The sequence below is a fragment of the Bemisia tabaci genome, chromosome 4 (assembly GCF_918797505.1).
Source record: "Bemisia tabaci chromosome 4, PGI_BMITA_v3".
NCBI lineage: Eukaryota > Metazoa > Arthropoda > Insecta > Hemiptera > Aleyrodidae > Bemisia > Bemisia tabaci.
Genome location: NC_092796.1, coordinates 36,387,511 through 36,459,599, shown reverse-complemented (window position 1 = coordinate 36,459,599; position 72,089 = coordinate 36,387,511). Strand labels below are relative to the sequence as shown.

Below are 72,089 nucleotides of genomic sequence, written 5' to 3'. Positions count from 1 at the left end.
TTCGAAGAAGGTGAAATGAGGGGCTTGGAGGACAAGGCGCATAAGTGCGGTTTTTGAAAAAATTGAGTTAATAATGATTTCAAGTAAATCTAGTCCTGATGCTCATTTTGTGAAAAATTAGCTCCCAAATTCCAATTTGTAAGCATCAAAAAGTCAGATCGAACTTGTTCTCCGCCATAAGGGTCCATGTAATTTCGAAACTTAAAACGCGTATTTCTCGAAATAGCAAAATCTGCACTTATGCGCCTTCTCCTCCAAGCCCCTTAAATATCATAGGGACCCTGCACTCATGTTTCTCTCTCAATATAAGGTAGCCCTCTCTCGAACTGTTTTCAATCAAAATTCAGCGTAAACAATCGACATGGGTAATCTCGAAGATAAGTGCGACGGGCGATGCTCTGTTGCGCACATTCGTTGCGTGACTTCTTGATCGCCGTAATGTCGGCTCCCGTTGAAGTAGGGTGATCCTTGTTGAGTATGGGTATCCCGTCCAAGTGGTCACGAGATTGAAAAGCTCATGCTAGGCGCGCCATCAGCCAATGGGATAAGGGGTAAGGAAATGCTGGGGGAAAAAGGAAGAGATGGAAAGGAGCAAGTTCGGTTTCGTTATCAACTTTCCGGTGATGAATACCTGGGGAGAATCTTCCCAAGAGGCTTTCTGAAAGAATTTTTTCCATGTGCACGTGTGTCAATCATTGAATTTTAAAACACCTGGATTTTCAGGGAATTTCGCGGGAGGTCGGGGAGATTTTTCATTTGAGGAGACCACACTAAGCGCGAGGCTCACCTTTACATAAATTGCCGAGGGATTTTCTTTTTCCTCCTCCTCCTCTTTCTCTTCCTCCTCCTCCTCTTTCTCTTCCTCCTCCTCTCTTCCTCCTCCCTCTCCCCCTCCTGCTCTCCCTCTTACTTTCTCTATTTCTTCTTCTGAGTTCAGGAAAAATTACCAGGGTGTCAACAAGTCCGGAATTTCCGGAAATAGTACTGATTTTTTAAGGGCGGTCCGGAAGTATTGAAAAAGTGCGGAAATTCGGCAAGACGTCCGGAATTTTTTTCATTTTTTTTGGCATTTTTGTCGCAAATTGATAAAGAAATTCCAATTTTGGAAATTTTTGGAAATTCGTCAAATTAATGGAGGTACTGAAAAAGGACTGAATTTTTCTGTTGAGGAGGTACTGAATCTCTTGCGAATGTACTGAAAAAGTACTGTAAAAGTACTGATTTTTGGCCAGCATGTTTTAGTAGACACCCTGATACGGAATTCTGCGAAAATTAATTTTTTTTTTTTTTTTTTTTTTTTTTTTTTTTTTTAATCCTGTCATAAATATACACCCGTGATGTGAAGACCTGTCATAAAGATGAAATACTAAATTTGTGACGTCTCTTAGGAAAATACACTCATGCCGCGGTATGTGCGCGGACTACAAAAAGATTCATCTCCCTTACTCGCCGACAACCCCACAGAATTTGTTTTTTAATTTCAACTCTTCAACAGATCTATTTTAAGTGATGCACTCGTATTAATAATCCTCTGTTGAAGAGCATGGAAATCCTTCCTTGTGCGTACGTAATTTGTTTGTGTGTGACAGTGCTGTTGTGCTAAGGAAGAACGGCGTATGAACATTCGAGAGTTGTCAAATTTCCCAGGATGAAACATGAATTTTGGACAGAGTTTATGCATACTTTTCCTTAAAATTTTCAGATGTATTAGATTAATTAGCGAATAAAACTGTCTGAAAATTTTAAAAAAATATTCACCATTCACCCGGTAAATTTGACTTTTATCGAAGAAAATATGGCAACATTTAAAGGCTCAGGCGGTTTTTCCTCAGCACGGCAATATGAGTATGTTTGTTATTCTTATGCCCATCGTTCTTAACCAGAAACGAGGAAAGATATGGAAACTGTCGACCTCTCTAAGTACTGTAAATAAACGCTATTTTTTATAAATACATATTGTATTTACCGAAGATAATCCGTTACGGTTTAGCGATGCGAGGAAATGAAATTGTGTTAAAACCCAATATGTCCATTTTCTAATGAGCTCTGAGATACATAAAGATGTACGCGTATCAGAAAATGGGCATGTTACATTTTAATACCAAACGATGATTAAAAATAAAAGGCGCAAAAAATTATCAGGATCAAATGAGTGACCTTCGAATTACTGATCGACGATTAGTTTTTCAGCGTTGCTCTTTTGTATGGATTTTCATTTGTAAATCCTATCATCCAACGCATAATTTTTTATCTGAGACCAAATCGCTGAATAAGTAGAATCTCTTTTTTTTACCATCACGTTGATTAATTGTCAATTACTCAACAGCACTCATCAATAGAATATTGCTTGCGCAAATGTATCGCAGTGGCTTGAGTCATCTGTCGCATGTTTATGCTTACATGTGTAATTTTATTTGTCGTAGAATCAATTATTTTGTGAAGAAAATTCCTGTATGTATTTAGTCGGAAAATGTATATTTTAAACGTGAAAATAGTCGTTAAAATTTGTCCTTAAGATTGAATCTTAAAGAAAAATTAAACTTCAAACCTCTGCCTCGCCTGAAATCAATATTTTTAATGAATTTAAATGGAAGAAAAATAGTATTGCCAACTTGTACAATTGCCGCTGATGCGACTTGGTTTTTTCTGTTACCTTGTTTCGATAAAAAAAAAAAGAGCGTGTAAAACGCTTCTTGTGCAGAAGTAAAGATCCTAGAAATGCGGGCATCTCCGATTTCAAATAAAAAGAAAAAGAAAAAAAGGAAATGGATTGCAAGCAAAATTTGACGGGGAAAATGATTCCATCAGACTGGTCGGTCCAAAAACAGCATCCGATCTCACTCAAAGCTCTCAAAGTTTGAACTCTGATGATGGTAGTCAAGCAAAGAGAGGTTGACAATTTGCATCCCTAAAACGGCATTAATACGTTGCGACACTCGAATCTTCCATTCTGATTTGAGCGTATCGTAGCATGTAGCGATGCTGCTTGTCAACATGTAAATGTCATGCAGTTTCCGAGGAATTAATGTCAAGTTCAAGGATGTTTCAACGCCTGTCGAAGCTCAATTCGGTTGTTTCTGACGTTGCTAAGTTCATGCCGTCATTTTTTTTCTTCTTAATTTATTCCAATGTGCCCCTTGTAAACTTCAGCTAGAACAAAAAGAAGAGTTATTTATTACAGAATTTGGGTCAAAAATCACGATCAGCGCATCGGAAAAGCCTGAAATACGCTGCCGACTTTTTAATCCGCGTTATTAGAAATATGTGTTTTCTACAGCTTCCCGCTTTAAAAACGATACCACGGCACAGGTGACATCAGTGGCGTGGCGTGCTTTGCGATACATCGATTGTTATGCCATTTAAACCTATGGCAAAGAATAGATTATTAAGGTGTTCGCTGCGGACACCCTGTTTATCGATCCTTTTTCATGAGTTTAAATGGAACAACAATCGATATATCGCGAAGCACGCCACGCCACTGGTGAACATCTCGTAAGAAGAGTCGCTCCATCTAACCCTCGCGAACTGGGATACTACGCAATATTCAATAACATGGCGGACGCCAACCCGCCAAAACACACGCGACGAGACGGGATTTTATCAACCGGCGTGTTTATATTTACACTTTCCTTGCGTTGATAAAGACCATGGTGCTTCCTCACGATTTTCCATAGAGCACATAGAGTCGTAATGTAAATGGGAGAGCTGCCGCCGTATTCTGCTCGACGAGACCCGAGCCCGGTGTGCGCCGAGTTCGGGTCACTTTTTCGATACATTTTCGATCCAAAATGGCGGTATGGAATACGTGGTGATTCCTATCCTCTTTGTTTACATCGGATGGCCGGGTACCCGTGTATCGCAAACAATCGATTATGTATCGAAAAAGTGACCCGGCGTCACACAGGAGTCTCGGAATTCGGGACCTGGAAAATGCTTAAAAGTGGCGCCAGCTCACTCACTTACATTACGACTCTATGTACTCTATGCGATTTTCCGGCGGAAGCGTCAGCCATGTTGAATATTGTGTGGCATCCTAGTGCGGAAGGGTTGGATGGAACGACTCCTCCAAAACTGAAAAAAAACTCCGGCCTTGGAAGCCGTGCTTAAGGGCTATATAGACATACCATCCGCGTTCCGGGCTCAGAGAGCTAAAGTTCCGGGTGTAGCACCGGCGCAGTCGAAGCCACGGCTCCAGCCTACGGGAATTTTGGCCTCTGAGCCCAGAAAGGGCGTTACACTGAAGAAAAAAACTCCGACCGTGGAAGCTGTACTTACGGGCTATATAGACATACCATCCGCGTTCCGGGCTCTGAAGCCGAAAGTTCCGGGCGTAGCACCCGGAAAATTCGAAGCTACGGCTCCATCAACCGGAAGTTTAGGCCTCTAAGCCCGGGAGGCGGACGGTATGTCTATATAGCCCGTTACTTTTTTTCAGTGTATGTCTGTATAGCCCGTAACTTTTTTTTCAGCGATATAAATGTTCACCAGTGCCGTAGTATCGTTTTTAAAGCGAGAAGCTTTTAAAAAACGCGTATTTCTTACGCGAATTGTGAAGTTGGGAGTGTATTGAAGACTTTCTCAATGTGCTGATCGTGATTTTTGAGCTTTTTTTTTTTTTTAACCGAAATTACTCTTTTTGTTTGCTGTAGCTGAAGTTTGTAACAGGCCCATGGTTCGACACGCGGGCACAGCCGCCGACCGGACATTACTTCCCGGTCTTTATCCGGAGCCTACATATTATTTTATCTCCATGCCGCGCCACGTAGCCTCTCTACTCCAAGCTCGTTTACGTTGACTTGATAAGCTTACCGTTATGTCGCTTATCACTCGATAAAATTGTTGGATTGCATCTCATTGTGGCGCCTAGTTATGAATGAACGGGGTTAAACCAAATATAAAATTGTGACATGAGCCCTGTATTGCCTATTTTCCTGTAGGTCTTAGGGTCCATGTCAAAATGTAGATAGGTCCTTTTGATTTAATATCAACCGCTCATCGACGTGCAACGCTGCCAATTCTTGGAAAATTTTGTTCTTTCTTCTTAAACACTAGAAGAAAAAACCCATTGGATCTAGAGTCTATAGACTCTTGAAAACATTGACAAGAAAAAATACTCTTGATTCAATCAGATTTTTTCTTAAATCAAAAGGAAATCCGCTCAAATTAAGAGGCTTGGTTCTTGATTTAAGCTTAAATCTGATTGAATCGAGAGTATTGTTTCTTGTCGATGTTTTTAAGAGTCTGGACTCTAGATCCAATGCGATTTTTTTTTTTTTTTTTTTTTTCCAGTAAAACAGTAATGTGAACAAATGCGAACTGTCGGTCGCCCTGATCTCAACAACACCGGGCACAAAATTATGATTTCAATTTGGCCAAGAGAAGCGTTAACCGGGAAGGCAATAAGCGTCAGTCTTTATTAGCTTGCTTCAGAATCTCCTCAAAATCCCCCCCCCCCCCACCCTACGTGGGCTACATTTTGCAATAAAAAACTAATATTTCTGGCTCATTTTAAAAACAGGGTCACTATAGTTGCCTTATGCAAGTAGATGATTTTATGGATGAGGCAGAAATCGTAGTTCCTTATCGGAAAATAAAGTCCATTCATGTCCATTGGCGCAACGTGCTGCCAGCGCAATACGCGCATCGGCGCCTACAAACCTAAAGGGATACTTCACGCATTGCGCAATGCGTGAAGTATCCCTGTTAGGTTTGTAGGCGCCAGTGCGCGTTCCGCGCTGACGGCACGCCGCGCCGCCCCGCTCTGTGGTAGGCTCTTATATTTAAACTCAAGGAGTCACCGTTTTTCAACTCATGATTTTAAGGTGATCAGTGAAAATGGCCAGTCTAAAATGTCCAACCATAAGTCGTTGCTGACTGATTCTTTTTTTAAAAACGGTAAAAAAACGAGTCATTCCTTTGATTTTTCGTCACACTGGTAAAATGAAGCATACAACTATTTTAACTTCATGGATGTGCGTGAAGTATTCTAAGAATTGAAGGCGCTTCACGGCGCGCCGTGAAGCGCCGCGGCGTGGCGTTTGAGTGTGTGGCGCATTCGGTGTTGAGTGAATCCTCGGAGGGAGTGCACAATTGCGTAATAACACGAAACTGTATAGTACGAAGCTGACTCCTTAAACTTTTCGAAGGAATCCGCACGAACGTTCTCTTGTAAAACATGAAGTTGTTCAGTCAAATTGGGCAATAGCTGACGTGACTTGATTCCTTTCTGCCTAACCCGGTCCAATTAACTTTGGATAAGGCGGTAGATACGGGCCCAGCTCCATCAAATTCTGATGGGGTCAATTTTTTCTCACTTGGCACGGAATAATCCGCGTTATCTTTTCGTCGCTCGCCCCACCCCCTTTTCTGATTAGGGTGACCTTGAAAGCCGACGGAAAGTTGTGAGCGGTCGTCTACCGAAATGAAAGCTCGCCGGTTGATTCGGGAAAGTTGTGTTTCGATGAGTCAGCGTGGCACGTGCACCCAAATCGTCACTCTTCTGGCCAGTGGCGTGGCTTGCTTTGCGATTTATCGATTGATCTGTCATTTAAACCCATGGAAAAGAATTGATAAACAGGGTGTTCGCAACGAACGCCCTCATAATCGATTCTTTTCCGTAGCTTCAAATTAGGAAATATCGATAATCTACATTCACGCCACGCCACTGCTTCTGGCGTAAGGGCGTATGTTTTTTTTTCTACGTGACACCTCAAGTACATGAATAGCCGCATCCAGACCTCCTAACCATTGAAAAATTCGCAGCGCTTTAAATTTGTTGCGTTTGTGGTAACAAAATGTGTCACTCACCGTATTCGGACGGCTTCGTTGCGTGAAAAAAGAAAAGAATCGAGTGAATGTATCAGGTTTTATGACGCATCTGGAAAGTCGAAAAAAGTTTAGGATTTGAAGGGACCTGGAAGTATCAGGAAAATCTTAGGACATCGGGGCGGACTTAGAAAACTGAGCAAGAAAACTTTTATTCAATTGCTCGCGACCATTAAAATATGCGATGATTTTGATTTCATTCTGATAGTGTGATTTTGTTTTTAGGTGTTACAATATAGGCAGCTACGTCACAAATACATTTCGAGGGGGGGGGGGGGTAAGAAAATCCAAAATGTAGCGTCAGGTATGTATTTTATGAACAGCTTCGTTACAGGTCCAGCAGGAAGATCATGAGGGGAAACTTTGCTTCGAATGTCTCCTGCTCAGTAATTTTGTGGTACATATGACTTTTTCGTGACCTTTTTACTCCCACTCAGGGAAAAATCAGTGATTTTGAAATTTGGGAAAAAGTATAAACCCCGCCCACTCATATTACCGCTTTGCTCTTGTTTCAGTTAGCAAAATGCATTCGCTCAAGTCAGGACGCGGATCACATAGACAGTCCATCCGATGGCAAGTCATCAAAACCGACACCCCAAGAAGGTAAGAACCCCCCCCCCCCTAATTTCCTGACTTTTTACTCATTTGTCCTTTTTTCTGACAGACATAACTGTCGGCAACAAGCCGTTCCGAGAAACAAATGAAAAAGGAGGCAGACTCCATATCGAAATATCGCAGACTCCTTTATGCCCTACTCTTCCTTTTAATCGTACAGCATTAATAGGGCACAGTTGCGATTTTGTAAGTTTGCAGTACTGTTTCTTCTCCATTTAAATCCATTACAAATATCGATTTTAGGAGGGAAGCTGCCTCGCCAAGTATCGATTGTTTTATGTACATTCGAGTGAAGGAAAAACAGTTTTGCCAACGTCACGCCACTGCTAGAGCCCAAAAAATGCTTTTCTGGCTAGACATTGATTCTCAAGGAACCACTCATTTTAGATTTTTTGAACTCCTTCAGTGAGAAGAACGAAACGAACAAAAAAGGATGAATTATTTGACTCCATCGGTTTTTTTTTTTTTCGTTTTTTCATTTTTTACATATTTAATTAACCACCTATTAATTACGAATTACTGAAGTCACTGCAACTCCTTATTTTCGTTGCATATGCACTTCAATTTGCAGGAAGTTAAAATAGTTGCTCGTGCGGTTGAAGCATACTATGCCGGAGACTGCGTTGCTATGCGCTTTCAATGTATTAACAAGACTGCTGGGGGATTACGAATTAGCAGTCGAAGTTATTTTTTTTCATTCCTTTTAAGCCGTGAAGTCTCCAAAAAGTCAAAATAGTCGCTCAAGACAGAAGCTGACTCGCGCAACGTGGTGCTTTCAGCGCACCGCTAAGACGGGAATGGCCGGTTTTACAAAGTGCCTTCATTTCGACGGGTATGCAATTTGATTTCCTAGGAGTTAAAATAGTTGCTTGCGCGCCGCAAATTAGCTCACTCCATTCGTATTGTGCACCGCCAAAGAACAAATGACAGGTTTTACGAATATCCTTCATTTCGTTAGGTATTAATTCGATCTCCGGGAAGTTAAAATAGTTGCTTGAAGCGATCGCTAATTTTTGACGATGGCCGGCACGGCGCCCTTCTTGATGTACCGCCTAGGCAAGAATCGCCGGGATTTTAAAAAGTTCCTTCATTTTATCCGAAATACAATTGCATCTCAGGGAAGTTGAATGGGGGAAAAAAATTGGATCTAGAGTCCAGACTCTTAAAAACATCGACAAGAAAAAATACTCTTGATTCAATCAGATTTAAGCTTAAATCAAAAACCAAGCCTCTTAATTTGAGCGGGTTTCCTTTTGATTTAAGCTTAAATCTGATTGAATCAAGAGTCCTTTTTCATGTCAATATTTTCAAGAGTCTGGACTCTAGATCCAATGTGTTTTTTTTTTTCCAGTGATTGCTTGAGATCGGAGCAAACTCGACGATATGGACGATCTTTGAACTCCAAACCCTGAGAGATGCGTTTTTTATCCCAAACGGGCACCCTGGTAAAAATTGGCGATAGGAGCTGCGTTTCAAAATACCATAGGAGTTCTTATAGCCGACTGAAGAAGGCGATAGAAAATCATATAGCTGGCTGTAGAAAGTGGAGAAAATCATACGGCCAGGCTACACGAAGCGATAAAGAATTATACAGCCGGGCTATAGTCCCTATCGCCGGGCTTCATTTTCACTTTATCGCCTGGCCGTTGCTTTTTCGCCATCGACTATGAAAGGCTATGAAAAATTGTCTAGAAATTCGTGTGCTTTGTTAATCCTTAAGTTTGTTTGGGATCACCTTATTATTTACAAAACGCACATTATATTTTCCTTTACTACGTATTTTGTTTCATCAATTAAAATGAGAATAATCCTTACAGAGTGTGCAAACATTTTAAAGTCATGAGTTGAAAAACGCTGACTCCACGAGATTAAATATTAGAGCCTAACACAGAGCGGAGCGGCGGCGCACTGGCGCCTACTAACCTAACAGGGATACTTCACGCATTGCGCAATGCGTGAAGTATCCCTGTTAGGTTTGTAGGCGCCAATGCGCGTTTTGCGCTGGCTGCCCGCCGCGCCGCAGCGTACCACGGTGCTTGAAGCAACTGTTTCACACCAGAGGTATTGCACAGTATCATACGAAATTGAAGGCGCTCCAACATATGAGGAATGGCAGGCATCCTTCAAAAGTACGGAGTTTTCCTAGCAAAATAAATCAAGATAGCACGGCCAAAAAAGAGAGCGGTAGTCCAAAAACTCAAGTCCTGGCATCCGTAATTACTAACGTTTAGCATACACTTTATCGCCAGGCCGTTGCTTAGTCGCCATCGGCTATAAAAGGCCATAAGAAATTGTGTTGCCGGCTATAGAAGCTATTGGAAATCTTACAGCCGGCTGTAGATCTATGGTATTTTGGAACACAGATTCTACTGCCAATTTTTACCAGGGAATCTATAGAAAATATGAATCTAAGCACAACGATAAACGTTTTCTCTTCAAAAGTCTACAAGGAAAATGAATCACACCATGGGAAGTCTCAAAATCAACTCCTGAACAAAATATAAGTATTTTCAATTCAAATGGGTTTAATGGCAAAAATACCAATGACATCGTTTGTATACTCGAACTTCCATTTGATCTGTGTTTAAAAGACTTGTCAATCACTCGTTTAGGAGTTGAATTTAAAACTTCCCGTTGTGTGAAATGTGTTCTATGTAAGATTCTGAAGAGAAAACTTGTGATTTTCCTCTACTCCAGACCTGTCTAGTGGTCCATTGTTCGCTAAACAATGGTTCACTAGACAAGGTACGAATTTTAGCATTCCAATGTATGTCTCATGATCAGAATTTCACATAGACTACGATTCTTGCATCAAAAATTACTGGAATCAACTCCTAACTAAGATATTAACGTTTTTAATTTGTCTTTTTTATGTGTGTGGGTGTGTGTGTACATTGGGCACGGGAAATTTGAATTGCCCCGTTACAAAAAACACAATACTCCACGTGAGTCGAATTGCGCCTCTCAGCGGTGTGGCAAGCTTCTCAATCGATCTTTGTTCCTTTCCCTCCCTTTATTGTTCAAAGTGTGAACAATTTGCTACAGCTGAGCCAGATCGAGGTTGCCAGATTTTCATATCGCGGAGACTGTCATGGTAACGTTCAGTGCGCGATTTGCCTCTCGTGGACCATTGCGTTTTCAGAGCGGGAGGTTTGAATTCTCCCTTCATGAAAAATTAAGTATCTTTATTACGAGTCAATTCCAGCAACTTTCGTCGTAAGAATCGTGAATTTTGATTAAAGAAATGTATCAGAATGCTTTAATTCGTACCTTGTCTATGTCTAGTGGTCCATTCTCTGCAATCAATTTTGAGTTTTTATGGACTGAGATCTTCCTTCCCCTAAGCGGTCACATTCGGCTTGGGGTCTAGTGGATTTTCTGTGGGAATTACTGTATTTTCCTGATTTAACGATTGTAATTCGATGTGAATTGGTGTTGCAGTATGGGGATTTGGTCTTCTGTTCGTTTCGGCGATAAGTTTATGCTCTCTGCTGGGCGTGAGCGTGATGCCCCTCATGCAAAAATGGTACTACAAACAGCTCTTGACGTCGCTCATCGGGCTGGCTGTCGGCTCCCTCTCTTCGTCCTCTCTCTTTCACCTCGTTCCGCAGGTAAGTTCCCTCTCCCCCCCTCCCCCATTTAAATCATTGTAGGAGAATTCGTTCAAACAAGAGTCTACTAATTGTTGTGAGTACCAAGCACTGGACAGAAGTATTTTGAAGCTTTTTTGACAATGAGTCAGTTATGCGCTGCAGTATGCAGTTGTTGCACTGCAGTTATGCCTATGGAAGTAGATTGACAGCAAATCCATTGCCTCTTCAAATACACGTGATTTTGAACAATCTGAACGAGCGTATTGTCCAATTTTGGGGATGCGAGTACCCGATTTTATTCTAGATCACCCTACTTTACCCCAAAAAATGTTCTCTGGTGTCTCTTCAGATTATTATACCGAGAATATTACAAATTTTTTGATCTTACATGACAACAGCTTCGAGATGAATCTCTCTTATGTGTCAAAACCTAAGGCTCAATGATTATGTGGATTCTTTATAAGGAGGATATAGATATTCATAGCACTTTTTCAGAAGTGAAGAAGTACCTGGTTTCCATATGTAAACCAAAGGAGGGGTATCGGAAGGGGCCGTTTTGGGCCGACCCTGAATTTCCTCAACTCAACGGTTTGTTTTTTTTTTTGCTCATCGAAGATCTATGTTTTACGGAATGCATCATGATTTGGTCATTTTCGGTCTCTTTTCGGGTCTAATACTGATCTAAATATGGGTCTGAAGGCCGATCGTGCCGGAAAACTTGCACTTTTCGCCACGATCGGACCGGCCTTCAATCCATGTTTGGGCCAGTATTAGCCCCAAAACAAGATCGAAAATGACCACATCATGATAAATTCCGTAAAATATCGACTCTCCCTAAGCAAAAAATCGCGGAATTGAGGAAATTCAGCTGAGCTGGTCCAGAAAACGGCCGTTATAAGGGAATGCTTAGAATTGCTAGGAACGTGAAACATTTTTATGATTAGTTGATGACTTACCAATCATCACTGTGCTCCTTATACCTGTAACCATATCAGCAACTACCGTATGAGCGTTAATTTTTAACAAAACGCTCAGCAGATAGTTTCTAAGCCGGGCATTCACTGATCATACTTTATTTCTCTACAGGCTTTCAGTCTTGTTGACAGTGATTTCCATCACCAGTATTTACATATTTCTCTGTCAATTTGGATGGGAATCTGGGTTTTCTTCATGGTGGAGCGCTTACTGAAGATAATCAATGATGCTAAACAGGTATGTGCACGTATGTATCTAGAGAATGAGAAACGAAACATAGAACTCACCAGGAAAGGTCTTAATTAGATCATGTAAAAGTAGCCCCCTTCTGAAATTTTATATTTAGTGAGTCGATTTGAAACTCTTGTTGGTGAAAAATATACAATTTGTTGTAAAAGAATGTATAGATTGCCTTTTGCAAAAAGGAACCAAGTGCATTCCAATGTTGCTAGAATTGCAAAATTTACATTCTTGGTAATAGAATTACTAAAATCATGCAAAAATTAAATTTACAAAAGTAATTTTTGTCTTGAATTTATAGTGTATTGAGAGTAAAGATGAAACTTGTTTAGATGACCAGTTTATATTTGCATGGTAAAGAGTTGCACAATCTTGGCAACATTGGAGTGCTTTTGATTCCTATTTGCAAAATGCAATCCACATAATAATTAATAATAATTTATAATAATTATATTTTTTGCCCCTGTCACTTGTTTTTGGATACAAAATCAGGATCCCTGCTCTCACATTTATTCTAATTGTATCTTGCTGGGGTAGAGCAACTGCGCAAAAGTGGATCCTTTTCACTGTTTTTGGCATGTATGCGTAATTATCTCATTTATGAATCATTGACTCCCTTGGAACTGTTCAGTTCCTTAGACGGGACAGAGACGCAGCCGTAGGCACCATAATTTCTGAATTCACCGTTGATTTTAAAAGTTTACTGAACCGCAACTAAAAACACAAATAAGCCAAGTACGTGCAGTTACGGTGTCGGTGCCACAGCCAGGATGTGCTGTGTCGCCAATTGTTGGAGCATAGGTGACTCGCCTGGATGTGGCTTCCGCCATAATGCAGAAATTCCTCAGCAGGAAAATTTATTGTTTCCATAGGACACAAAAAGGAACATTTGAAATGTTAAAGGGTCCCTTGAACGTAAAATCAAATACATAAAATCTTCTTTAAAAAAATTTGCCCTGAAATTTCGTCAATTTGTAGTTTAAAGTTGGAATGAACATTCCTTTGGAAAGGCAATCTAGTTTCCCATATTATTTTGAATATTTTAGTGTATTTTAAATTTATATTTGTGTATTTTGAATATATTAGTGTATTATGACAATATTTATTCCTCAGAGATGCGAGAAGACAAGTTTGCATGATGGAGAAGTTCCTCTGCAAAACGTCAGTGCATTATCATCTCCAAATCAAAATGGAATCTACGATTGTCAGGAACAAGCAATCAAAGCTTCTTTCGGTCATCAAGAGGTAAGTAAGATTCAAGAAAAAAAAAGTTTCCCTCTTCAGGAATAGACTCAGAAAAATACCTCCTCTTATTTTAAGAATTGTTTTTCCTTAAGAATCGCCTATCGTGTAGGTGTAGGTCGCTTATCATCAGCAGTGGACCAGTAATAGAAATTTTTTATTTGTCGATGGCAAAAAACGAGACAAATGGAATGAAGTTATGTGTTGGGTCAGCATTGTCTGTTCTTGTCTTTGTGGTGCCTATGTTGGGTGGAATTGTCAAGAAGCTTGTCAACTTATGAAGTATCTTTAGGCTACTATTGATTTGATAAATTTCCGACAAAAGCACGACAAGAGGATAACTCATGAAGCTGACTAATCACTTAACTCCACTCCATCTTGCTTGTCCAGTTGACAGACGCAAAACTTTAATAGTCAGCCTACTGGTGAATTTTCCGAACAAACCTTTACTACGGACAAACCCTTTGTTTCATGCAAAAAAAATGTTCTCAGTAAAAACAGCGGATGTTACATTTTTTTCAAATCGCTGTCACTCCTTCAATTTTTCACTTACTTAAATCATAAGACACGTGTTTTTTACAGAAAGAGTTGCTCTTCATGAAAATCTTTACAAGAATCCTCTCAGCTCTATGGGCGGCAAAGTCCAAAGTTTCGAAAACTTCAAACGCGATTTTCTCACAATATGAAAACCCAACATCCGCTATTGTTACATATAAGTCCTCATGTATAAGTACCTTTTTCTCATAACTTTATTTTTTAAACTATGAAGTTCAAACAATATTGTCTGTGGTTTAGTTTTTGTTTTCTAATTTCTGAGAAACATTTCTCCATTGGTTCTAATATCTCCATTTAGAGCTTTTTTGAGCTCCCTCTCCCTCAAAACTGTTGCAAACAGTTTCAGTTCTATAAGTATTCTTATCATAATTTATTGATTTATTCAATAAAATTTCAGAGGCCAAAAGTCTGCAGTAGTTTCACGAACTTGGCAGGAGATATAAAAAAAATCGAACACGGACTCCAAAAAGGAGATAATGTGATAGCTACTGTTGCCTGGATGGTCATTTTTGGTGATGGACTGCACAATTTCATCGATGGGCTTTCTATTGGTACTGCTTTCAACCAAAGTATTTTAACTGGTATCTCCATCAGTTTAGCTGTTATGTGTGAGGAATTCCCTCACGAACTAGGTATGTATTAATGATAATTGCCTGTCGTTTGATCAACCATTTTTTCCTTCCACAAAGAACTTGATTGCCTAATACGTTTAAGCTGAGATGTCCAATGTATTTAGTTTGAAAGAAAGCCCTGATCAGTCATTTTGAAGTTTCTGCCTCCGTTCGTCTCTGAGGATTCAGTACTTATTTGGTTCTTATTGTTGCTAAAGTTTCTAAATCAAAAGATATGAACCTCATTAATAAACAGGCTTTTTTTGAAAACAATTTAGAACTTCCTTTCGGATATTTCCAAAATGGTAGCTTTGCATATTGGTGGCCAAGTGGTCTCACTTTTTGAATTAAATCTCCCCTTACTGAAGGAAAAATGAAATGTAATGATTTTTCTTTGCTTCAAAATAAATCTCTATGTAGAGTAATAATTATTTGAAGACATTAATTATTTCCCTCCTATTTCCTAATTATTTCCATTAACGGTCTCCTAATTTGCTGTATTTTTCTCCACCAGGTGATTTTGCTGTGCTTCTAAATGCGGGTATGACGATACGACAAGCTTTATTGTATAATTTTCTGTCTGCTTGCACATGTTATGTCGGTCTCATCATTGGAATAATAGTAGGAGATATTGAATGGAATATTTACATTTTCGGTTTTGCCGCTGGCATGTTCCTCTACATTGCTCTGGTTGATATGGTGAGTGAAACTTCATCTCAAAAGTAATTTCAACCAGTTGAACTGAGAGTAAACTTTCCTTCAGTTTTATTTACGTAGATGAATCTTTGCTTCAGGCCTTATCTAATCTAGAATTTTACTGTCGAAAAACTGTATCAAGGAAAATTTGATTTTCTGTCAATTTAGGAGGTTCTTCAGATGAAAACCTAAGGTTATTTTTGCTTTTACCAGGAAGTGTTCCTGACCATGCCAATATCCTGTCATAAGTAAAAATTCAGCCACTCTTCCTTCTATGAGTAAAATCGCTAGATTAGTAGAAAATTTTGAAGTCATCAAGCTACCTCAAACAGTGTAACACTGTCATAAAATTGCAGGTCTGTGCAATTTGACTTTTCCAAAAATGGTGTGGTTTGATCTTTTGGCTCAAAGCTACTTTAACTAGGCTGAACTAGTTTCATGCATTTTGCAAAATTTGAAGCTTTTTGCTTTAATGATGTACACTGTGTAACTAACTTGTGAGACTGATCTACCTACTTTTTATACCTGATTAATGATCTTTTGTTGTTCATTTTGCAGGTACCTGAAATGAATGAAGTTGTAGAGGAAGCCAGTAAAGAGAGTATCGGAGCTGCATTTCAAGCATTAGTCCTCCAAAACATTGGCATTTTCACCGGTGTCACTGCCTTATTTCTATTAGCTAAATATCCTGAATATTTCACGATTACGTGAATGTTCTCTCCTGTACATTTCACTGTGTGTACTTTTTGACTTACTTTAGGTACTAAATTATTTGTTTTTTTTGTCACTAATGATTAAATGCTGGGAGAAGCCATGAAACTTAGTGCAGCATGGTGCTCAGAGTGTGAATTGTGTACAGAATTTTCGCTAATATTTAATATTTTGTTATAACAGGGAAATATAAAAACCAGGGCTGTACGGATAGACCAAAATGCGATTTGATGAATATTTGTGTGGTTGAGAATTTGGATTTGTCAGTAACTTGCTTTGTAACAATCAGCTCAGATAAAACTGGAGACATTGTGCAATGTAATCTGAATTTTATTTTTATCATATTGGCATTCTACCCTGAAGATTCTTGTTGAAGCTTGTTTCAGCAGAAACTTACAGAATATTATTCGTATGTTTGGGTTTTGTCCCATGTAAAAATAGTTTGAATTTTCTGTGCAAATTTCCTTAAAATTTAGGTAAAAACAGTCGTGCAATATTTTGAAACAAAGCCAAAGATACAAATGGAAGTAGTGAAAATAGTGATGAAGAATGTTCAGGATAGCCATTTCCGTCAAAATGTGTTAAAAAATCAATATCTAAGATTTCAATGGTCTTACCAGCAGTACAGTCCATTGCAGCATATTAATTTAAATCGTTTATGGAATGGCAAGCCGCAAACCATTATAGCTTTAGTTTGGTGCGACATTTTTGGGCCGTTTATGTTCTGAAATGTTTGTGAAAAACATTTTTGAACAAAAAGTTTTGCGGTACAATAGCCTTTTTCACATCAACCAGTGGTCATTTTTATATTATTTGCATTATTTACAGGTGTTTGCACACTTTTAAATGATTATTTGTATCCCAAAAAAGGTACAAGCTTCCTCTGAAATATCTTTTCATTCTAAATTCACTATGCGTACAGCCCTTCTAAAACTGCATGGTTACCAGACATTCATCCGTAAGTTAACCTCATGTAGCAATATGTATTTTCTTCTTTAGCTAATCCATATCATTACTCTCATTGAACCTTTGGTAGCCAAGAAAAGATGGGCTCAACATGCATTGTGATTTAGAAGTCCTGCAACACCCCTGTAGGGGTTCTTTGTGGAGTTCTTCCCACCATAGGGTTCTTACCCCTTTTAATTTTTTGGGGGTCCCAAAATTTGTTTCCCTTAACGGAGGAGCACTCACAAAATTTCAAATCTCCACCTTAATTTGTTCAAAAGTTACAGGAGTGATGCCTGTTGCTAGTGGTCCAGGACTTTTGAATCACCCTGTATAAATAAAAAGGCATAATGATCTTTCTTAAATTTTAGACTGGCTGCTTTATCTCAAATTAAACATTTGACAAAATAAATATGCTGCACTAATTAACTGAAAATGCATGTGTTGATAAAGTGTGTTAGTAATTTTTTAATGAACTTTGAAAAAAAAGAAATAAAGAATGAATCAACATTAAATTTTACAAACTGAAGTCGAATTTCAAGGTCTGTTTTTTTAGAGTGGCAACTTTCATTGATATGTTTTTGCACTGTCGTCAATTCCTTGCGTTTCATCAAGTCCTGTTCCTTGTCAATTTTGCTAAAAGAACCTCTTAAAGTGTTTTCAAGCGTCCATTTTTCAGCTTTTTTGCTGCTTTTGTAATTCGCACGTCCAGCTCTAAGAGACTTACGGATTCCTACTCATTGATCAACTACATATCCTGATTCCTCCATTGGAATTTTAATTAGAAATTGAGTTAACGCAGAGCAGTTATGTTGAGGTACGAGAAAAATCTATCATTTTCCCAAAATGAGGTTACCCTAGCTGATTTTCTTGCCAGCTCGCCTCATGTTAGGTTTCACCGCATGAGTTTTATGATCGATTGAGCCCTCAGGTCAGAAACAAAGCGGACAACTGTTTGTTACTGAAGCTTATATTATTACTCCCTGGCTTCCTGCCCATAAGAGGCAAGGAAATATTTTTTGATCTGCCCATAACTTTATTCTAGAATCTAATTTGTCTCCTTTTTTCAAATTTTCAATGGCTATCCCTGCCCTAGTTGAAATGATCTTACAAAAATTTGGTAATGAACTCCCTTTGAAATTTTTTAAACAAAACCAATCAAAACCGTTGATTTTCATGTAAAAATTATGTTAAACTTATGAATACCATATAAGAACTTGACTCCAAAATTTTGTGAAGGTCAAAGGGTTTTTTGTATTGATATAATATGCAAAGTAATTGCAGAAAAAATGTAAAAATGCTGTAGAAGCTCGATGAAACAAATCAATAAAAACCTCATTAAAGTACGAGTTGATGGTTAAACTCACAAAATTCGTTATTTTAATCGCAACAGTTCAAAATTTCCAGGTATTCCTTATTTTTTAGTAGGGAAATAGAGAAATAATTTCTCAATAATATTTCTCAATATGAGGGTGAAATACTTAGGAAAAATCAGAGGAAATTTCAGTTGATTAGTTTTCCGTCTGACAAAATAAGGAAAGAAAAAGTAGAGATTTTAAAAAGAAATTTGAACCGTTACAATTGAGATAAGTGATTTTACAGCTGAACCCTCCCAGTGTATGTTTTGGCATACAAATTTAGGGGAAAAGTTTTCCATTTTATATATTCTAAGATTCCTTCTAGGATTCTTATATTTTTCGAATGTTACTATTTTAAACAAAATGTTTATTATTCCCTGCTACCAAGGTAGTTATTTGTGTGTAATATCCTAATTTCTTTGTTAATATTAGAGAACTATCAAATATGAACTCACTGTAAGCTCCGTGAACACCACTAGTTCGCCTCCATGTCTCTTTGCATAGTCGGGTCCCGCAAGTAACTATGCTTTCCAGTTTTAATTATGTTGCTTCCAGACTTTTGTTCCTATTTTTGTCACCAAAGAGAACAGCTCAGCAAAAAGAGGATAGAAACTCTAAATAAATTGTGCCAGTGACAACTTCCTCCCCTAGGAAAAAAGGATCATAATTGCAAAAAGTTAATAACATGTATTCCCAACCCTCCGTTTAAGCTGCAATACTCTGAAAGAACCAACCTCTTTTGAAAAAAAAAAAAAAAAAAAAAACTGTAATACGATTGATGGTCTCATAGAGATTTCTTAGTCCAATCAAAATACCCTTTTCAGAGGAAATCGCTTTGCCACTCGTTTCCTTTATTTTCTAAACGATATCTTCTCCAATTCGCTCTCTTATGCAGATAAGTACTTTTCCTAGTCTCTTCGAAAACTTGATCCTTTTTTGACGAATGCTGTTCATATATACCCTTTTAGACCAATTTTCGTAAGTTTTCCCAACAGTTTCTGTCTATGCAACCTTAAGACTAATTCCCAATAAACGTTTATCTATGACCAGTGAAACCAAAAAAGTATTCGGTTTAAACTAAGTAGCCGGTTGAAACTATTAAAAAATTGTAAAATGGCGGCTAAAAACATGATCAAGAATCTCCAAATAATGTAAACTCTTAATCATGATCCGAACACATGTTGTTTTGGCGTAACTTGGCAGTAATCCCAAAAATATTAATCGGTCCTCTTTCATTGCAAAGAGTTTTATGTGGCGACTGTATAAAGTTGTTTTATTCCTCATTTTTTTTCTGTGTAAATAGTAAGTTTCATTTTATTGATTTCTATGTTGTATCTACCTAGCCATTTTAGATAGCCATTTTTCAGTACCTGCGTGTTGTTGCACTCATTAGGCATGTACTTAGTTTTAATGTAGTTTGAAAAAAGTGCAATCTACAGATCAACCTACGTGATGTTTAAAATTTCTTTTTGTTTCTTGTCTCCGCACCATAGGGAACGATTTTTTATACTCTCTTTCATCTATTCCTATACTATCCACAAACCCGAACAATTAGAATTGTGTATCTTCAATTACTTTTTCAGTCTTGAACAGTCTTAGTGGCATTGGCTGTTGAGAAATAAATTAAAAAACTCTCGTGAATTTCACAGAGACTCACTTAAAAACACTTTTAAAATATCCATGTCAGGAAATCTTTTTCCCCCTTTTACGCAGAGATTGCACATTGCGCTTCGCATGTTTTTTTTACTATATTTTGGTGCATTCAACATAAAATTCTAGCTTTTGTTATTTATGTACTGAAGCACACACAAAAAAATTAAAACCGACCCGTTCCAAATCTTATAGCCCCAAAATATTGAAGCAATTATTTGATTAATCACATTATTACAAAATCTAAGATTTAAAAAGGTCGATCAATACAGTTTATACTGTTTTTTTTACATTTCATTTCTGTAGCTTGAGTTTTTTGAGAATGACCGACTCAACTGCCATTGCTACTAGGGATTTTACGTGTCCGTCAAATGGCTGCTAAAAGCTTTCTGAATTGAGAGAAATACTCTTTCTTTTCTTTTCAGTGTTGTATTTCTGTAAGTAGGCCATCCGCCTGAGTCCTTGTTGAATGTTGAGACTGTAATGCATTCATTCTGTACACTGTTGCCTGTTCTGTTTAAGGTTACCATAAATTAGTTCAGTTGATTTAATCTCAAGCGACTTGAGAAGTATTTGCTGATAGCCTGATTGATGTGGGAATGAGTTTTTAAGTCTGAAAATAACTCAATACGCAGCTATTGAATCATTAATAGTCCGAATTCTCATGCAGTAAAATTAAACATTCTTGCTCAGTGCCGCAGCATGGAATGTGCATTTTCATTTGATATTCAGCCACCTCTTTTCACCCTTGTGGATTTTTTTGTTAAGCCATGTCATGATTTTTTAGAAGACTTTTTACGCCTTTTTTTTAACAATCCACCACCTAGTGTTAGATCTACTTGAATGGATTGAGTCAAAAGTCTGACCAGGATTTGAATCAAGGAGAACTAAAACAAATCGAATCGGATTATTTTTCGATTTTCATTTTTTTACGATTTAATATTGCTCATGAGCAAATGCATCCAAACAAAGAAGGAACTTTCGAAATTGCCATCAGAAGTGGTCAAAGCAGCGGCACCAAAAAGTTTCCTCTGATCATAATCTCTTCACCTTTTATGTAGTTTTTGTATCCTCAGAATATTTTCATTTTTCCAAGTTGGCGTGTTTTTATTCTCACTGATTCAATTGATTTCATTGATTTCTTGTAAAAAAAAAAAAAAAAGGGGGGAGAGGGCGAGAAAAAAAGATAGCCCATGTAGATATCCAAGATTTAATTTTTACCATGAGAGCTAAGCAAACTGTAAAAGGAGAAGAAAAGTTAGGTATGAGGAAAGGATAACATTCATTTCCTATTTCAACTTTCTTGTCCTCAAATTCACTAGTTAGTTACCGTTTTTTTTTTTCTTTTCTTTTCTTTTTTGGGGTAACATGTAATTTTTTATTTTGTAATCAAGTGACTATTTCAATATTTTTTCTTACATAAAGTGCATTTGCTCTAAAAGTGGTGTGCAAGACCTTTCTCTCTGAGGACCTCTTTGCACTCATAAAAATTTCCAGTAATAATTGGAAGACATCACTGTTAAAGGCTTTAAGTGAGCCTACGGAATATTTTGCAATAATAGTCGTTTGAAATATACCTTTATTCAACTTATAATCCAAAGAAAAGGAAGAAAACATCCAAACACATTTCAGGGAAATTTTTTTGTTCTAATATGGGAGTTCAAGGTTCATTTATGTCTTCAACTTTAGTTTGATTTTTCAACTGTACTTTCATTTCCCTGAAATCACTAAATCGTCACCTAATTCTGTTATCTGTATCACACATCAATTAAAGCGCTGGGTCTGTAAAGGGCAAATCTGGGTGCCAGTGTCTCAAAATCTCTGCTATCATTCTGCTGTCTTTCAATATATTTTTACTGGAAGGTGCCCATATAATCCCAGAGTTTTAAAGGATATTGGAGAAAAGATTCATGTCAAAAACAGAAACTTTCTTTTTTCTTTGCTGCATTCCTCCCGAGACGATTCTCCATAAATTTGCTTCAATTTATGAAAAGTAACATAACTTATTTTCAATTATGATTCAGGAAAACTAGGAATCTAAAGACCAAATCAATATAATCTTAGGCTCTTAGACGAACCACATACTCGGCTCCATCTTTATTTTCTCAGGATTAATGTGTAGAAATTCTAATGATATAGATGCAGTATGTTGTAGATTTGAGTTCTATCTTTCGCGCAGTGTTGCAAATAAACTTGATCAATTAAACAATTGCCAATGGCTCAAAAATCCTGCAAAGTAATATTAGAAAGTTAAATATTGGAATCTTGCCCACTGGTACTTCTCATTACAACCGGTAAAAGAAGAACTGATGCAGCATTTATGTGATAATAAGAACTTAAATTATTCGCGATCTTTTCTGTATTTATTTTCTGCAGCGAAACCAGTCTTTCTGTCCTTACGAGTATGTAAAATCTTATGTACTTTTTTTTACTAATTATTTTTGCTTTTTTTATGTATATATTACCGAATGATGTATGTGCAATTTTCAAGAATTGGTGGAGTTTTTCACCATTAGTTTTGTATAACTCCTATTAATCAAATATTTTTTCTCTCTTTCTGTTTTTCATCATCATCATTAAACTGATTTTTAAACAAATAATTATTTTCTTTGCAAACCCATGCACTCAGGGTGATCCGAAAGTCCTGCATCAACCCCATAACCAACTCCTGAACGAGATATTAAAAAATATTTTGAACACAGATCAAGTAAAAGTTGGGTCGTACAAAGGACGTTATTTGTATTTATGTCATTTAGCGAATGTGTAGTTGTGAAAAACTATATCTCGTTCAGGAGTTGATTTCCAGACTCCTCTTGCGAGATTCGTTTTCCTCGAGAAATTTTGAAGAGGACGCGTGCTACAGAAAGCTTTAACTTATACCTTGTCTAGTCGATGAAAAAAAATTGGAATTGAAATTTGAAACACTCCTCAGAGGAAAATAAAATATACCTATTCACCTTTATAACCCAAGTAGCACAGGTTGCAATACGTAGCAATTACATTGTAAAAATATTGCTATGTCACTGAGTGTTGTGTATGTTGCCTAGCTCCGATTTGAAGGGGCCCCATTTATTGAAACTTATCGCAATAAAATTTTAATAGGTTGCAATTTTTCATTGCATTGCATATTGCCTATCATTCTAACACATTGAGCTCATTTCGTTGATAGTTTAAAATCGGCATAAATCGACTAAATAATATAGCGATTTTGCAATTTAATGGTAAAAAAATTACTATTTTATTGAAATCAAATTGCAATTACTTTCAATATTTTCGTTACACTGTGTTATTTGGGATAGTTCGCGTAAATATCAGAAATATCACAGGAAACATTTGAATTAAATTTTACGCTGTTGGTCAGGGCCTTGGGTACCTACTAAGTGAGCCTATTTCTCACGTCAAAATGTAACCCTAGGTCCCTAGCGTGAAGTCGAAATGGAATTGTATTATACCTGCCTACATCACCGTTGAAGCAACTTCTTAGGGTCAAAACACGATTTACGCAAGTACCACGGCGAGGCGCGTTGCGTTGTGACGTAAGTTTCGTCTGAGATGCTAATCACTCGACAAGGCCCGCAAAGCGTCACTTCCACTTTTTTGTATTTGAATTTTTTCTTTTCGAACATCGGCCAAACCGGTAATTGGTGGCGCGCGTAGGCTGTTTGAATTTCATGATCAAGGTTCCGGCGGGTTGCGCGATTCCGCTTTACGTACCGGTTCCCGCGCTACGTTGCCACAATTTTCCCAGTGTCATTTGGACCGCTTGCAGCAGAAATGAACCAAGCCCAAGGTTGCCACGGTCAGGGAAAACCGATAAATGTCAGAGAATTTTAAAAAGTCAGGGAAAATGACGAAAATATCAGGGAAAACCGGGAAATGTCAGGGAAAACTGGGAAATGTCAGGGAATACAGGGAAATGTTAGGGAATTTTAAAAAGTCAGAGAAAATGACGAAAATGTCAGGGAAAACCGGGAAATGTCAGGGAATTTTAAAAAGTCAGAGAAAATGACGAAAATGTCAGGGAAAACCGGGAATTGTCAGGGAATTTTAAAAAGTCAGAGAAAATGACGAAAACGTCAGGGAAAACCGGGAAATATCAGGGAATTTTAAAGTCAGGGAAAACCGGGGAATGTCAGGGAATGGACCACTATAGATAAGGTACGAATTTCAGCATTCTGATACATGTTTCTTAACCAAAATTTTACGTAAAACACGATGCGCACAACGATAATGACCGGAATTAACTCCTTCCGAAGATATTTAATATTCTTGATGCGTGAATTCAAACCACCCGCTCATGAAAACTCAATGCTCTACGTGATTCACATCGCGCGCTAAACGTTATCATGACAGTCTCTGCGATATAAAAATCTGGCAACCTCAATCTTGACGCTTTGGCTCAGTTATAGCAAATTGCTAATAGTTTGAACAACACATGGTGGGAAATGAACATTGCTCGATTGAGAAAGCTTGCTGAAACCGTTGTAGTGGGCGATTTGACTCGCGTAGAGCTTTGAGTTTCTTGTGAGCGGGCAGTTCAAATTCCTCGTGACCAATGTGAAATAAAAACGTTAATATCTTCGTTAGGAATTGGTTTCAGTAATTTTCGTTGTGTGAATCGTGTTTTGCGTGAAATTCTGGTTCAGAAACATGTATCAGATCGCTTAAATTCGTACCTTGTCTAGTGGTTCATTTTAAAAAGTCAGGGAAAAAAAATTAGAGAGATTCCTGAGCTAAATTTCTGGAAAACGTACCAATATACAAGTAATATTGTAGAGACGTTGAAAATCCGAAGATCAGAGCACCAAAGTGCTACCAAAATCAATAAAACTCATTAAAACTGACTTAAATTCACAGGGTTGCCACAGTCAGGGAGAACCGGGAAATGGCAGGGAATTATAAAAAGTTAGAGAAAACCGGGAAATGTCAGGGAAAGTTTGTTAAACCACCTTCATTTGCTTTCTAGAATGGGTTTGAGGTTTCGAACAACAAATTTTGCCTGAAAACTATATTTTCAATTATGCCTTCTTAACCATCCGTCACATATTCAATTGTCAGGGAATTCCACCAAAATGTGTCAGGAAATTTCATTTTCTAAATTCTGCGGCAACCCTGCGCGACGCCACATCAGTTGTTGCCAAATTTAACTGGGCAAATTAATTTTCTACAAGAGAACGTTGGTGCGGATTCTTTCGAAAATTTTAGGGAATTTTGCCTCGTACTGGGCAGAAAATTCACTGAAATTTTCACCAAAATCCGCACAACCGTTTTTATGTAAAAATATAATTGCTCGGTTAAAGGCAATAACTGATGTGGCTTGGTTCTTTTCTGCTGAACGCGATTCATTTCGGAACCTAACTTCGGAAGAACTTGACTAACGTAATATTACATACCGCCTGGTCCTGAAGTCCCTATTCCAAATAGACGGTGGTACTTTCTGCCTAATCGAACCAGCGTGCTGATTACTGAGATTGATAGGAACGGTTGGTTGCTATGAGGGGAAAATTAAGGGCGGAAATTTTGGACTAACCATATAGGGTCTAGGTAGCTGTGTTTGTGTTAGTAAGTCAGTTAGTCCATGTCCATCGCAACAACCCGCTTCCACCGATAGGATAACTCAATTTCCTCTTCGTCTTCCTTATCTATTTCGATATCAGCCCGTAGAGACAGTGGCGTATTCTGACCGAAAATTTTGATTCACCATATTCGACGCGAAAAGTTTACCGATTAGGTACCCTAGTAAAAATTGGCGATAAGAGCTGCGTTTCAAAATACCATAGGAATTCTTATAGCCGGCTAAGAAGGCTACAGAAAATCATATAGCTGGCTGTAGAATGCGGAGAAAATCATACGGCCGGGCTATACGAAGCGATAAAAAATTATGCAATCGGGCTATAGTTCCTATCGCCGGGCTTTACACTTTATCGCCTGGCTGTTGCTTTTTCGCCATCGATTATAATAGGCTATAAGAAATTGTGTAGAAATTCGTGTGCTTTGGAAATCATTAAGTTTGATACGGAACCACCTTAATATTTACAAAACACACATTATATTTTCCTTTAATACATATTTTTTTTCATCAATTAAAATGAGAATAATCCATACAGGATGTGCAAACATTTCAAAATCATGAGTTGAATAACGCTGACTCCGCCAGATTAAATATTAGATCCTAACACAAAGCGGAGCGGCGACGCACTGGCGCCTACAAACCTAACAGGGATACTTCACGCATTGCGCAACGCGTGAAGTATCCCTGTTAGGTTTGTAGGCGCCAAAGCGCGTTCCGCGCTAGCTGCCCGCCTGCCGCGCGCAGCGTGCCACGGCGCTTGAAGCAACTATTTCACACCAGAGGTATTGCACAGTATCATACGAAACTGAAGGCGCTCTAATATATTAGGAATGGCAGGCATCCATCAAAAGTACGGAGCTTTCCTCGCAAAATAAATCAAGATACTACGGCCCAAAAAGAGAGCAGTTGTCCAAAAACTCACTAAGTCCTAGCATCCGTAATTAGTAACGTTTAGCATACACTTTATCGCCTGGCTGTTGCTTAATCGCCATCGGCTATAAAAGGCTATGAGAAATTGTGTAGCCGGCTATAGAAGCTATAGGAAATCTTACAACCGGCTGTAGGTCCATGGTATTTTGGAACACTGATTCTACTGCCAATTTTTACCAGGGTAAGCACATTGCGTTTTGCAGAGCGGTGAGCTAGTCGCATCTACGTCTACGTGGCGATTATTTTGAAAGAGAAAATGCAGGTAAGTCTCAATTCCAGAGCCCCGCGTAGGTGCTTACTTCTAAAAGTTCAAAATTCTTTGAAGTTCAAACAAAAATAAGAAATGAATGTCACCGTAGATGTCAAGGATGTCCTCATTGTCAGTGTCGTTATCACGTGGCAAATCGCACGCACCCCGCACGATGCTCCAGAGAAGGTCACTAATTCCAGTGCGCCTTCATTTTTTGGGCTATGCAATATAGACATTCACGGTGCACGAATAGTTGCATCCTGCCAGGCGTTGTTGTTAACGACACTTCTCAATCGCACTTCGTGGCAGCCTGTTTGTTTCATAAAAGAGAAAATGGTGCTAGGTATCAAAAAGAACATACATTTTGAAACTTTAGTGAAGCTTTATGACGGGGAAAACTAGTCAGCTATCGAGAAACTATGAGGTCTGATAAGTTGATTGAGGAAATCATGAAAAATAAATTTCATAGCAATTCAGGAAACTCCTTTTATTACTACGTATTTTGTTGGTTAGACCTTTAACTAACACCGTACCATTTGTCGCACCCAGGTGTGGGCTGAAAGTTTTAGGTCAAATCTAGATTCACCCAGTTAAAGGCATGTGGTTACTGGAACCGCGCCTAGGTACCTATCCAATATTTTCGATCTAACGCCCCTATAATGGCACAATGTAATGAAAATATTGAAATAAAATTGCGATTTATAGCAAAACGATTTTTGTTTATTTTTTACCATAAAATTTCAATATTTTTACATTATTTGGTCCACAAATGCCGATTTTAAACGATCAACAAAGTGAGTTTCATGTGTCAGAAAGATAAGTATTATGAGGGGCTCGGAGGAAAAGGCGCATAAGAGCAGTTTTTGCTATTTTGAGAAAAACGTGTTTTAATTTTCTAAATTATATGGGGCCTTATGGCGGAAAGAAAGTTCAAACTCACATTTTGATGCTTAAAAATTGGATCTCATCAGTGAACTTTTCAAAGAATTTATTTCAAACCTGGGTATAGTAGAAATCTCTAAGATGTCAATTTTTTCGAAAACTGCGCCTATGCGCCTTGTCCTTCAAGCCCATCATAATATGTGGTGCAATGAAAAGCAATTTACTTCAATTTTATTAGCATCCACAACACTCCGAAGCTGTAGCAATAATTTTACCATGTAATTGCAATCCTTGCTACAGAGGGCCGATTATTGACATTTATAGACAAAGCTATAGACAAAGAGGACATAAGGTATATAGAGCGATCCTATTGGTTGAAATGGGTGGCTCTTATGGACTAAGGGGTAAATGATGGACTACTATCGGGTCGCTCGTGGGTTGCCGTTTGTTAGTCTACTACCTACGTCCTTTGTCCATTGCAGCCACCCGCGTACACCCATAGGATCCCTCCCATATCCTTTTTGTCTTCTTTGTCCATTGCTTTGTCTATCAATTTCAATAATCAGCCCGCAGGGGGCAAAGGACGCCTTAAAATTTCGTCGGAGGAAAAAAGCTGAAAAACGTGGAATCGAGTTACGCTGCCATGCCGAGCATAGTATTTGTCACCACCAAACACAGTAAAGGGATACAAAACAGAGGTGGATAATAAGGAATATTCTCCGGCGGATTACAAAACCCGGTAGAACCGGTTTACCGCGGCGCAGCCTACTCAACGTGAACGGCATCTAGTCAGTCGGCTGCCTCCGTTTCTTGCCGAGATCAAGTTCATGGAGAGATTTCATGCTGCAACTCCGTGCCTCTGCGCCATTACCCTCCAACGGGAGTGCAGATATTCACGGTCAAGGTGCCTTTTCACTTAAAACTTCACTCCTGAGCCGGAATTTGTTCGGGGAAAAGGTTCCAATCCAAGTCGGAGAGCCGAAATCATATCGCGCACCCGGTATGAGACCGGACAGGCTGATTGAGGACTTCTCAAGTAGCATTTTTAAACGGAAAATCGCGATATTTTGATATTAAGTCACGATTTTCTTAAGAGTTTTGGCGATAAAATCGCTATGATCATAAATATCTGAGCGATTACCCCTAGATAGATAGATAGAAAATCGCGTATGAAAAATCGGAATTTTATCTTTTATGATTTTTTTGTTCGATAATATTGCTATGTATCACCGTCTACAAAATCGGGATTTTATTCCAAATATGTGATTAAATCGCAAGCCAATTGCACCCAATTGGTGCAATAAGCTTTTCAGTCTCAGAATTGGGCTATTTATAGCAATTAGGTACTACAGTTTCCCGCTCATCAGTAAAAACACTTTCGTGCATGGGGAAACTTAATGCCACATACGTTGTTCTTAACCTTCAGCCAGAAATTGCAGCTCCCAATCGCAAAATGAAGTACAATTTTTTTTACAATTTCACGCTTTGAAAAAACTTGATTTTACGGTAATTTTAGACCCAGTAGACGTAGTGGTTAAAAAAATTTAAGCTGCAGAGAAAAAAAACCGGCGTTTCTTAAAGATTAATTTCCGCGCCCTTGAAGGTCCTTTAACTTAATATTGCAATATTTCTGAGGTTACGGATGAAGTCAACCGCTAATAGTTACAGAGGATAGCCACTTTTCATGAGTGTTCCATAGACGTCATCAACATTCTGAAAGAACGATAATTTTTCTGGAATTTGGGAAGGTCGTCGCACCGAGGAGAGGCACCTTGGAAGAAACTTTACGGAGGATTAGTCTAACACGCTCCTACATCTGGCTTTTTAACCCCGAGACATTTGTATTCATAAAGCGCGTTTACAAAACGAACATATATCCTCTAACAAACGCGGAGCACCTATGACAGCGCCTTGATACAACTATTCGTACTTTATGGATGTCCGTGTTGCAGAACGAAAAATTGAAGGCGTTTTGGTTTTCCTTGCCTGTAGTCAGGCAAAGACGAGCCTCAGTTTTACGTCTTTCTAATGATGAAAATGTTAATCTCATCTGTATTCAATGAAGAACATTAGGAGGGTTCCTCAATCACTATATTTATTCTAAGTTTGCGTGGTCATGATTAATTATATTTAAAAAAAAGTCATGAAGTTGCATAAAGATTCGTGTGCAAAAAAAAAAGATAAGAAACACATAGTGGTAATTAGGATCTTCTTTAGAAAGAGAGACCGATCATTCGAGAGTAGTGTACAGGCATTAGAAAATAGGACTTTATGACTTAAATAATAAAAAAAAAATGGCCTATTTGCTCGACGTAACATAACTTTTGAACTATCGATCTTTCCTTCTCTAAAAAGGCTGATTATTGGAAGAAGTGTCTTATCTTTTTTACGTGTAAGTCATGAAACTTCAGGGATTTTTACTTTTTTAAATATAAGAAAAAAACACTAAAAATTGTGGCCGAGCTTTGTGCAACAAAGTTGTGAAATAGTGCCCGGTCGTGGTTCACACAATTTTGCGGGGAAAGCGAACCCAAAAAAGTCACAAATTTCAATTAGAGTCATGTTTTAAAATATATTTAATACAGAACTCGTCTACACGGCAATTTATCGTGTAAGATATTTTCCTTGTGTTCTTCATTACTTAAAATACCGGCTAGAGCAACATTTTTGTGATACCAACGACCTGTAACTAATTTTAAAGCTCGTCTTTGCTTACCTCGGAAGAAAACCAAAACGCCTTCAATTTTTCGTTCTGCAACCCGGACATCCATAAAGCACGAATAGTTGTATCAAGGCGCTGTAATTGGTGCTCCGCGTTTGGAAGAGGAGATATGTTCGTTTTGTCAACGTGCTTTGTGAATACAAGGTGTCTGGGGGTTAAAAAGCCGGACTGTAGGAGCGAGTTAGACTTTTCTTCCATAAAGTTTCATTCAAGAACGCCTCTACTCGGAACGACAACCCTCCAAATTTCCAGAAAACTCATCGTTTTCTTCATAGAATTTTGGCGACGTCTATGGAACACTCATGAAAAATGGCTTTCCTCTGTAACTATTAGCGGCTGAGTGCTGACTTCATCCGTGGCCTCAGAAATATTACAATATTAAGTTAAGGACTTTTAAGGGCGCGGAAATTAATCTAAAAAAACGCCGGTTTTTTTCTGCAACTTAGATGTTTTTAAGCTACCAAGGCTAAAATCACCTTAGAATCAAGTTTTTGCCCTGAAAAATCCAAGACCTCCTGGGAGCCCTGGGAAGTCCTCCTTAAGATTAAGATTTCGAGGGTTGAGATTGTGCCAAAATGAAGAATATCGATGGCCAAAATTCGAAACAACGTATCTCATTTGCGACGCTGTATATTTCCCGTCATACTTTTCTTTCTTTGGAAAACGACCTGTAACAAATCGTAAGGCTCGTCGTTATTTGCCTTAAGGATATGAAAACCAAAGTGCCTTCAATTTTTCGCTCTGCAACCCGGACATCCACAAGGCACGAATAGTTGCAACAAGGCGCTGCCATCGATGCCACGTTCGTCCGTGGAGAGAGAAAGTTTCAGCTTTTTGAAGAGAAGAACAACAAAAACTATTTGTGCATCGCATGGCGTCTTACACGCAAATTGCGACTCCATCCTTCATCAGCGATCATGTTCAAAATTCAGTTTGCTTTTTAACGGAGATATTCCTCGAAAAAAAAAAAAAACTCGAAAGCAATAAACAACTGTGTTTGCCCGCGCGATCATTTTGCAAGTACCATTCTGGCATGCCAAGGAAAAACGCCGCATCGGCTTTCAGACGCTGCCAACATGCCTGTGAAAATGTACGCATTTTCCGGAAAACTTGCAAATATTTTCACTCCAATTTTACAGCAAATTTTATTCGCAATTGATCTCAAGTGCATGACATTTTCACGGGGAAAATGCATTTTGAAGCTCAAGCTATACATACTTCTCATGGGGGAAGACTTGTCATCGCTCAAATGTCCGTGCGGTGTTTTTTTTTTAGCACAGCACTGCCGTGCTAAGGAAGAACATCATATGAACCTTCGAGAGTTTTCAAATTTCCCTCGATAAAATATGTATTTCCGACGACATTCGTGCACACTTTTTACATTGCTTTTAGATTTAGAGCACACTAATTGTCATGAATAGTTTTGATAGAATCGTCCAATTGTCTCAAGTTATGAAAATTTCACAAGTTTGAAAAAATTCGGTTTTTGTCGAAAGAAATTTGGCAACGTCTGAAGGTTCATACGGCGTTTTTTCTTACCACGGCAGAGCAGAACTCTCTTCCTTAGCGTGCCGTAATTTTTTTTAAGAGCGTGGCGGCGGCGGGGGGGGGGGTTCATTCCCCCCCCGTCGACAATTTGCCGTTTTTCCGGGGCCGGCTCAAGCCCGCACTGCGCACGACGGTCATGGTTCCGGCACCGGGGTGACGTCACGCGGCGCGCGGCGTCGCGTCGCCGGCGAGGGGGAGCCGACATTGATTTTACCGCGCAAGTGCAATAACCCAGTTGGCGAATCCGGACGCGATTGATAAACGTGTCCCGTCGTCGCATCGCACCGCGGCAGTGGCAGCAGCACTCGAACCCCGAGCTATCAGTCTCGCTCCGGTTAGAAAGTGAAGTGCGTGGAACTCTAGTCCTAGCTTATTCTCGTAGCGTTTTAAGTTTAAATTCGAAAAAATGTATACCTCTCTCGAGAAGTTGGGGCTCCTTTTCTTGGCCTACATAGCTTACAAGATCGGATCCAAGCTCCTGACTTTCTTGTTCTACTATTTCGCCGCGCCCGCCCTCAGCCTGGCTGTTGATTTGAAGCGCATGGGAAAATGGGCCGGTGAGTTTTTCTCATTTTTTTTCTCCTCCTTTTTATATTCACCCAGCCTCATTTTTTCCTAACAAAAGATCGGGTTTCAAGGGAGTTTTCGGCGGGTCAGGTTTTTCTGCGGTGGAAAATATGATATGTACGATCCATTTTCCAGTCAATTGACATTGAGCGAGGAATTATAGGTTATGGCGATAAATACTGATGTTATCTGTTATCTCTCCCGAACCCGTGACTCTTTTTTCAAGTGTTGATTCCTGGATGAATATTTCACCTCTTTGGCCTCTCTATTCGTTGATCGATACAAACTATATATTGCACCGGAAAAAATACACATTCATCCCTATACTGGAAAAAAACATATTGGATCTAGAGTCCAGACTCTTAAAAACATCGACAAGAAAAAGTACTCTTAATTTAATCGAATTTTTACTTAAATCAAGAACCAAGCCTCTTAATTTGAGCGGGTTTCCTTTTGATCTAAGCAAAAATCTGATAGAATCAAGAGTATTTTTTCTTGTCACTGTTTTCAAGAGTCTGGACTCTAGATCCGATGTGTTTTTTTTCCAGTGTAGTAACTTCATAAACTCACACATCAAGGGTCATGTGTTTACGATTTCCGCGCGTTATTACACCTTTTTTTCTCTGTATGTATGAATTCAATTTTTCGAAATGAGCTATACATTTGTAGATGATATTTTTTGAAAAAAAGGTACATATTTTTTCAAGAAAAATGAATCATGAGGGTTTCGAGGAATAGGGTTGTTTAGTTTCAATTTTTTTTAAAAAAAAAAAAAAAAAAAAAAAATATGCCACTCAAATTTGCAACGTTGCAAATTTTTTTCATCAGAAATATTAGTCTCTGTGCTCGTAACCCTGAGAAAAGTTCATTCCCATTTTCACATTAGTTTAATGGATGTACTAGAGGCAAGTCCATTTCCATTCTTATAGTAGTTGGATTGGTTTAATACAGGCGAAAAAGCTCAGGCAAGAATAAGTAATTTTGTGAATTAGACCAAAAGTAGGCAACCTGATTATTTTGACTATGAATTTAGATTTTGATGGTGAAACTAAGTAAACAAGAATATCATTTTGAAGCGTCGCAGATTTTCCGAAAAACTTCATAATTTTGAAGAATGGCCGAACAATAATACTGCACTAAATTTCATCTTACACCCCCCCCCCTCCCCAATCCTCCAAAAAGTCATTTGAAAATTGTGTACACTTATGTTACGTCACTAGAGAATACTACGTTACCTCAAATATAATGGCTTTCATCTTGTTACTTCCTTGGCAAATCAACATAGGTATATGATTTACGTGCTTGAAATGCTTTGATATTTTTTTCTCTATACCTAGTGCAATCCTGAAAAATATCGTGTCACAAAGCTGCAAGATTATTCCATAAAAATTGAAAGACAAACGGGGATTTTGAAATGTTGCAATAACTCTACCCGTGCGTTTTCAAACTGAATTGAGGGGCGTGATGGACAAGGCGCATTAGTGCAGTTTTTGAAAAAATTAAGTTACGAATGATTTCAAGTAAAACTAGTCTTAATTCTGTGAAAAATTCGCACTCAAATTCCACTTTTTAAGCATAAAAAAGTCAGTTTGAACTCTCTTTCCGCCATAGGATCCATTCGAAACTTCAAGCGCGTATTTCTCGAAATACCAAAAACTCCACTTATGCGCCTTGTCTCCCAAACCTCTCAATTCATTCATCATCCATAATTGTAAAAATGTGGTCCCTTTGTTACAATTGTGCGTTTTTGTGCTGAAAGAAACCATGCACAAATAAACTAATCAAAAGAAACTATGAATCACGTAAATCCTTTTTGCATGTGTATAGACCCTTTTAACGTTTATACGTTCAATTTATGAAGCGATCTTACTCATGTCCACCAAAGTTCCCCGAACGGAAAAGTATTCCCCCCGGCGAAATAGTTTCATAATGAATTCATGCTCTGGACGGGTTTTCCTTCTTGGTGAGGAATGATTTCGCGGGAATAATAACATAACATCCTTTACAGCGCCATTCGTTTTGGCTTCACTCATCGTGGGTTTTCAGATTCTCTAGCAAGATCGCTTTTTTGAAAACAGTGCCCCCAGCCATAATCAAGGTCAAAAAAACCATACCAAGAGCTAATTTTAATAGTGAATGTTTTCGTCTTTTGACGGTCAGTAAAATTCCCCATTCGGTACCTATGTACAAAATAGCTTCATGTCTTATAACGGAAAAATCGTTCGCAAATCCTGGGTGGCCTGATGATATTTATAACCGGACCATCAAAACATTCCTTCATTATTTCAGCCGTCTGAACGAGAAATGACTCCAACTTCATCGCGTTATGAATTAGCCTGTTTTTATTATTTTTGTGGACGTATTCTATGTCTAAACTCAAACCGTCGTGATTTTTCACGCGTAAGAGGGAAGTGGCGCATGTTCCGCACCATTGAATCCAGTTCTGCGGAATTTTAACTTATACAGTCGAAGAAAAAAAATGATGGAAACTCATCTCGTCTTTATTAGAGCGACAAATGGATGACAATGAAGTGTACTCAAATGGCGTGGATCGAAATGTGTGCCTCTGCATCCGTAATATTATCGCTTTTAGTGCAATATCAGAAACATTTATCATTAAATATGACTGTCCCTGTAAAAAGGGACCTCATAGCCGAAAACTGGAAACAGAGCGTGTAATCAGACTCGTTGAAGAGAACGAATGGATGCAACTATAACTACTTCAGGATTGTGCGTGTTACATACATTAAAAAGTGAAGGCGCACTGTGTCTTCTTTTTGTTACGGCCACCGCGATACATTTTCAATCATCATGTGCACTGCCGTGCTACGGAAAAACGCCGTATGAGCCATTAGGCGCTGCCAAATTTCCCCTGGTAAATCACTAATTTTCAGGAAAATTGTTGAATTTATGTTTACCAATTTCTCAGATAATTTTGCTTGTAATTTGATCTAAGACGTTTGAACATTTCAAGGAAACATACTCATAAATTTCCTCAAAAATAAACATTTTATCGAAGGAAACGTGGCAACTCTCGAATGTTCATACGGCGTTCTTCCTTAGCACGACAGTGCAGTGTCATGCAGTCTTTTCTAAAACCATCACTATACCTTTTAATGCAATTTATTCGTAAAATTCTCGTCTTTGCTGCTGTGCTATCGAAAATAGTGGCAACGACCAAATTTTCAGACTTGAGGTTGAAAATTCTTAACACCGGTAAAAAAAAACCTCTTGGTTCAAGAGTGTAGTTTCTTGTCGCCGGATTTAAAAGTCTGGACTCTTGTTTCAATGCAAAATCCGCTTGAATCAATGCAAAATCCGCTCGAAGCAAGAGTTCAAGACTCTTAAATCCGGCGACAAGAAACTGCACTCTTAAGTCAATGCACCGCGGCATTGGTCCAAGAGGTTTTTTTTACCAGTGAAACCTCAGAAATTAGTTGATATCGTGGGGGGGGGGGGGGGGGGGGTTAACAACGTCCGATAGCTCATATGGTGTTCTTCCTTAGCACGGCAGAGTATGAGCACAGATTGCAGTTTGTATCTCTGTGCGGACAGTATCACCATCCATCCAGATGCATGCATAATTACGCACAGTGCGGAAGGAATGGGGAGCCAGCTGCAGCCGCTGCGACGTCAATATCGATCAATGAGATCAGATCCGCAGATCGGCTCGGGGGAGCCAGAAAAGGAAAATTCCGTCGAGTAACGCAACATGTTAAGTGTTTCCCGCTTCGATCGTCAACATCGGTTGCCGCGCATCTCGCCGTTCTGATTCGCGACCTGTCCCCATCAATCGCCTCTTGAACCCGCGGCGTTTTTCGTCCGAGTCGCTGTCGTGTCACTGCCGTGTGGACGGGGAAAATGCCTCCTTGAACTTGTGGTCCAGGTTCACACGATCTAAATAGAGCCCTTTAAAAGGCTCATCAATGGCATTGTTGACTGTTCTGCCGTGCTTAGGAAGAACGCCGTATGAACATTCGAGAGTTGCCAAATTTCCCTTGATAAAACATGTATTCCCTGGTAAAAATTGGCAGTAGAATCTTGTTCCAAAATACCATAGACCTACAGCCGGCTGTAAGATTTCCAATAGCTTCTATAGCTGGCTACACAATTTCTTATAGCCTTTTATAGCCGATGGCGATTAAGCAACAGCCAGGCGATAAAGTGTATGCTAAACGTTACTAATTGCGGATGCTAGGACTTAGTGAGTTTTTGGAATACTGCTCTCTTTTTGGGCCGTAGTATCTTGATTTATTTTGCGAGGAAAGCTCCGTACTTTTGATGGATGCCTGCCATTACTAATATATTAGAGCGCCTTCAGTTTCGTATGATACTGTGAAATACCTCTGGTGTGAAATAGTTGCTTCAAGCGCCGTGGTACGCTGCGGCGCGGCGCGGCGGGCGGGCAGCCAGCGCGAAACAAGCGTTGGCGCCTACAAACCTAACATGGATACTTCACGCGTTGCGCAATGCGTGAAGTATCCCTGTTAGGTTTGTAGGCGCCAGTGCGTCGCCGCTCCGCTTTGTGTTAGGCTCTAATATTTAATCTGGCGGAGTCAGCGTTTTTCAACTCATGATTTTGAAATTTTTGCACACTCTGTATGGACTATTCTCATTTTAATTGATGAAAAAAAATATGTATTAAAGGAAAATATAATGTGTGTTATGTAAATATTAAGGTGGTTCCGTATCAAACTTAATGATTTCCAAAGCACACGAATTTCTACACAATTTCTTATAGCCTTTCATAATCGATGGCGAAAAGCAACAGCCAGGCGATAAAGTGTAAAGCCCTGCGATAGGAACTATAGCCCGGCTGCATATTTTTTATCGCTTCGTATAGCCCGGCCGTATGATTTTCTCCGCATTCTACAGCCAGCTATATGATTTTCGAGCAATGTTCATTTCCCACCATGTGTTGTTCAAACTATAAACAACTTGCTGTAGCTGAGCCAAAGCGTCAAGATTGAGGTTGCCAGATTTTTATATCGTAGGGACTGTCATGATAACGTTTAGCGCGCGATGTGAATTACGCAGAGCATTGAGTTTTTATGAGCGGATGGTTTGAATACACGCATTAAGAATCATTGAATATCTTTTTAAGGTATTGATTTCGGTAATTTTCGTTGTGCGCATCTTGTTTTGCGTGAAATTTTGGTTAAGAAACATGTATCAGAATCCTGAAATTCGTCCCTTGTCTAGTGCTCCATTGCCAAGATACCAATGGAGGGTCTCTTGTCTCTGCTCCAAACTCAACAACTCGCTTTTGCCGGCATTCCGATGCACGAGGATAATCGTGAGAGTGAGGATGAAGGCATCGATCTCTTTAATGAGGGAGTCAGTCACCCAAAGCCATGACTGGTGTGGAAGACTTTGAACTTGATCTTGGTAGAGTTCACGCCGGGGCTGTAGACCGAGACGCGGTGCGCTACGGCTACGGCGCGACATCAAGGTTGGTCAGCGGTCTCGCTTAATTGCCCACCGCAAAGTCCCGTCGGCTACGACCCGCTATCCGTTACGTCACCCGCCACCCGTAACGGTGACGTAAAACGCCCTCCGGAGCTCCGTAAAGACCTTCCTTTGTTTTTGCTAGCTTTTTCGGTGGTATCAAGAGCTGAATTTTGCCGGAGTAAACTTAGCATCCGTCGACGTTGAGTACCTTTACACGGTACTGCACTGCGGTCACCAAAAAGACAAGAGACCCAGGAGACTTTCCACTAGTATCTATGGGAAAGGTGGAAACTTTTTCCCTTCGGGACATCAACATTCAACTGTTGACCTACCTATACTAGATCGATCACAAACTGATTGCGGTGGACGCACTCGTACGACAGTGTGTTGGAGTTTTTAGCCAACGTGCGTTAAAAATTCAGCATAAAGCTGAAATCCTCAATACAGTGGGAAAAAGCTCGCTCGAGCACAGTTTTCCCTAAAAGATATAAGCTGTTTGGAGCAACACTAGTTACGTCCACTCACTGTAGTTGCCTCCCTGAGTGGACGTAATTAGTGTTGCTCCAAACAGCTTATCTCTTTGAGGGAAAACTGTGCTCAAACGAGTTTTTCCCCTCTGTATTGAGATTTTCAGCTTTATGCTGAATTTTCAACGCACGTCGGCTAAAAACTCCAACATACTGGATCGATTGTTAACAACGTGCCAGGAGTTTCATTTTGCAAACAAATCAAAGTTTGAGAAACTTGTTTGGCTCATGACGACGCCCAAAACTCGTATCATCCACCTAGCAGGTCAAACAATGTGATGACTGTTGCTTCCTAATAATTCTCCTTATGGAAGTGTTGAATTCCTGAGAGTAAAAGTTTCCACCTGTGGCCAAGAGGCCAGAGGAGGGTTTCTTTGTCTCTGGACCTATCAGCCTGCTAAAAATGGTCATGTTGGTGAGTGAAACATATCATGTTGACGCCAAAGTGGTATTGACGTAAAAACCTCGCATTCGATACCGTTACCGATTTCTGTATCGAACGAGAGGTTTTTTCCCTCCAAAAAGGCTCAAGTTGCGTTTATTTTTCTGAAATTTGCCAATTTCTTTGTTTAGACTGATTCTTTAGGCTCAAGCGTAGGGGCCATGGTTCTTTTTTTTTTCAGTAAAAATTCTAATTCTGCCGAGATGTTTTACGAATGTGATGTATCGCACACGGAGAAAAAAAACTTCGTGCGAGGGACCCGAAGTTTAGGTCATATGGATCTCTGAAGTTTTAGGATTGAGCATCTGAACACTTTAGATCGAGCTGTCGAGGTTCGGATCACACATCTGAAACTTCAGTTCTTACATCTGAAGTACTTCGGTTTTCACATCCGAAAAACTTCGGTTCTCACATTTTGAAATACTTCAGATGTAAGAACTGAAGTTTCAGATGTGTGATCCAAACCTCGACAGCTAGACCTAAAGTGTTCAGATGCTCAATCCGAAAACTTCAGAGATCCATTTGACCTAAACTTCGGGTCCCACGCACGAGGTTTTTTTCTCCGTGCACGCCAGAAACCGGGACTAATCACCTTAAGGCTTCAAAGTTGCAAGTTCCATTATTACCTCACGCAACTCCCGCGCCGCGGACTTGCTCTGCAAGCAAGACAATGTTGACTGTTGAGCTTTCCAAGGACGCGGGACCGGCACCGTTGGCGGGAGCAGGGATTTAGAGCTGAGGTTTGAGGGAGCATCATAAACGGAGCCGCATCGGCGCGCGAGGCGGAGGCCCGGCGCGGACTTTCATGCCGCTTCGATCAGTGCGCCGGGGGAGCGCATATGCCGTTGAGGCGGCTTCACCTGGTGAAGCCGACTCCCGGCTCCTTTTCTGATGCTGCATCAGTTTTGATGCTGAGTCCAGCATCAAAATTAGCGGCCTCAATTAGCAGACGCGTCGGACGCCAGCGCCCCGGCGTGGGCCACCGCGCCAATGGGAAACGTAAACAAAGGGGTGTTCCGCGAATTCATCGCCGAGTCCGAGGGTCGCGGTCTTCTGGGACAGCCCCGTCGGTAATTAAGCTGGGTGGCGGGTCCGAAAATTAAGGCCGTATCGGGCCGCAAGCCGACGGTCCGGCCTCAGAGGCTGAGGCCCATGAGCCAGCATCAAACCTCAGCATCAGCGCTTGAGGCTGGCTCGGTCGGCTCTCCAGCATCGGGCTTCAATGCCCGAAGCCGGCGGCCGGCAGGTTGAGCGCATCAGGCTCGGAGCCGTATGCCCGAACGGCCGCTACCTGGGCATACGGCATTGATGCTGAAGCTACGAGTTGATGCTATACAGCATAACCTCATGAGGCGCCTCAAATGCCTGGGCGGGAGCTCGCGAAATGGCGCGTACTCGCCTGGCCGCGTGCCGCTTCCTAAACGGCTTTACCACCACCTCACGAGTTTCCCGCTCCACATGACTGGGAGCTTTCCTGCATCGGCCGGCGACGCGACGAGCTGGTCTGGTGGCACGCGCCCGGAAGGTCGCCCGACCGGGAAACACTCACGCACGACCGGTACTCCAACTCGCCTCCATGTGTGAACTGTTTCACTCGGCGACGTGGAAACATACCATCGCGCCAACACGCGAGTTTTTCAAGAATCGGATTTTATTTCCAAGTTTCGAGGATCTGTTCAGGAGCTGTTTTGTTGGTCCTTCCACCGTACTTTAATATGCTCAGGACCAGTCTCGACTGCACTTAAGTCATAGAGTACATAGAGTCGTAATGCAATTGGGAGAGCTGGCGCCACTTTTAAGCATTTTCCAGGTCCCGAATTCTGAGACTCCCGTGTGACGCCGGGTCACTTTATCGATACATCGATTGTTTGCGACACACGAGTATCCGGCCATTCGATGTAAACAAAGAAGATAGGAATCACCACGTATTCTACGCCGCCATTTTTGATCGAACATGTATCGAAAAAGTGACCAGAACTCGGCGCACACCGGGCTCGGAACTCGTCGAGCAGAACAAGGCGCCAGCTCTCCCATTTACATTACGACTCTATGTACTCTATGACTTAAGTCCGGGCATATCGCTTCTGATTGGTCGATGATGCAGTTAAACGACGTGATGTAGTAAACGACGATTCATTTTATTATAATAAAAAAAAGAGAGGGGGGAATTCGATGCTATTAAACCCCTCAAATTAAATCAGTAAAAAAATCTTACTTGACTCATCGATGGATTTTGCATCTCCTCGGGAAAGAGCTGACAAAATTCGGCCCCTGCTCTGTCTCATCAATCATAAACCTATAAGGTTCAGGCATCCGGATGATGAAATTTTTACGTCAGTCTCTACCAGGGAAGTTTCATTTAATTACAATAAGGGTGATCTGCGCAAAAAGTGTAGAATGATGATTCACCTTCATTTCATAAGATATGCAAAAGCGGAGCCACTGGAGTTAAAATAATGGTATCTCGTTCGAGTTCAATACTAGAGCAAATTGTGCTCTATTTCACCTTTGTTTTATGACTCATGCAAATGCAGGAGAGCAAATCAGTTCGTCGGAAAATTTCTTGACACCCTCCACTAAAAAAATCTCTACACGGTTAACTGATAACCTTAAAAAATGACCAATTATCACATTTATCAGTGTAATTACAGCCCTTAATCAACGAGTATAATCATCCTTATTCCAAAAGATATCTAATCCCAATAAAGTCAGAGAGGAAAAAACAAGGACACTTTATTTCATGATTAAAAGCCTCTTTAAAAAAAGATATAATAAAGCCATACCAAATTCAACTATCTCAAAATACCAATGATCATTTAAATCAGCTCGGTTCATTCACTCCAATCCTGTTTTCTCCCAGAAAGAGGAAAATCGACTTCTTTTCTCTCTCACATATCACCCTTTTGTCGCACAAACATATTCTTCCCGCCCTCGGCCACCGACGTTATGTTGGGAGTTCTTCGGCGTTGCTTTCTTTAAACTTAAAGCCGATCGATCTTTAAGGCTACTTCAGAATATTTTCATGAGATTCCCATCAGAATATTTCCTGCCAAGATGGTTGAGCCGATCTGACCGTATCTCAAGTAAACCAAGTAACCATATCGACGGTCAAAGTACGAAACCACGTATCTCCGTATTCGACATTGCAGACTTCCTATCATTCTTAATTTTCTCTATGGAAAACTTTTCAGCGTACTTTCTTGAAAACTTCCTTGATTTTTCTTTTCTGCCAGCAGAATATTCTGTAGAAATTTTAAACCCTAAAATTGGCTTGTTTCTCTTCGAAATAGTAAAATATACACGCCTATTTTGAAACATCGCAATGGAGATGCGTGGTTTCGCCCTTCAGTCATCGATATTCTTTTCATACAGCCAGTCTACCCTGGGAAAAAACCACATTGGATCTAGAGTCCAGACTCTTAAAAACATCGACGAGAAAAATACTCTTGATTCAATCAGAATCTAGCTTAAATCAAGAACCAAACCTCTTAATTTGAGCGGATTTCCTTTTGATTTAAGCTTAAATCTGATCGAATCAAGAGTCCTTTTTCTTGTCAATGTTTTCAAGAGTCTGGACTCAAGATCCGCAATGTGTTTTTTTTCCAGTTTATGAATGAACAGAGGCACTGTCTATGCACCATGCATGTGCACATAGACGCAGACAGGAGTAGCACGACGATCCTGTTCAGTTGTATCGGCGTCGCGACGCGGGTGCGTGCGTGGTAAAAGGTGGTACCTCAACCGGTGGCGTCTTGCCCGCTCCAGGAACTGGTTCTCGACTTCTTCTAGATCTCGCATCTCACTCTCGTTCAACGCCGACTCGACTGCCGTTCAAACTGGAATGGAATCACATTTTTCCCAGTGACCTTCGACGTCGCTCGCGCTAATGGAAACGCTACAACACCGCCACGCTATGCAGAAACCGCGGATCTGCTTCGGTTTTCTAATGGGAGTTAGGCGATTCTTTCCAAGCGCGTAAACACGCCTTTCGGGTTATTGCGTTTCTCGCCCCTCCCGCGATGATTCTCTCGAAGTGGCAACAGTGGGCCTTACCCATCCAAACGCACGTTTAACTATCGTAATATATAAATATATATTATAATTTATTTTGAGAAAAGCAACGTTGCCAATTCAACCGTGTCACTAAAGAGAGAGTCCAAAATTGGAATGTGCAAGAGAATGGACTCAGCAGTCCCTGAGCGGAAAATGTTACTGAACCCAATCCTGCCTTCTTGAGCCTTCTTCATAAGTTAATCATCAAAAAAAAGAAAGAAAAAAAAAAAAGAAAAAAAAACCCTCGTGGAAATTGTTCGGCTGATTCAAAATCGGCAAATTTTACCCATTATATATACAAGGATTTTTTTTCATTTTATACTAAGCGAAATGACATGTGCTGTGTTCTACATGTTTACGAGAGTACATGTTAATACATAACAAACAGATTTTATGGTTAGAGATTGGCAATAAAAGGCGTCAAGAGCAGTAAAGTTCAGTTTTTTCGTGGAATGTCAGCTTACTGCTGTCTTGCCTGAGGTAATGTCGATTTTTACGCAATGAACGCTCTTACGTAGCTTTCGTATTTTCCAATACGACAAAATTTACTGTTGTACTGCGCAGTACATGAATTTGAAACCTGAAAACCCTATGACATGACTCTCATACGGGGAACCTTTCATGAGGCCATAGGGGGGTCAGGCCATGATTTTAGTCAAAAATAAAAAAAAGCTCTAGAGATATTATTTTGGCTTAAAGCGTTGCTTCTTGTCGGCAAAATCTCGTTTTTCCACTAAGTTTCTTTGAGTCAAGGAAACGTTCTTTTGTTATTGTTTTTTTTAAACTTAAACTCAACGATAAAAAAACGACACTTTTAACTTAAAAAACTGACTTTTAGTTTAATCCGCGTGGAATTAAAGTTACAAAAAAAAAATTTTCGACAAGAAAAGACGCTTTAAGTCAAAAATAATATCTCATGCAAATTTTTTTTTTCATGCGCTTCCATCACATTAAGTTCTCCCAACGCAGTGTTGTAAACGGATCAGTGACTAGAAATAATTATCCTGAGAAATAAATGTGTCAGAGCTGTACTGCGGACTGACTGAATAACCCTGCATCTCCTTCGTCACAAAAATAGAGTCGAACCAACAGCGCCGCCATAACCCTCATGTAAACTACGAAATAACACAAAACCAGGCGGATTTTAGCACTAGATTTGGCAACCATGTCCAGCGGGGCGCGACTGAAGCGTCTGCACTGGAATTTTAAAATGGAAATTCAAGAGGCCCCCGAGGTCATAGGAATCAAGAATGTAGAAAGTGATGGGAACGAGAGACGCGCAAAATAGGGAAAATACGAATTGCCTGACCAAAACAACATAATTTTACCGCCATGGTAAGTAAGAACGTCATATGGGTCTTGGTACGTTTGCAAATTTTTTTTTTTTTGAAGATGAATTTTTTGAGAAACTTACGAGTTTTTTTTTTCTCTGAATTTTTTTGAGAATTTCACTCGTAATTTGATTTAATGTATCTGGAAAATACAAAGGGAAATATTCATTACTTTTCTTAAAAATATATATTTTATGGGAGGAAGTTTGGCAACATTAATATGCTCATAAGGCGTTTTTACTCGGTATGGCAGTATGTGAACCGTGGAGGACCAGGGACGGGGGTGAGGTGTTTTGAAGCTTTGATGGGGTTTCCCCGCAAGATCGGTTGGCGCACCGCCATCGATCACTACACTGGCGCGCGGAAAATAGTATTAAGAACTCTGAAATTTTAAACAAATAAATTTTTTTAAAATTTTAATAAAGAGGGCCGGATCTCTGTTTCTTGACTTGATAATTTTATCAAGCTTTTTGGTCTAAAATTTGTATTCAACTTCAAAGTTGCATTTTATGCTATTTTTTAACCGTGGATAGTTTAATCTGAAATATTGAACTTCTCGTTTGAAATAATACTAACAATAACCATAAATTTGAAAGGACATCGGAACTTTAGGATGCTTGAATCGCCGACCTAATAAAAACCGCTATTGACTGATAAGTTTGTCCGAAGACAAATTTTGATTTTCCGACTTCAGATTTATGTTGTTTAGGGGTTGTTTTTATAATAATTTACGCTCTTGGGGGAAAGGTGTTCTAAGCTTGGGCCACAGGTGCGTTAAAGAAGGAAGAAGAACCTGAGTTGCTGCATTACTTAACGCAAGCCGCGTAACGCTGATTTTGCAAAAATTCATTATGGAAAATTAACGCGAAATGACAATTTGTAATTCAGAACTACCTAATCGAAGAACCCTAAGTTATCGCACTGATCCTCACATGATTTTTTCAGGGGAATAGGGTGGCGACCTATGTTACGGGTGCGTAAAGAGGTGAAGAGGGGTCAATAAATCCAATTTTCAGCGGTGTAATTTATGAACGGCCCCTTTTGCTGCTTACTTTTCGGTGAAAAAGTAATTTTAATCACTATTTAATTACAGAATGGTTCAAAATAGTTTTTGACTGAAAATGAAAAACACGAGAGAGAATCAAGAGAATAAAATTTTGCTAATAATGGCGAAATAATAATTAGCCAAATAAAAGCTAATTCTGGTGGAAGCCGACTTTTTACATCTATTTTATTTCAAACTATGCATTTTCATTGTGTGGCTGAAACAATGAATTAGGCGAGGGAGTGGATTTTCCTCTGTTTGATTGCGAGCCTCGTCAGTGAGAGCTCGTCGGCGATCAATAATTTATGAGGCGTATTAATGAGATGTCGTTTGATATTCAGGTATTCCTGGTTCGTTGCGTAGCAGCGTTGTCGCACGGTGGTAAAATACCTGATTTTGGCAGTTATTTTCGGACACAAGTCAGAGATTCACACCCTCATGGAGTAGCCACTTTCGGCAACGTAGTATCCTGTAGCAGATATTGCTCATTGGTGATCGCACATTAATGACCAGAGGCTGGGAATACAATGCCTCGGTGGGCTCCATACATTCATTTTCCTATTTTTCCTAACGGAGCTTGGGATGAATGAAATTTCTGGCATTTTACTTTGCAGTTTTCTGTTATTAATCGACTTATTGATCAATTTAATAAAGAAGAATAGGTCAAACGTTTGAATCTGACTTCCCAGGCAGGCAAGGTATTACATCAAGTTGAAGGATTTCGAAAGTCAAAGTTTTTCGCCTAAATAAACTATTATTTTTATGATTTTATTTTTTTCCAAGACCATTCTTTCGTGGCTGCAACCCTCCAAACTTTGAAGTGAGAAATCATTTGTTCAATGGAGATGACAATATAGGTGAATGTTCAACACTTAAAAACGATTCGGTCTTCTATCGATCGACTTGACGATTTCTGGATTTTGAAAAATATTTTCGGAAATTTCCTGTAATCCAGAAATTGCTATTGTCACCCATCGAATCCTTCACCAAACTGCTAAAAAATCACCGTAGATTAGGCCAAAATCCATATGTTGGAGTAATTTTAAAAGTTGCAATAATTTTTAATCTCCTTAAAAGGGAAAGCTTCATTTTGGGGGAATATGCCAGGGTTGCAGGGGAATTAAGCAACCATTCTTGCGCCGGAAGCATTTCCCAGAAGATAAATGCCCCTCGTAATCATTTTTAAATGTATTTTTACTTCCTTTTTTTATCGTAAATATCTGTAAATCACTTGAAATTATCTTTTTGAAGGAGGTTTTAACCTTAACCGTTTCCAATACGCTTAGAATAAAAGTTGCCTTCGAAATTTAGGATCGTTAGCTTAGGATTAACGACTTTCGAAAACCACTTTACCGCAGACAACTAATAAGTCTTATTCTATACCTAAAAATAAAATAAGACTCCTGTAATCTTTGACGTTAGTGGCGATTCATAAAAGTTAATAGTACCCACTCGCTTACTTTTTCCTCCCTTAAAATCAATGATCGAACGATGACAAATATGGGCCTATAAATGAGGCGGTTCACCTCAATCGATACCCATTGTTTCATATGAATATAAATGGACGAATGTGAATCACCCTGTATGTGTCAATCTGGTCTCTTTATCAGCCGCTTCTGATCGGAGCTTGATGTGTAACTTTTGACGTCCGGAAAACCAAATGACTCACAATAGCGGGAAAATTACCCTATGTCGCTGGATTGCAACCTCGAAAAACTGCGGCAACTTCAGCATTCATAAAAATTGCATTAGTCAATTTGAATTATGATTATTTGTTTCCGTTGGTTAATCGTGCCGGTTCGAATTTTTTTTTTTTCGACAAATGCAAAAGAATAGAACAAACGACGGGTACAATTTGAACAATGGCGTATAGCGTGCTTTGAGATACATATATCGATTAATCTCGCATTTAAACATATGAAAAAGGATCGGTGATCGGTATTAAACAGGGTGTTCGCAAGGAACACCTTAATAATCGATTCTTCACCGCAGTTTCAAATGGGGAAATATCAATAATCGATCGTTCACGCCGATTCCACTGAATTTGAACAATGGCACTTGATATTAGTGCGCTGAGGAAGTACTGTTTTTGCAAAGTCATTTCAGCATGACGGCTTATTCCTTACAATTTATCTCTAAAAGAAAAATTAAACGGATTTCAAGAAAAGTCAGAGTAACCATGAACATTGTCAGGGCTACGGCATCTTGTCAAAGTTAGATGTAATTTGCTGTCCGACCAGCAGTGTAGGTAAATTACGGAAGAATTTAACGCATTAATGCGTAAGAAATTTAAGTGTTCCATTCACTTGAATGCCATTCAGCTCGCGTATCGACGGTAAAACTCCAAAGACGCTAATGTCGGTTTGCGACGCTGTCGTAATTTATTTCTTAAGTGAAAAAACACTTTATTCACGTCTTGAAAACTTTCCTGATTTTTCTCTTCAACATTCCACGAAAATGTAAGCAATAGTAATGGTTCGTTCTCTTTTGATAACATGAAATGGGAGCGGAATTTTGAAACATTGCAAACGAGATTTTCATTTTTGCTGTTTTACAATCGATATATTTCCTTGAAGAGATAACTGTTGCGGCATTCAGGATGTTTTTTTGCGTACCTTACAAAATGGAGGCGAATAGAAAATTGGAGAAGGCCCTGCTTAAGGCTGATTGTCAAATCAAAAAATAAACCTGTTGCATCTGTTTTGAATAGAGCGGCCTCGACGAACCTGTAACAATCTCAAAGTCAAAAAGAAGAAATAAAAAATGGAAAAGAAGTGTAGAGTTGAAACCTTTTTTCTCAGTAGCTGAAAACATTACATAGCGACAACCAGTAATTTTCTTTCTGTACATAAATATCACCTGACGAATTTAGAGAGTTCTCGCGGTACGAGGCGTACATTTCTCCTCACAATACAAACAAAGATCGTTTGTAAAAAAGAGCAATATTATACGTATCTTTCAACAAGAATTTCTAAATAGTTGAAGATCATGTGAAGTCCAAATTGCGCGTCTCAGGATAGGTCACACTTTTTTCACTCACAATCATATCATCTCCAAAGAAAATCAACCCATCTGTCACTTCTGTAATTAATCTCCTCTAACCATCAAACTCGTACTTATGGACTGCTCTGCCCTCAGATATCTCCAATCACAGATCTACTCCCCTACAATGAACAGAAATACAAACCCACTTACATGCGATGAACCCAATATTACTACCAAAATTCTTGAACTCTTCACCTCTCTTAATTTAAAAATCTAAATTTTCGTGTATACTCTCATTTTCGAAATTCTTTGTAAAGACGTGAATAGCCTGTGACGCTGAATGTCTTAAAATATACTAACTAACTAACTAACTAACTAACTAGCTATCGCGCGCAGATCATCGGACAAATCAGTCAAAAATCAGTTGAGCTCTCTGTGACGTAATCAAGATGAGCCGCTAATGAAAACAGCGCGTGACGAGAATAAAGAAGTTGACTAAATTTTGATTTATCGCTCGAGTGAGAGACTTGAGCGACGAGGATCATCTAGAATCACGCCTCAGGGCCACGATCAACATTGATGCATGCTGTTTCGTTGTAGCGGAATTCTACAGACTACATACATCGTATTAATTAAATAAATACAACGGCAAAAAATAAAGGGTATAACAGCAAACAAAGACTTGGGGAAAGATAGCCACATAAAAGTCGAGAAAATAAATTGTTTTTCATCCGCTAGTTATATTTTCACGCCGTTTTTTATAACGCTCTTGACATTCTCAAGCAGAATGTTTAAGAAAAGAGGGATTTTATGATTGGTCTTGCTTGGAATTTAATTTTATCATTAAGACTCCGTCATAGGGAGGGAGACTATTGAGGATGACATTTTCAAATTGTGAGTTAGGTAATCTAATAATAATTTTTGCGTTGACGATCTCAATAAGTTTTCCTAGAATCTAGATGTTATGGTAATGCCTTAGACACTGAGAGTGGCTCTATACATTCTAATGCTCAAAAATTAATGTTCTTTTTTTCATTTTTTACATTCATCGATCTATTTCTTTTTTGATGGCTGGGGGAAGAGGAGTGAAAGAAACCACTGGAAGTCTCCATTAAAAATTCAAAGTGTATAAAATGTCAGATGGTTAAAAAAAATGTCAGCTGCACTGGGAAAACAATGAGAAGATGGAAATTTATGAAATTGATACTCGATAATAGTACATGATGATGTTCCTTGACTGCAAATTAGAGAAAATAACTGAAGCGGCATAGGGCGATATTGCTAGAAGCTAAAAGGATATTCTTTGCCTCTTCGCCTTCAATTTTTGAAGTAGGCCAAAAAGCATCCTTCGCGCTAGAATAGTTACCTATTCGATGATTCGTCGGCTGCATTGCTTCCTTCTCCGTAATTTATAGCGAATTCCCCTCAGCTGACTTATTTTGCTAGACCAAAGAAAAACGCCGTATTAGCCTTTGAAAGTTGCCAAAGTTCCATCGATAAAAATCGGAATTTCAGGGAAACTTGCGAATATTTACCTTCGATTTTTTCAGAGATTAGTTTTTGCAGTTGAATCTAGAGTTCCTGAAATTTGCATTCATAACTTTTATAAACAATGAAAATTTTATCAGGGGCAATTTGGAACTGTTCAAATGTTCATACGGCGTATTTCCTCGGTATACCTTGCTATTACGATCCTAGAGCTCTCTTTTTCCGTTGAAGTTAGAATAATTTACAAAAAATAAATATAAAAAATAATATTCGAAATGCAAATATTCTTTCTTAACTTTCCGCGGAGAAAGAATGTTTTTTTAAAGTGCGCATGTGGGAAACGCTGCGGTATCGTTACGTTGAAATTTTCCTATATCCGTTCGAAACTCGTTTGGCAGCCTAAAGAATTTATGATCTCGAGCTTTTTTGATGAGCTGGCAACGTTGTAAGGGCGCGTGCTCACGCGCAACCTCCAAAACCGTGTTGCCCGCTACTGTTTCGGCGGCTGTTTTTGCAATCAGGTTATAAACTGTTATTCGTATTCTTTCCGTGTTTTGATTCAGTCGATCGGCCAAGGCGCGTCATATGCCGTATTCACACCGCAATTCATCGCTTATTATTTTTAGAATGATGAAATCCAAGAGAATCAGTGCCGCTGCTGCAAAAACGGAAACCCATCGTTTTTGCAGCTCTAATTTAAACCTCGAAAGTGAGCCCAAAGCGCCCTATTCGCGCAGTTGAATGGAGATGTTGCATGTGTGAGGAATTTGCAATTTGACCATTGATTCTTATGTAAAATTTCGCGAGAAACACGATGGTGCCACTGGTTTTCTCTGAAATCCAACTCCCAAGCTCTAAAAAAAGCTCTCAACTTGAGGCCAAAATGGAGGAGATATCCCACCCTACCCTAAGAGTCCACCTCTACATCAAGACAAACTCTCCATGCAAAGATAGGGAGCAAATACATTGACAGGGCTGCCACTTCATTTGGGGACTCTAAAACTGAAAACGCGGCATCACTGCTAATGTATTTGCTCCCTATCTCTGCATGGAGAGTTTGTCTTGATGTAGAGGTGGACTCTCAGGGTAGGGTGGGATATCCCTTCCATTTTGGCCTCAACTTGAGAGCTTTTTTTGAGCTCGGGAGTTGATTTCACAAGGGGAGCTTCCCAAGTGTAACCGGAATTTCGAGTTGAAATTTCGCATGAAGATACTAGAGATGATTTTAGGGATGCCGTATTTTTTCGTTTTTTCGAATGGGGTCGGGAAAGCCCTCAAAAAAAGGGCTAAAGATGCGGAAAAAACGCGTGCGCTAGCGGCACAAGGTAAACGTAGGTGATAGAGGCTCTCCATCCTTATCAGTTCCGCATGGCCAAACGGTAGCGTGCTCGCCTCGCAGGCGGGAGGTCGTAGGTTCGGATCCTGACTACAGCCCGTAATTTTATTTTACTTTATGCTTGTTTATTTTTCACTTACTTTATTTTGCACCATTCTCTCCGCAAACCGACTTACGAGGTAGAACACGTAGTGACTGAAGATTTTTTACAAATGCTGATAAAAACTCGAAGTTTCTCTCGGATTGAAACGTTATATATAATTGAATAAACAAAACACTCTAAAACTCACCAAATTTCGTTGCCAAGCTGAATTTTCGAAGTATCAGTCGAATCTGTATCTGTATCTGACTGATACTCCGGAAATTCAGCTTGGCAACGAAATTTGGTGAGTTTTAGAGTGTTTTGTTTATTCAATTATATATAACGTTTCAATCCGAGGAAACTTCGAGTTTTTATCAGCATTTGTAAAAAATCTTCAGTCACTACGTGTTCTACCTCATAAGTCGGTTTGCGGAGAGAATGGTGCAAAATAAAGTAAGTGAAAAATAAACAAGCATAAAGTAAAATAAAATTACGGGCTGTAGTCAGGATCCGAACCTACGACCTCCCGCCTGCGAGGCGAGCACGCTACCGTTTGGCCATGCGGAACTGATAAGGATGGAGAGCCTCTATCACCTACGTTTACCTTGTGCCGCTAGCGCACGCGTTTTTTCCGCATCTTTAGCCCTTTTTTTGAGGGCTTTCCCGACCCCATTCGAAAAAACGAAAAAATACGGCATCCCTAAAATCATCTCTAGTATCTTCATGCGAAATTTCAACTCGAAATTCCGGTTACACTTGGAAAGCTCCCCTTGTCAGAGAAAATCAGTGGACCTATCGTGTTTCTCGCGAACTTTTACATAAGAATTAACAGTCAAATCGCAAATTCCTAACACATGCAACATCTCCATTTCCTCTCTAATGTCGTCATATGGGAAGGGCAGCCAGTTCCTTGCTGAACTTTGAGGGGGCAATATTTTCCAATTCTCATCAATTTTAGGGAATTTTTGGAGATATTGTGTAGTTTTTTGCATGACTACCACCCTCAATATATTGGCTGCATTGACGCCTCTTTCCCGCTTTAGAAATCCCTTCAATTAGCGACTTTCAATTGAGATGCGGTACTCACATAGGTTGTGACTTTGGACAAGGAGCCTTCATGCATGAGGGTACATTCTTAAGGAGAGTTATTCTCACCTAGTCAAGTAAATAAGTCGCAATGCATGTTTCAACAAACAAAAACACACACAAACAATTTTTCGTCCCATTTTTTTTTTTTGGGGGGGGGGGGGTGGGGCAATACAGAGCGTAAAGCTTTATTCCGATGACCGAAGTCGAAAATTCTTATCTTTCTTCAACTTTCAAAATCTCTAAATAACTAAAATTTCTCTCTGAAAATTCCTGTGGCTACAAAAGAAAAAATTTTTTAAAAAAATGTTGGTCGTTTCTCTCTAAAAAAAATAAATAAAAAAACGTCGGGGTTTATGATACACATTCTTAGGCAGAAGCCATCGATTTTAATCATTTTTCCGATCTTCTCTTGACTTGGAAATTTTTCCCATTTTCCTTCCATACTCTGGAAACTAAATCCCAGATGCGCTATTCTCAAGTGCCGTAATTTGACACGTCATTACGCATTAAGTGCCGTTGCTCTGGTCTAAAGGCTACTCAGGATTCTTTAGACCCATGACTCAAAACTTGAGGAGGGTTAGATAATCTTATAAGAGGGATAGCGCACCCCGGGAAACGATTTAAAAAATAGCCGTGCGCATTGTTGTCAAGGCGCGTGTACAATGTTTAAGTAGAATCAATTTATTTCACTCGATTTTCTGGGATCGTTTGGTTTGGCATTAAAAAAGACAACATTGGCGTGTGTGGGTCTTCTTAATATGTTTTGAGGTACATCCTCAACTATACGACACAGTACAAAGTATAGGGCAGTTACGATACTTTCAATTTGACCAATCGGATGGCATGTTTGACCTTTGGATTCTTCAAGTTTTGGTATAGGAAATAGATTATTCGGAAAAAACAAATAGTAAGTGCTTCTAAATGGGAGGATTCTAATTTTTACCAAGAGTTTGAGAAGAAACCGACATCGATGGAAATAATACGCTGGCTTTTTTTTTTTTTTTTTTTTTTTTTTGGTGAGATCATTTCCTCGAAATGGTAGTTGTGATGGTGTCTAAATCAGCATTTAGGTTTCACCAGACACAATTTTTACTTTCAGATTTCTGTGTCAGCATATTATTTTCCTTGGTATGAGTAACTCTGCAAATTATGCTAGATATTTTATCTCCCTTTTTACTTTTATTTTATCCGTTGAGTACTATTTCATGATACTCTCCATGGATGGCCTGTGCAAAGTCGCTAAAATAATTTTTCTCTACTATCGAACAGAGTATCAATTAACTGAAACAGCTGAAGAACTGGCAACGATGAAGCACTGCACTTTTACCTGTCCTATTCCCCGAGTGCTGAAAATGCTGACACATGCATATACAAGTACCGTTTCTACCGTGTTATGACTTGCAATTTTGAGCGAGCAGTTTTATGTCTCCTGTATGATCTAATGCATGGTTTTTCATATTCTTCTCTGCACTCTGCGATTATGGAGTAGGCAGTTACGTTTCTTCAGGGTGTCTGCCAGTCCTAAAAGTCCGGAAGTAGTACTTATTTTTTAATGGCGGTCCGGAAGAACTGAAAAATTGCGGAAATTTCTCAAGAAGGGAATTTTTTCCTTAAGACTACGCGAGGATTTGTATAAAGCCTGGAAAGTATTCAAGGGGTTGACAAGCGAGGCTTGGATTATGTTTTCTGCCCTGCCCCAAAAATTGAGGGAAAAATTTCAAATCGCGTGGTCTCGATGCACCTCTTACGCCAATACTGCCTCCTCTAAATTTTTAGTTCGGCAATTTTACTGTGATTAGCAGGTTCGGTGTTTTGGCTTGGAGAAGGGCGTTGTCATGAACTTCACCTTCAAATACCAAACACCGGTTCCAACCTCAAGGATTTAGCAGAGCCGTGCAATAATTTACAGTTATTGATAACTGTCGATTAATATGTAATGACTTTTCCTTTTAATACCGCAACGTTATTCGTCGATTAAAATGTAACGACTTTTCCTTTTAATATTGCAAAGTTAATTGTCGATTAAAATGTGAGGACTTTTCGTTTTATTAATTCAACGTTTAACATTCACGATCGAATAAAATGGAAGAAGGACAAAGAGAGAGATTCGGGGGAAGTTAGGGGGAAAGAGGGGGAAAGAGGGAGAAAAGTAACCTTGAGAAGCTAAAATGTGCTTCAAACTAATTAAGAGCAAGAATGGGAAACATAAGAATTAGGATTAAAACATGAAATGAACGTATCAATTAGACTGCATTTTGATATGATAAACTACATATTCCGGCTAATATAAGAAACAGCATATGCGCCATTTGACTCCCTGTTTAGGTAGGCTGTTTTGTGGGCAAGCCAGAAACGGGAATTTCTCATTCCAAAATGCGGCCTAACCATGAGTAAATTTATTGAAGAGTCGAAGAAGCTTGCTTACACAGAATTACCATGAAAACATGTAGGTAAAATGTGACCGAAAATTAACAGTGCCCACTAGGTACGCACGAAGAGAGAAACCTCGGATCATCTAGAACACCGAAGTTTCCAGTACAGTTAACCAAGATTTTTGTGAGCCATACCAAAGCTCGTATTCTTTATCAAAAACTTCAGTTTTATGAACTGATGTTCAATTCGCACGTCTAGAAACTGCAGGTCTCTGAACCGAACAATTTTGTGTTTCATATGAACTAGAGTTTGATCTATGTAACTCCAGTTTACGTAGTCTTGTAGTCTCACAATTGACATCTAACTAATATAAGTTTATGATTACTGTCTCTCATGTGTTCGACCTTGCACGAATTTTCAACTTTACGTGCAATTTCGCGATATTTAAACTCGAATTTCATACCTGCGGTCATTGGCATTTTAACTGTAAAAACCACAAAGTTCAACCAAAATAGTCATTAACTACCGTTCGATGGCGAGCCAACAAACTTGACTCGAAGAAACCTCCACCGCACAACGCATTATTATCCGCTTTTTTACGGCTTCTGCGATCTTTTTCCTCAATTCGTTTCCGTGTCCTGCCCCTCCATGAACGCAACCGACATTGGATTACCTTCTTCTTGCGGATCTTGTTTCTTATAGTTCTTTGTAAATGTGAATAGTGAAACAAAGAAAGACAGGGAAAATGTCACAGTCAATGGAATTTAACGTCATATCGTGAGCTTCCGTTCCATTGTTACCGGACCTAAGTGCAATCGTATTTTTGTGAAAAGAATAAGTGCAAGCCTTTCTTGTCTTTTAAAATTTTCCTCAAGATAGTTTACTCTATGAGCCACATCCCCCAAAATTCGATAGATTAAATCGGGGCTTTTTGTTTATTTTGAAACACCGCAGCAATTTTTCTGGACTGTGTACCAACGGGAAATCGGTATCAAGAAGTAAAATTTTATGCGGGACGGGAAAGGAGGTTGGAAAGAAGGTATCAAACTTAAAGGAGGCATAAATCAATCTTTGTAAAATAAATGCCTGAAACCAGCCCCAGAAAATGATTTATCCCCTCTCTGAGGTCAAGCATGACGAGATCAATTTACTCACCCTCTCGTTTGTATCATCATCAATATTGATCTATAGACGTCACCACAGTTGCCAATACTTAAAAAAAAAAATTCATATGAGAGAAAGGAGGCTACAGCTCTGAGGGTTCAAATGTCTCATAAAAAAAAAAAAAAAAAAAAAAAGCCCACATGATCGACTCTCGCCCTAAATCACCCTGTACTTTTTCGGAATCAGACAATGAGTTGGGAGAAAAAACAGCACCGCTGTCAGCTAATTTGGTTACGGTGGCTTCAAGGTCTCCTCGTGCCAAAATGTTCCTCGACGGTTGTCATAAACCATTAATACATCGGTGTGAAAAAGCCGGCTTGTTCACGGTGGCGACTTCTCAGTGCCCCGGAATCGATTTTTAGAAACACATAAAAACAAGAAAAAATTCCTGGATCCAGTCGGGTTGTCCACGGACTTCAACGAAGGCTGAACTAGAAAAAGAGGCTCACATGTTTTCTCTTCAAAATATTACGTAAAAAGATTATTACAACGGGAAGTTTAGGAATCAACTCCCACGAATGAGATATTCACAAATATTTTTAACACGGATCAATTGGAAGATAGATTGTATGCAGTGGTGAGAAGTGAATGATCGATTATGATATTTCCCTATTCGAAGGTATGGTAAAAAATCGATTATTAAGACGTTCGCTGCAAATATCCTATGTATCGCTCCTTTTCATTGGTTTAAATGGAAGATCAATCTATAAATCGTAAAGCACGCCACGCCGCAAATTGTATGAATGACGCCATATGTATTTTTGCCATCATTTAAACCAATGTTAATTTTACAAATTTTAAAGTATGTTGGTATGATTTCAAAAATTTAGTCTCATTATTGAGAGGAAAAGCTTATCCGAGCCCAAATTTTTCCTAAAAAGAATAATGCTATTTGGTGCAATACTAGTCACGAACGATGGTGCTTTACGCTGGTTTCTGATGTAGACTTTTCCTGAGTTCCTCATCAAAATACTTACCATTAACGTGAAAATATTCAAACGTTGACATACTTAATTGAACGTACCTATTTAAATCAAAAGGAACTGTTTCCTCGTGACCTGGGCCTTGAGATCCGTAAGAATATATGCATGACAAAGTTCATGTCACAACGGAGATAGTTTTCTTTTGATTTAAATTCGTCACATTGCAGCACCGAGTAGAGTACACGTTGTAGCCAGACCGGATCCACGTCTAACAGAGAATTTTCAAGAATCTAGCTGGTGCTGGGCCTATTGAATAATTTAAAGGGTCGAGGCGAGATAGGTCAAGCTCGGTTTTCCTCACCACGAGAAATTCAGGTTTTGAATTGCAGGAACACATTAGAGCTCATTGTTTCCCGCCACTTCTGATATAAAAGCCGCATTTCCCGCCGTTCTTTCGTTTCCATATTGCGAAAAAATTGGCCGAGACCTGATCCACTTCAAGAACACATTTACCTTGTTATTTACTGCCTATCTCTAATGCCTACTTTCTTTCTTTGTTACAGTGGTCACAGGAGCAACGGATGGAATCGGAAAAGCTTACGCCGAAGCGGTAAGTGAATATCTTTTTGAATTTGGTTAGAGTACCTTTATAGACAGAGAATGGCCATTTCTGTGCCGGTTTTCCATTGGTCGCGAGAAAATAGGCTGACACGATGTTCTTACTGCCGTAGATAAACCATAGAGTACTCTATGAGATAAACAAACAAAATGGCTGTTATCAGCAAGCAAATTTGAAATTATGCACATCTTACATCCTCCTGTGATAAAAGCGAAAGACGATTTAACAGTGCTTTCATGTGTTATTCGTAGATATGCTATAGTTAAAATTCTTACTGCCGTATAATTGAAATTTTTGTCAAATTTTAGCTTCTTAGCTTTCGCCCAATCATCCTTCATTGAAATTAAAAGGGACAGAAAAGGGGGGGGTATGGATTTGATCGGAATGAATTGATCGACGAAGACCGATTGACAAATTTTTGGAAAACCGGTGTGGATTCGATCGAAAAAAATGTGAACCGATCGACAACGACTCAATCGACAACCGTGAATCGACCGAATCGCGTCGATTGGTTCACGTTTTTATTTTTCGATCGAATCGACACAGATTTTCCGATAATTTATCGATCGAACAAATTTCAATTGGTTCACGTCGATCGATTTACATTTTTATTTTTCAATTGACTCATGTTGATGGAATCCATACCCTCCGACAGAAAATTCGCAGCGCTGCAAACCGGGATGAGGAGTCTTCTAGGTGCGTCATCGATGCATGCTATTTTAAAAGATACACTGGGGGAAAAAAAATTGGATCTAGAGTCCAGACTCTTAAAACATCGACAAGAAAAAGTACTCTTGATTCAATCAGAATCTAGCTTAAATCAAGAACCAAGCCTCTTAATTTAAGCGAATTTTGTTTTGATTCACGAAAAATCCAATTGAATTAAGAGTATTTTTTCTTGTCAATGTTTTCAAGAGTCTGGACTCTAGATCCAGTGTGTTTTTTTCCAGTGTATAAATATAGGATTAGAGAAAACTCTCATGATTTCTAAACGCTCCACTGTCTCGGCGGGATGAAAATGTGAGTCAGGCATAATCGTCGTCTCCCTGACGTAAAGGCGTATCTCGATTTCCACGTGAGCCGTGTTATCTATATAGCTCCATGCTCTCCCGGGCTCATGTGGAAATAGCGATACACCCCCATGCCAGCGGAGCGACGTATTGTGCTCTGCTCTTCAGAGAAAATCGAATCATAATGGGCTGGGCATGCCTATTCATTTGAAGTACAAAACAAACACGCATGGTGAAAAAAATTGCAAGTCCACTCGGACAGATCGGACATTCGCTAACACCTCGACAGTAACAACGTTGCCAGACTGATCCCTTACGTGATTTTCACCACATTGGAAAAAAAAAAACACATTTGATCTAGAGTCCAGACTCTTAAAAACATCGACAAGAAAAAGTACTCTTGATTCAATCAGAATCTAGCTTAGATCAAGAACCAAGCCTCTTACTTTAAGCGGATTTCGTTTTGATTCAAGCAATAATCCGACTTTTTGAGTATGAATACTCCGATCTCCTTTCATTGTTGTTCTAAGTCGACGCTGAGAAAAATTGTTTGATGAAACAAAATTTTGTTTGATTTGAAAAAGTGTAATTTAAATGAGTTTTTTTTAAACAAAAAAACTTTTTTTTTCAATTCGATGAAAATGAAATTAGTCATCGATAAAAAAAGTTTCGCTCCTTTGAATCACAAAAACTCTCTTTAAGTAAAACAAGTTTCTTTCTCTGAAAAAAAAAATTTCAAGAAAAAACACTGATTCGCCTTAGTGAAACTTCTATTAAATCGAAAACCATTTCGGTTTCATTGAAAAAATGTTTTTTTAACAGTTTTTAAATTGAAGATTGATAATCTTAGGAAGTAGTCAGAAAAGTATGAATTCAACGGGTAGTATTCTAGCTGCGGGTAATCTGAGCGCGATCTTGCCTCAATTCATTACGTATTACTTGACTTAAAAACTTTCGGTGGTACTGAATTGGTCCAACTCTACCAGGGGAAATGTTTTCCCCTCAAAAATAATATCATGAAATAAAGAAAGCACTTTTCAACAGGCAGAATAACTGCAGTATGAGTGAAAAATACAGATTCCCGTTCGGGTATACTCCCGGGGCAATAATGCAGTTCAAAACTGCATTCAGTAAGTGCCCTAGACTGGTATTTCTAGGAAAACTCTGTATTTATCTTTTTGAGGGGACACTAGGTCAGAAATGGATGGAGAAAGAAGGAAAGAAGGAAAGAATAAAATCTTAAATGTTCATGGCTTTTGACCGATATTGTGTTAACCCACGTAGGAAAAAAAGGGGGGGGGGGAATTAAACTGTGTCCAGAAGCTTTGCTCATATTCTATGTCACAGACATGAATCTGACTCACAGGTTTCGTACAAAAGTACTTACATGTATAGTTTCCAAACCGCAAAAAAATTCGCCATTCTGATGGCTAAATTGAATGTAGCCTAAACTCCGAGCACAAGGAACACAGTGCACGAAGGGCCAGCAGCCGAGTTTAGCCGGACAAAAGTCCTCATAGGCACCTGAACTTGCTAATATGAAAGAATGTATGATTTAAGGGGTAATTTGGCCCCCTGAATCCATATTTTGGGTTTCTATTAAGAAATTTTGAGGTTTTTGATGAGAATTATTCAAGAAAATTGCTTTATCAACGGGTAATTAATAGCAATTTTTCGCCCGCCCGCGGCGCACTACGGTCCAAAACTTAAAAATAGGAAGAAATAAATCGGATAATGACTGAAAGATCACAAAAGTTTCGCAGCTGATGTTTTTTTTGAGTCGCTAATTTCGAATTTGATGTCAAATTGCTTACATTTTAACACCCTGACCTATTAATTGTGGGCAAGTTTATGCCACGCTGCGGCGCGGCGTGCTGCCGCTGCCAGCTAGAAACGCGCACTGACGCCTAGAAACCTTAGGGGATGCTTCAAGCATTGCGCAATGCGTGAAGTAGCCCTTTAGGTTTGTAGGCGCCAATCCGTTGGCACCACGCCTCGCGCCGGTTCGTTCAGGAATGCGGATTCGCATTCATTTTATAACGTAGGCTAAAAGGGCCTCCATTTTTAGCAATAACATTTCTGAATTACTAAAAACTGAGGACATTTGTACGAACAATTCACTCAGGAAGTGGAAAACTGGTTGCTTAAACGGGGATAAATTGAGTAAGCAAAATTTCGACAAAAATTTTTGTTACGAATGTAATTTTGAACAGAGCACATCATAAAGTGAACTTTGCAGAAAGTCAAGTCCAACACTAGATTTTCAGACCCTTAAAATCAATTCAATTTTTTTTTACGAGACATGATAATTACACAAAGACTTTAAAGAAAATGTTTTTTTTTTTTTTTTTTTTTTTTTCACGAAATTGCAAATATTCTAATTATCTTTAGGAGGACCCATCAATGATACGAACCATTTAGACTTTTTTCGCGAAATGAAAACTGTGGTAGTCTGCATAGATAAAAAAAAAAAAAAAAAAAAAAAAAAAAAAAAAAAAACAAACAAACAAATACTATCAAACCACCATGCAACCTGCGAGGCATCAGCCAAAGCGGCGTTGAAGTGGTCCTCGCTTGCTCACCAAATCTCCGCCAAATTCGGTACCACTCCGTCTAAACTAATGACCCACGGCGTTAAGACTGGCAACAGCCTACCTAGGAAGGAGCGGAGGAGCTAATAACGTCGCCTCTCTGGCGTAAGGTCGTACCTCAATTTTCACATGAGCCCTGTTTTACATATCAATCCATGCTTTTTGGGGCTCATGTCGGAGTTAAGATACGTCCTTACGCCAGAAGAGGAGCGACGATAAGAGGCCCATAAAGATTTGGTTCCTCGTTCGACAATGCGCCGTCAGGCCGTCTCCATGCGTTATTGTTATCAACAGCACCGTGCAGACTTTCACCGCTACTCTGGCGGTTCCAGCATCAGCAGCGCTAATCTGGGCCCGAATTCGGAACGCTTTCTTTCCGATCAATCGCCCGAGCTCCGGTCGCTGCACCGGAATGTCCAGCCAGCTCGGCTGTCTGTTAAACGGCTGCATCGAAATTGCGGCGATCAAATGTATTGTGTAGGCTGCACTGCAGTTTTTAACGCTTCCTAAGTTTCGCACAGTTTTCCACGCGAGATAAGAGGTAGGGAAAGAGGAGAATGTTCGATGATATGGGCATTTCCAATTGACTGTGGTAGTGCTCCAATGGAGATGTTGCATGTATGAGGAATTTGCGATTTGACTGTTGATTCTGGTGTAAAAGTTCGCAAAAAACACGATGGCACCACTGGTTTTCTCTGAAATCAACTCCCAAGCTCAAAAAAAGCTCTCAAGTTGAAGCCAAAATGGAGGGGATATCCCACGCTATCCTGAGAGTCCACCTCTACATCAAGACGAACTCTCCATGCAAAGATAGGGAGCAAATACATTTGCAGTGATGTCGTGTTTTCAGTTTTAGAGTCCCCAAATAAAGAGGCAGCCCTGCCAATGTATTCGCTCCCTATCTTTGCATGGAGAGTTTGTCTTGATGTAGAGGTGGACTCTCAGGATAGCGTGGGATATCCCCTCCATTTGGGCTTCAACTTAAGAGCTTTTTTTGAGCTTGGGAGTTGATTTCAGAGAAAACCAGTGGCACCATCTTGTTTCTCGCGAACTTTTACATAAGAATCAACAGTCAAATCGCAGATTCCTCACACATGCAACATCTCCATTTTTTGTGGTAATACCCCAATAAATTAGGTTACTACACGGAGAAAAAAACTTCGTGCATGGGACCCGAAGTTGAGGTCATATGGATCTCTGAAGTTTTTTGATCACGCATCCGAAAACTTGAGGTCGAGCTGCCGAAGTTCGGGTCAGACGTCGAGGCGCCTCGGTATGTACCGGAGTACTTCAGATGTGTGACCCGAACCTTTCGGTATATATCGAAGTACTCCAGTTGTCTGACCCGAACTTCGGCAGCTGGACCTCAAGTTTTTAGATACGTGATCTGAAAACTTCAGAGATCCATATGACCTCAACTTCGGGTCCCACGCATGCACGAAGTTTTTTCTCCGTGAAACCTGAATGTTGCGGCACTACCCCAACTTGATTTGCGACACTACCACAATTAATTGGAAATGCACTTATCATCCAGCAAATTAAGGTAGCACCTCATTTGAAGCGCCGCGCCGGGTGCAGGAAGGGCACTTCTTGTTTGCGCGGTATCTCAGGATCTCCGTCAAATCCGTTTTTTTTTTGTTGAAATATGTGTCAAAACCATTATCATCGGCGATTTTTACTATTCCAATATTTTATTTTTGTTCACAGCTAGCCAAGAAAGGCCTTGATATTGTTTTGATCAGTCGGACCAAATCGAAATTGGAAGATGTTGCGGCTGATATCAGTGAGTTTTTCACCTCTAATTTTTCCTCTGATCCAATAGACTGAGCCAATACTTTAGCTCACAAATTATAAAACTTATCTTCAGGGTAAACGTCAACTAAAATGATTGCATGTTATGAAAAATTTGGGCGTTATTTCCACAGCAAACGTGTGTCGAAAGAAGAAGAATTGGACGAAGGAGAAGAGGGTTAAATAGGATGAGTTTAGTATTGGTAGTAATATAAGTTTATTTTAAAGCAGTACTTGAGCAGCTATCACTATTGGCATCTCTGTAGTTAGGTTTTAGGTTTGTTACAAAAAAAAAACTAACTACTTTGGAAGAGAAAAAGAAGGGAATAAAGAAGAAGAAAAATAGGAAGAAGGAGCAGACGAATTTCCTTTTATTGTCTTTTTCTTCCTCTTTTCCTCTCTTCTCTTTCCTCTTTTTTTCTTCTTCCTCTTCTTCTTTTTCTTCTCCATCTTCATCCTCGTCTACTGAAGCGCAAGACGAAAACCTAGGTCTAGAAGACTCAGATTTATGAGATAGACAGTCATTTCTCACCTTGTTCACTCTTTTGCATTCTGATATTTCGTCATCTACCGGACAAAGTATCACAAACGCCATGCGATATTTCAAAATTTCCGCCGCCATTTTATTTTTTACAGAGAAATTGTTCAACGAAGCACTCCGAAAATTTCACCGAATTTTCTTTGTGCTGCCGATGAAATTCGTGAAATTTTCAAACAGATTCAACCAACAATCTCTCTGAAAAAAAATAAAGTGGAAATTTTTAAACGTCGCTTGCCGCTTGTGATACTTTGGTCGGAAGATGACGATTTCACCTGTCACCTCTCACCCTAATATTGTGTTTTACCTGTCTTGCTCAGGGTCGAATTACAAGGTGAACACAAAAATCATCGAAGCTGACTTCTCTCTGGGCGACGAGGTGTTCGCCACGATCGAGAAGGAGTTGTACGGGCTGGAGATCGGGGTGCTCGTCAACAACGTCGGGTTCAGCTACCCGTACCCGGACTACTTCCTCTCGCTGGAGAACAAGGACCGCATCTACAAGACCATCATCCAGTGCAACATCAACACCGTCATCAACATGTGCCAGATCGTCATGCCGGCCATGGTCGAACAGAACAAGGGAGTCGTCATCAACCTCTCCTCCGCCAGTGCCCTCTTCCCCTGCCCCATGCTCAGTGTCTATGGAGCTTCAAAGGTAAAGAATTATCCAAAACTCTTGGAGTATCATGTAGACCTATACTGCCGGGCTAAGGAAAAAACGCCGTGTGAACATTCGAGATTGCCACATTTTCTTCGATAAAATGCTCATTTTTGACAAAAGTTACGAATACTTTTCTTTGAAATTTTCATTAGCTTTTGGTGAAATTGCGAGCAAAAGTATCTGAAAAATTGGAAGGAAAATATTTGTAAGTTTACCGGGAAATTCGTGTTTTATCAAAGGAAATTTGGCAACGCCTGAAGGTTTATACGGCGTTTTTCCTAAGCACGGCAATATAGAGTACTAATGTAGAAAGAGTGCGAACATGTCGAGGGCTTAGGAACGAACTGATAATTTTGGCGGACATGAGCTCGCAACGTCAGTCGTCAAGACGTCAATTTTGGACGTCAAAATTTGGAATTTAAACCGATCTTGCTGCTAGTTAGTCTCTCTCAATCACAAGTATAGTTTTGGAGTACACTAGCGGTATATTTAATATAATATATAATTTTATTTAATTAAAGATACTCAAGGCACGAGATTTTTCATTAGTAGAAAATACTTCTTTGCTACTCTGCGTTTAAGTCTCCTGCTTTACTGTGGAAAGTGTATCAGTTGCACAATTGAAAAACGTGTATTAAGACTATAAACGTAAGACTATAGTCGTGACTACAAGTAGAACAGTAGCCTTTTTTACACGTAAAAAGATCCTACCAACCGGGTATCGTAAAGCAAGATAGATCTACTTCTCTATTGCTCATCCTTAGTCTGATGGTTTGTATGTGAAGACTCCTTCTTATATGTAAACCCTTGTAATTTTCAGGCTTTCGTGATCAAGTTCAGTGAAGATTTGGCGAGCGAATACGAGAAGAAAGGAATCATCGTGCAGTGCGTCGCTCCCGGTTTTGTCGCGTCGGCCATGAGCAAAATTAGCAAGCCCACCTGGATGGCCCCCTCGCCCAACAAGTATGTTAGCTGTGTTTTGAAAACGGTCGGAGTCCAGAAGTTAACCATGGGATACTACCCTCACTTCTTGATGGTAAGTCTTTCTCGTATTCAAACCCACTCTCTGGACATTCCTGATTCTCCTTAATGCTATGAGCTTGAATATAAGATCACCAGGGGGCTATGCTCCCTGGCCGCTACGCGGCCCAGCCCCCAGAGGACGCTTCGCGTTCTCTTAGGCCCGCGTCGACAAAAGGACGACCCACAAAAATGGAAAAATTTCCATACCCAACTCTCCTTTATCTGATCTCCCTCCGGCCGGGAGGAACGGCCGGAGGAATTGAACCAATGAGAATCGAATTAAAAAAATCGGCATTTATTCCAAACTTCTTGCCAAGACTGAAACAAAACGGAACGGAGCGTTTCGTTGCTTTTAGATAGTCTGCAACAAAGGAGAATACCCTCGATTCACTTACCCTATTAACAGACCAAGATTCAACATTTCCCGCTTACTTCAATTCTCCGCCAAATTTGAAATTCCCGCCATTTTTTCAGGAATTTCACTCGCGCAGGAGGCGGGGACTGTTTAGTATCCTAGCGCGCAAGGGTTGGATGGAATGACTCCTCTTACGCAATGTTCACCCGTGTTTTGTGCCGTATGTACGAGTAGTATCGTTTTTGAAGCGAGAAGCTTAAAAAACGCATATTTCTTACGCATATTGTGAAGGTAATAGTGAATTTCAGACTTTTCCGATGCACACATTGTGATTTTTGAGCCATTCTCTCCAAGAACCAGCTGAAGTTTACAACAGGCCCATTTTGAGCGAAACAACTTAAATGAACGTGATTTTTTGTGCAGGTTGGACTTCTGCAGTTCCTGCAAGGGATTTCTCACTCCCTCGCGGCTGGTCTTGTAACCCGCACCCACGAGAACATCCGCACCAGAGCTCTCAGGAAGAAGGAGCGTGAACTAGAGAAGGAAATCTCTGCAGCTCAATGAGTCTTGAAAAGCATCCCTCAAGCAAGGGTGCCGTTGCAGCCCGCTTAGACTGAATAAGGCTCTACACCAACCTTATATTGTTCCACTAATTGTGATAAACCAAGGGACCCCGATGCAAGGCTTTCTGCAAGTGGATTCCAGCGGCGTGGCGTGTTTTGCGATTTATCGATTGATCTGTCATTTAAATCTATGGAAAAGGATCGATGAACAGGGTGACTTTAATAATCGAGCTTTTTCCATAGCTTCAAATGGGGAAATATCGATACTCGATCATTCACGCCTCGCTACTTCTGGATAGACGCTATTAGTAGCGACGTCATCATAGGGATTCCCCATTATATCGAATTGGATCCGAACAATATTATTGGCATAACTTCTTTCAATGCTCCCAATGCTAAAAAAATCTATATATATTGCTTTTCTGTGAGGTGGCACTAATAGCGTCTATACTCTGCTGAAAACGACCATCTTGACGCCTCCCCGGTGCAAATTTGCTCCCGAAAGATACCATGTTGAGATCAGTACGTTACTAACACGATAAGATACTGGTTTCATGATGACCTCTTGGACTAAATTAATACCGTGCGTTGTTACTTTGTTGACAGTATATTGTTACCAACCTGAGCTGAAACGAATCATGTTGGTATCAGTTTGATCTCAACATGGTACAGATTGATGGCTGAAGTAAAACAGAGCGTATCTCAGATTATGGTTTGATAAATCTACTCGTATGTTTTATTTTATTTTTTTGAAGGGAAACTTAACTATGTTTTCTATTGAAATATTCTGTGAAATTTCTTTATTGTTTAAAAAAATCAAACAAAATTGCAAGGAAACATCTTGATAAGTTTTCCTTCGGAAAAAATAGATCTTGAACTTTGCAACTAAAGGCATTCAGCAATCGAAACGTGTGTGTTTTTAGCACTCTGAGAGCGTGAATTAACATTTTTAAGAAATCAAGCTTTCAATAACATCTAAGCTAGGCATTCTGTCATCATGATGATCTCATCATTCAGAATCACTGTGGAATCCAAGATACCGTCATAGGTTTAGTGCTAAGCCGATGCTTAGCTATGAAAACGCGTGCCTTATTTGGTAAAAAGTTGAAAGTTGTAAGTTGTGTTGTTGTAAGTTGAAATGTCCTCAATGCACCAGTCTTCCTAAGTTGAGAACCCACCAATGTCATTTTTTGAAAGTTTGTATCTTTACACTAAGTGTGAAGAATATGATGTGAAAATATCAAAAGATGGTCTGTTTTCTCGTCAGAAAACACAATAGAAACGGGTAGTGATTTGTGGCACTGCACTTAAGGCACGCGTTCTCTGAGTTATGCTGTCGATATAACTTGTTATAATATTTGAGGAAGTTCTAAGAAGTTTATGAATCACTGTTATTAATCAATCGAGAAAATACTTGTTAGTATTTAGTCGGTTCAATTTTCGAAAAGAGTTCCTCTGGCATTGTTAATAGTTACGGCGCTGAGTCATTCGATTGTACTTGTTGATTTTGTTTCTTTTTTTTTTTTTAAATATTTTTTCTCTCATTTTCTTATATTACTTTCAATGTATCCAATGTCATGTGTTATTCTCCGGGTTTTACAATTTGAACCCCAAAATCGGTTAAAAATTATTTTTATTTTGTTTGCCATTGAGAGCGCTATGAGTAAAGAGTTGAGTGCATAAAATATGCCAAACTCTCATTGAAAACCCACACTTTAAAAGAATAGGTAGTCGATTTGACGACAAAATGTAAGAAAAAACAGTCAAATAATGTTCCATACGAAACATTTCTTCTAGAAAATGATCGCCTTAAATGCGGTTACTTTAATTTTTTTCTAAGACCATCTTGTGATAAGGATTTTTTCGAATAATTGAATCCTGGATTTTGTAATTTATTTGTAAATAGTGGTTTTAATTCTAATTACATCTTATAGTTTTTCAACTTGGAGTTAATTTTTTCGGTGAACCCCTCGTATTTTTACATCTGACCCGGAGGTGAATGACGGAGAAAATCCAAAAGGACAAAAATTGCCTAATGACAAAAGTATCAGGAAATATGCGCATCTTTCATTTCGAATTTTTCTTTAACTTCTAAAATGTCTTAAAAATGAGAGAAGTCTAATCAAGGCTACTATCGTAAAGAAGAGGACAGTTTTTGAAAGCATTCAAATGCCGTGGCCGAAGTTCTGAACTAAAAGAAAACATCACATGTAAGTGTAACCTCTCCAAAATTTCACTTAAAAGTCGATTCCTACCGAGGTAAGTCCCGAAATCAAATCCTGGACGCGGAAACTTAGATTACACAAAGGACGTCATTTTTATTTTTGTCATTTAACCAATCTTAATCTGAAAAAAATCCATCATGGTTAAGAGTTGAATTTCAAAATTCCAGTCATATGATTCGTTTTTCTCGTGAAATTTTGAGGAGGAAGTATCTCCACGTGGTGTTTTGACTCATACCTTGTGTAGGGGCCGGTTTCGTATTCGATACGTATGTAGGTACAATAGCGCCTTCAATTACGTGTGATACAATATTTGGTACATATCCAGATTGATTCATTGGCAGGTGCCTTTGGTTAGGTAGGGGCCATTCATAAATTGTTCAAGACCAATACAAGGAGAAAAGTTGTTGACAATTCATAAAAATTAATCTCATTCACAGCAAACTTGACATTATTCTATCCGGAAGAAGAAACATTAGAGGGGCTGGGGGACAAGGCGTGTGAGTGCAGTTTTTCCTACATCGAGAAACGTGTTTGAAATTTGGATCTTCATGGCGGGAAAAGAGTTCAAATTGACTTTTTGATAAATAAAAACTAGAATTTGGGAATGCGTTTTTCACAGAATACGCATTAAGACTAGTTTTACTTGAAATCATGATTATCTCAATCTCTTCAAAAACTGATACGCCTTGTCCTTCAAGCTCTTCATACATTCTTCCAATTCGGTAACAACGTTCTAAGTGCATGCTTTTAATTTATAAAAGAAAAATCTGAAATATTCTTTGAAAAATAGAATGAAGAGGGTAAACATGGAGCAATTTTTTTGAAAACAAGTTTTACCGAATTGGCCTCTCATTACGGTATACATAGGGTCGGTATCAAGAAAATTTGTCTCCCACATTTCGTCGCCCATCATTCTTCGCACGCAGTTCATGCATGTCGCCATACAATTCGTCACTACGGTAATTTTCTGTGAGATCCCAATCCAAAATCTAAACCAAAGAAAAAAAGAAAATGATTGCTAAAAATCTTACGCTTTTAGGTGCAGTAAAGCTGGAAATTGTGTGCAATTATTCCTCGAGGATATGAAACTGAGCAGGGTTTTCCAAGGTCCTCACAAATTTTCTTCAAAGGCTTGTCCAAATTTTGTATTTTTTCTTCTTTCAATCGAGTCATCTCCAGTGATAAACTGCTTTACAAGAATGCGAGTATGTCTAATACTTCCTGTTGAATCGTCTTCATTACCACATAAGGGTCAAAACTGACCATCGAGAAAACGACGAAGAAGTGAATTATGAACCTATGAAAATACACAAAATCTTACCTGGTAAAAATAAGAATGACTTAATTTTCTTACTGATTCTTTTTCGATCGAATTGGTGTCAATCGAATCACGTCGATCACGTTTTTACTTTTCGATCGAATCCATATCCTACACTTCGAAAGGGTTCATTGATCAAATGAACTTCATTTTGCGATTAGTAACCACAATTTCTAGCTTCGTTTAGGAACAAATTATGCACAGTTAGCTCCTTATGCACACAAGTGTTTTACTACAGAGGAGCCAGAAATTGTAGTTCCGATTAGCAAAATGTGGTCCACGTGATCACGTCATTTCATCGCTGAGCAACGAAGGAGTCTACACGTAAAAGTCGTTTCACTCGCATGATTCAATTTAAAATTATTTATAAAAATACGAAAATGAAGAAAATAAAATTAGTTTGATTTTGTATGATGTTATATCATTTGGAATGACAATAATTCCAACCAACGTGTACATGGACTTAAGTTGAATAATAGTTAGTTAAGTAATAATCATAAGTTGAAAACCGCTGACGCCGCAAGTTAGAATAATCGCGTCAAACGCAGTGCGGCCGGTGCGGAGCTGACGCGCACAGCCCGAAACGCGTAGTAATGCCTTACATGACCGTAGGATACTTCATGCATTGCGCGTGCAGCACGGTGCGCGCGACGCATATGGTAACGCCTTACAAGTCTGCAGGATACTTCATGCATTGCGCGTACACCACGGTGCGCTAGGGTAGAGGGATTTTAAAAAAAGTTGTCGGATTGAGTTGTCCCGGCGAAACTAGGTGCTCTGTAAGGTTACGAACAATGAAGCAAGTGTAAAACTTTTCGAATTTTGACGTTTTCCGGCAGTACATTTACATTGGGCCGAAAGATTGCGGATTCAAAATTTGATTTTCCGGGCAATTGAATAGTCGATCTTTGCTGAAATTGGTAATTTGGTGCTGAATACGAAAATTTCCTTGGTATCTGCGTATGTTAAACCGTATAAGCAGTAACGGCCCATTGCTCGAGAGTTGCGGCTATTCCGCAATGCCACGCGCCAAGTTGCGTGATGAGCCCCGAAAAAAGAACTAACAAAACCAACTGTAATTTTTAAAGCTTCTATATTTTTCTTTTTTTTTTTGTAAAATTTTCTCCTTGCATTCAAAAGTGAAAAATAATATTTTGATTACAAAAGTACTGGTACAAGTACATCTTTTAAAGAAAGGACATGAAGGTGAATTTAAAAAATTGACAGAAACAATCGTTTTCAACCAGCTGACCCGTATGAAAATGACCCGCTGAGTCCGATTTTACGGTCCAAAAAGCTGCATGAGTTCGGTGGTTGGCGCGATCGGCGAAAAACGCGCTTTGTGTTAACTTTCACCAAAAGGTCGAAAACACTTGTTTTTTATTATTTCTCGGCTCAAGAAGCCTCGTCGACTCTAATGACCATGCGCAATCGATTCCACGCCTCGAACTACGTAGGATTTGACACCTATTGCGACATTTTTTTCCCCGTCCCAAAATCGAGAAAAGTCGACAGGGGTTACACGGACCAACTTTTTAGGGTCAAAATCGGAAGTTCTCCGATCGGGTTGAAACCAAGCTTATCCGCTTGTAAATGACCCGCTGAGTCTAATTTTCTGGTCTAGAAAGCTTCATGAGTTCACTGGTTTGCGCGATCGGCGAAAAACGTGCTTTGAAAGAACTTTCACCTAACGGTCGGAAGCACTCGTTCTTGTTTATTTCTCGGCTTAGGAAGTCTCGCCGACCCTAAGAACCATGCGCAATCAATTCCACGCATCGAACTACGTAGGATTGGACATTAATCTTGGAAATGTTGTTCTCATCCAAAATCGAGAAAAATCGACATGAACTAACTTTTTAGAGTTAAAATTGAAAGATTTCCTTTTGAAAAGTGAGTTAAAAAACTTCATTAGTTTTGTTAAAAACTTGCTCAACTTTACTATCGTGCAATACTTGTCGTCTCAATACTGCATCTGCAATAATTGAAGCGCTGGGCGCAGAAAGGGTATTTCTTGGTTGCAGTGTCTCAAAATCTTCCGCAACGCTTCATCCGTTATGATTAAATGAAATGTTTGTAATTAATTGTGACTGTTCCAAAATATTCTTTATGATTTTACAATGCTGAAAAGGGAAAAGTTTAGAATATTAACCCAATAGTGTCATTTCTGAAAGATGAGTTACCTAATGGTGGAGATTCTGACACACCACAACCGAGAAATACCTACCCTTTCTGCACCCAACACCTCAATTGAGCTCATGTATTAATGCTAAATATGATAAGTTCTCACAAGCATACTTAACAGTGACTTCATGATAATTTTTGTCTACTTCGTGTAATTCGATGAGTGCTTAGTAATTCTTTGATGTTGTAAAAAAGATCTTGAAAAATTGTTCATCATGTTATTTATCAAAAAAATGTAGCATATGCTGTGGATAGAATCTGAAACTTGAAGCTAGAATACAAGCTGCTTTCAGGTTTAAACTTTTTATAAATGTTAATCTTTTCAGAGTGACACTTTTTTTCTTTTAAATTCCTATATTAAATTCCCAGAGCTCTCCCTGTTTTCCCCCGTAAAATTCAATCCCCTATGTTCTTGTTTTCTTTGGTAGTAGAAAT

General features: G+C 39.3%; 2 protein-coding genes across 2 annotated transcripts in view; both read left to right on the top strand.

The window, feature by feature from the left end:
* Positions 1 to 22,616, top strand: part of LOC109031528 (metal cation symporter ZIP14) — a 28,133-nt gene extending 5,517 nt beyond the window's left edge. Inside the window, exons 2-8 of the mRNA XM_019043089.2 lie at positions 7,341 to 7,428; positions 10,882 to 11,051; positions 12,120 to 12,245; positions 13,362 to 13,493; positions 14,443 to 14,677; positions 15,171 to 15,355; positions 15,911 to 22,616. Coding sequence (XP_018898634.2) covers positions 7,341 to 7,428; positions 10,882 to 11,051; positions 12,120 to 12,245; positions 13,362 to 13,493; positions 14,443 to 14,677; positions 15,171 to 15,355; positions 15,911 to 16,063 — 1,089 coding nt within the window. The 3' untranslated portion in view covers positions 16,064 to 22,616. The remainder of the gene's footprint in view (positions 1 to 7,340; positions 7,429 to 10,881; positions 11,052 to 12,119; positions 12,246 to 13,361; positions 13,494 to 14,442; positions 14,678 to 15,170; positions 15,356 to 15,910) is intronic.
* Positions 22,617 to 32,151: 9,535 nt separating this feature from the next.
* On the top strand, positions 32,152 to 67,872 carry spidey (hydroxysteroid 17-beta dehydrogenase 12 spidey). Its single transcript, XM_019043129.2, has 6 exons — positions 32,152 to 32,477; positions 57,340 to 57,386; positions 62,704 to 62,779; positions 63,646 to 63,983; positions 64,810 to 65,025; positions 65,791 to 67,872. The coding sequence occupies exons 1-6, from the start codon at positions 32,327 to 32,329 to the stop codon at positions 65,929 to 65,931; spliced, it is 969 nt and encodes a 322-aa protein (XP_018898674.1). The 5' UTR covers positions 32,152 to 32,326; the 3' UTR covers positions 65,932 to 67,872.
* Positions 67,873 to 72,089: the final 4,217 nt, after the last annotated feature.

Excerpts from the sequence above, each read along its gene's own strand:
- spidey (XM_019043129.2), top strand. The coding sequence starts at position 32,327 with ATGTATACCTCTCTCGAGAAGTTGGGGCTCCTTTTCTTGGCCTACATA. Across the intron at positions 57,387-62,703 it reads GAAAAGCTTACGCCGAAGCG|CTAGCCAAGAAAGGCCTTGA; the intron begins GTAAGTGAATAT and ends TTTTGTTCACAG. Across the intron at positions 65,026-65,790 it reads ACTACCCTCACTTCTTGATG|GTTGGACTTCTGCAGTTCCT; the intron begins GTAAGTCTTTCT and ends TTTTTTGTGCAG.